Here is a 69,367-nt window from a genome sequence, read left to right on the forward strand (position 1 = left end):
CTCCACATGAAAACAGCAGAATATACATTCTTCTCATCACTACATGACACTTTCTCTGAAATTGGTCACTTAGCCAGAAGTAAAACACTCTTCAGCAAATGCAAAAGAACTGAAATCATAATAAACAGTGGCTCAGATCACAGCACAATCAAATTAAAACTCACGATGAAATAATTTACTGAAAACCATAAAATTAAATGGAAATTGAATCACCTGCTCCTGAATAACTTTTGGGTAAATAATGAAATTAAGGCAGATATCAAGGAGTTCTTTGAAACCAATGAGAACAAAGACAAAACATACCAGAATCTCTGGGACACAGCTAAGGCAGTATTAAGATGAAAATTTATGGCATTAAATGCCCACATTAAAATGCCAGAAATGTCTCAAGTTACAACTTCACAACAAAAATAACTACAGGAACAAGAGCAAAGAAGTTCTAGAGCTAGCAGAAGACAAGAAATAACCAAAATCAGACCTGAAATGATGGAGATAGGGACAAGAGAAACCATTCAACAGATCAACAAATTCAGGAGCTGTTTCTTTTTCTTTGAAAAAACCAATAATATAAATACACCAGTAGTAGACTAATAAGGAAGAAAATATCAAAAATTAAAATGAACACAATCAGAAATAATAAGGGTTACCACTGACCCCACAGAAATAAAAATAACCATCAGAAAATATCATAAACACCTCTATGCCTATAAGATAACAAATTCAGTAGAAATGGATAAATTTCTGGACACATACACCCTTCAAGAATAAACCAGGAAGAAATTGAATCCCTGAAAAGACAAACAACAGGCTCTGAAATTCAGGCAGTAATAAATAGCCTACAAACCACAAAAAGATCAGAAACACAAAGATTAAAAGCTGAAGGTTATGACATTTATGAAGAAGAACTGGTACAATTCCCACTAAAATTATTTCAAAAAACTGAAACAGAGGGCTTCCTTCCCGACTCTTTCTATGAGACCACATCATCCTGGTACCAAAACCTGGCAGACACACAAGAAAAAAAACAAAACTTCAAAAAATTTGCAAGAAGAAAACAACCCCATCAAAAAGTGGGCGAAGGACATGAACAGACGCTTCTCAAAAGAAGACATTTATGCACCCAAAAAACACATGAAAAAATGCTCACCATCACTGGCCATCAGAGAAATGCAAATCAAAACCACAATGAGATACCATCTCACACCAGTTAGAATGGCAATCATTAAAAAGTCAGGAAACAACAGGTGCTGGAGGAGATGTGGAGAAATAGGAACACTTTTACACTGTTGGTGGGACTGTAAACTAGTTCAACCATTGTGGAAGTCAGTGTGGCAATTCGTCAGGGATCTAGAACTAGAAATACCATTTGACCCAGCCATCCCATTTCTGGGTATATACACAAAGGACTATAAATCATGCTGCTTTAAAGACACATGCACACGTTTGTTTATTGCGGCACTATTCACAATAGCAAAGACTTGGAACCAACCCAAATGTCCAACAATGATAGACTGGATTAAGAAAATGTGGCACATATACACCATGGAATACTATGCAGCCATAAAAAATGATGAGTTCATGTCCTTTGTAGGGACACGGATTAAATTGGAAATCATCATTCTCAGTAAACTATCACAAGAACAAAAAAACCAAACACCGCATGTTCTCACTCATAGGTGGGAATTGAACAATGAGATCACATGGACACAGGAAGGGGAACATCACACTCTGGGGACTGTTGTGATGAGGGGGGAGGGGAGAAGGATAGCATTGGGAGATATACCTAATGCTAAATGACGAGTTAATGGGTGCAGCACACAAGCATGGTGCATGCGTACATATGTAACTAACCTGCACATTGTGCACATGTACCCTAAAACTTAAAGTATAATAATAATAATAAAATAAAAAAAGAAAAAAAAAAACTTCATGCCAATATTTTTGATGAACATTTATGCAAACATTCTTAACAAAATAGGGGCAAACCAAATCCAGCAGCGCATCAGAAAGCTTATCCACCACAATCAAGTAGGCTCCATCTGTGGGATGCAACTTTAATTCAACGTACACAAATCAATATGTGATTTATCACATAAACAGAACTAAAGACAAAAGCCACATGATTGTCTGAATAGATGCAGATAAATCTTTGCATCCATAAAATTCAACATCCATTCTTGTAAAAACTCTCAATAAACTAGGTATTGAAAAAAACATACTTCAATATAATAAGAACCATGTATGACAAACCCACAGCCAATATCATACTGAAAGGGCAAAAGCTGAAAGCATTCCCTTTTAAAACGGGCACAAGACAAGGATGCCCTCTCTCATGACTCCTATTTCAGATAGTATTGGAAGTACTGGGCAGAGCAATCAGGTAAGAGAAAAAGGCATTCAAATTGAAAGAAAAGAAATTAAACAACACCTGATGTCAGAAGACATGATTCTATATCTTGAAAACCCCTATTGTCTCAACCCCAAAGCTTCTTAAGCTGATAAATATCTTTAACAAAGTCCCAAGATACAAAATAAATGGGCAAAAATCACTAGCACTAAATCCTTATATACCAACAACAGTCAAGCCAAGAGCAAAATCGTGAATGAACACTCATTCACAGTTACCACAAAAAGAATAAAATACCAAGGAATGTATCTAACAAGAGAAGTGAAAGGCCACTACAAGGAGAACTATAAACCACTTCTCAAAGAAATCAGACATGACATAAACAAATAGAAAAACATTTCATGCTTATGGATAGAAAGAGTTAATATTGTTAAAGTAGACACACTCCACAAAGAAATTTATAGAGTTAATAGTATTTCCGTTAAACTACCAATGACATTTTTCACAAAACTAGAAAAGCTATTTTAAAATTTATATGGAACCAACAAAGGCCTGAATAGTCAAGACAACCCCAAACAAAAAGAACTAAGCTGGAGGCATCACACTACCCAACTTCAAACTGTGCTACAGGGCTACAGAAACCAAAACAGCATGGTACTGGTACAAGAACAGACACACAGACCAATGAAACAGAATAGAGGACCCAGAAATAAGACTGCACACCTACAACTAACTGATCTTCGACAAACCTGACAAAAACAAGCAATGAAAAAACGACTCTGTACTCAATAAATGGTGCTGGGATAACTGCCTAGCCATGTGCAAAAAATTGAAACTGAACCCCTTCCTCCATCATCCTCTGCAACTAACACAGGAACAGAAAACTAACCACCGCATATTCTCACTCATAAGTGGGAGTTGAACAATAAGAACACATGGACACTGGAAGGGAAACAACACAACTGGGGCTAGTCAGGGAATGGGAGTCGAAGGGAGGGAGAGCATTAGGATAACTAGCTAATGCATGTGGGACTTGAAGCCTGGATAACGGGCTGATAGGTGCAGTAAACCACCATGGCACACATATACCAATGTAACAAACCTACACATTCTGCACTTGTACTTCAGAACCCAATTTAAATTTAAAAAATAAAGAAAGATTCCTTACATCATATACAACAATAAACTCAACATGGTTTAAATGTAAAACCCAAGACTATAAAAACTTTGGAAGACAACCTAGGCAATACCATTCAGGACATAGGCATGGGCAAATATTTTATGATGAAGGCGCAAAAGCAATTAGAACAAAGAGAACATTGACAAATGGGATCTAATTAAACTAAAGAGCTTTTGCACAGCAAAAGAAACTATCAACAGAGTAAACAGACAATGTATAGAATGGGAGAAAATTTTTGCAAACTGTGCATCTGACAATAATCTAATTTCTAGCATCCATAAGGAACATAAATTTACACGAGAAAAACAAACAACCTTATTAAAAATTGGCCAAAGGACACACAGAAACACTTCTTGAAAGAAGACATACATGCAGCCAATAAGCGTATGAAACAGAAGTTCAACATCACTGACCGTTAGAGAAATGTAAATCCAAACCACAATGAGATATCATTTTATACCAGGTATAATGGTTACCATGAAAAAATCAAAAAATCACAGATGCTGACAAAGTTGTGGAGAAAAAGCAACATTTTTACCCTGTTGGTCGAGTTCAAACGTTGTGGAAGACAGTGTGGTGATTCTTCAAAGACCTAAAGAAAAGAATACCATTTGACCTAGCAATCTCATTACTGGGTATATACCCAAACAAATATAAGTCATTCTATTATAAAGATACCTGCACGCACAAGTTCATCACAGCCCTATTCACAATAGCAAAGACATCAAATCAGCCTACATGTTCATCAATAATAGACTGGTTGAAGAAAACGTAGTTCATATACAACATGGAGTACTATGCAGCCATAAAAAAGCACAAGATTATGTCCTTTGTAGGGACATGGATGGAGCTGGAGGCCATTATCCTTAAAAAACTAACAGAAACAGAAAACCAAATACCACATTTTCTCACTTATAAGTGGAGGGTAGATGATGAGAACACACAGAAACATGGAGGGGAGCAACACGCACCAGGGCCTATCAGGAGGTAGGGGGTGAGAGGAGGGAGAGAATCAGAAAAAATAACTAATAGTTAGTAGACTTAATACCTGGGTGATAAAACAATCTGCACAACCAAACTTCGGGACGTATGTTTCCATATTTAAAGAACCTGCACATCCTGCCCATATACCCCTGAACTTAAAACAAAGTTCAAAAAAGAAAAACATTTTAGCAAAATGACAGACTATTTTTGACTACCTTCGTGTACAGTTCAGAGTCAGACTGCCCAGCTCTAACATCCTTATTTATGAGAAAGAAAGCATTCTCTCTCTTATCTGCACTATTATATTGGGTTTTCTTTTTTAATTTTTTTGAGACGGAGTTTCACTCTTATTGCCCAGACTGGAGTGCAATGGCGCGATCTCGGTTCACCACAATCTCTACCTCCCGGGTTCAAGCGATTCTCCTACCTCAGCCTCTCAAGAAGCAGGGATTACAGGCATGCACCACTACGCCTGGAAAATTTTGTATTTTTGGTAGAGACTGGGTTTCTCTATGTTGGTCAGGCTGGTCTTAAACTCCAGACCTCTGGTGATCCGTCTGCCTCAACCTCCCAATGTGTTGGGATAACAGGCGTGAACTACAGCACCCGGTCTGGGTTTTCTTCTATATGTAGGAAAATGTAATCCTAACTAAAGTGCTAGCTTTGCCATGGAATCTCTGTGTAATTCTGGATGTTATGTCACTTTCCTAAGACTTTTTTCTATCTGCGTAGTGGTGGAGGCAGTAGTGGGGAAGATTTAATTATACAAAGGGTCCATCAATCCATGTGTTAAGTGAGGATGTCACTACTTTCCAGACTCAGAGGACAGGGGACATATTGTTATGCTCCATGGGAAGCTGTTGGGGGGTGGAGGTGGGGCTCACTTGCACACATTGTCTGTGGGCCTTGAAAGATCAAGTGTGTATGACCCTTCTTGAACAGAAGGTCCATGTGCCCAGTGCAGAACCCATCTATTTCTTCCCAAGTGAGGAAGATCTGGGAACACCCTGATCACAGCCTTGCTACACCAATCCTAGTTGGTAGGGACGTTAGACCATATGCATGTTGAGCTGTGGCTTAAGCATTTTGACATCTCACATCTCATTGGATATCTGAAAAACTGAGGTCTGGAGAGAAGCAGGGACTGGCCCAGAGATGATGAAGTGGGCAGAGTCCAAGGGAAAAAAGAGCATTCTGACCTCCTAGGCCAGGGCTCAACACTCTCATGGGGTTTGTTTTGGGAATGAGTCCCTGAGATCCTGGGGATTTTTGCCAATTTTCTCGTCATATGAAGCAAACTCATGTCTGCATCATTAGACTTCCACAGGTTTGTGCATACACACACAGACTTCTCAGGCTAAAGGTCATAAGAGGAGTTAACGCTGATGGAGTGATGAGAAGAAAAAAGATAGAGGATAGGGGCAGCTTTGTCATGGGGTAGAAGCACCCCATCTTCTGGTAACATGCCCAGGACCCATAACATGGGCAGGGGAAGGCAATAGGCTGATGGCTTGAGAGGCTCAAGGCTTCCATGGATCTGACTGGGCTGCAGCCAACACCAGGATAGCTTTCCAAGGACAAAACCTTACTTTCTCCATTCATTAATCTGCATAATTAAAATGGTAAGGAATCCCCCTACACCCAATATGGAGAGGAATACAGTAGTGAAAACCTTCAATTTTTCCCTGTAAAAATTGACATAATTGAACTGTGTGACCCTTAAATTTGAAAGGCTTAAAGAAGTGAGTTGACCTTGCTGTCTATCAATTACCACTGTACTCTCAGAACTTTGGAAATTGCTCTGTGTCCTCCGAAGGTCTTTCAGAGCAGAAAGTGGCCTAGGGGTGTGCGGGACTGAGCACTCAGGCTGGTGTAGAATGTGACAGATCCTCAGACCACTGCTCTGGGATCCAAGGAGAAGACCTTCTCGGTCAGAGCTTTGGGGATCTTTTTTTTGGAGGGGGCGATCTTTTTTGAAAGTGGAGACAGAATCGTTTTCCAGGGCTCCCTCATTTGCCCTCCTGTTTCATAGTATTTCTTTTTTCTGTCTTTCTTTCTTTCTTTCTTTCTTTCTTTCTTTCTTTCTTTCTTCTTTCTTTCTTTCTTCTTTCTTTTTCTTTCTTTCTTCTTTCTTTCTTTCCTTCTTTTTCTTTCTCTTTCTTTCTTTCTCCTTCCTTTCTTTTCTTTCTTCCTTTCTTTCTTCTTTCTCTTTCTTTTGTTCTTCCTTCATTCCTTCCTTCCGTTTCTTTCTTTCTTCTTTCTTTCTTTCCTCTTCCTTCATTCCTTCCTTTCTTTTCTTTCTTTCTTTCTTTCTTTCTTTCTCTTTCTTTCTCCTTCCTTCCTCCCTCCCTTTCTTTTCTTTCTTTCCTTATTTTCTTTTTTCTTTCTTCTTTCTTTCTTTCTTTCTTCTTTCTTTCTTTCTTTCTTTCTTTCTTTCTTTATCAGAGTCTCTCTCTTCTCGCTCTTTCACGGGACTGGAGTGGAGTGGCATGATCTCGGCTCACTGCAACCTCCACCTCCCGGGTTCAAGTGATTCACTGCAACCTCCACCTCCCAGGTTCAAGTGATTCTCCTGCCTCAGCCTCCTGAGTAGCTGGGACTATAAGGGCGTGCCACCAAGCCTGGCTAATTTTTGTATTATTAGTAGAGACGGGGTTTCGCCATGTTGTCCAGGATGGTCTCGATCTCTTCACCTCGTGATCTGCTTGCATCAGCCTCTGAAAAAAACTGAGATTATAGGTGTGAGCCACCACACAAAGCCTACAGTTTATTTTTCTTTGCTTGTTAAAATGTTTTAGTCAGCTAAAATTTAGACAATATAGAGTTCTACATACTATCTAATATAAAGTGTAAAATTCAGTGCTTTTCAGTTTATTTACAATGCTATGCAACTGTCACCCCTATCAAATTCCAAAATAGTTTCATCACCCTTTCACAAAAAAAACTCCATATCCATTAAGCAGTAATTTATCATTCATCCACCGAATTTCCTTGGTAACCACTGATTGACTTTCTATCTCTAGTACTCTCTTTCTTTCTTTCCTTTTTTTTTTTTTTTTTTTTTGGTGTCTCACTCTGTCACCCATGCTAGAGTGCAGTGGCACGATCTCGGCTCGCTGCAAGCTCCACCTCCCTGGTTCACGCCATTCTCCTGCCTCAGCCTCCAGGGTAGCTGGGACTACAGATGCCTGTCAGCACGCCCAGCTATTTTTCTTTGTATTTTTAGTAGAGACGGGGTTTCACCATGTTAGCCAGCATGGTCTCGATCTCCTGACGTCGTGATCTGCCTGCTTCGGCCACCCAAAGTGCTGGGATTACAGGCGTGAGCCATCACACCCGGCTTCTATTTCTAGTTTTCTATTCTAGTCACTTTATAGAAATATAATAATATAATATGTGACCTTTTTTCTTTGGCTTTTCTCTTTGAGCGTGTTTTCATTATTTATCCATGTTGTGGCACATATCAGTTCTGTATTTATTTTTATGGCTAGCTAATACTCCATTGTATAAATAATATTCTATTGGCCAGGGACGATGGCTCACACCTATAAACTCAGTATTTTGGGAGGCTGAGGCTGGTGGATCACCTGAGGTCAGGAGTTCTAGACCAGCCTGGCTGACATGGTGAAACACTGTGTCTACTAAAAATACAAAAATTAGCCGGGCGTGGTTCCTGAAAGCCCAATTGCTCAGGAGGCTGAGGCCAGGGAATCTCTTGAACCCAGGAGGTGGAGGTTACAGTGAGCTGAGATCGTGCCACTGCACTCCAGCATGGGTGACAGAGCAAGACTGTCTCAAAAAAAAAGAAAGAAAATGAGAGGAAATATGTGCAAACTACACAGCTGACAAGCGATTGATAAGCAGAATACAGAATAAACAAAAAACTAAATAAAAAATTAGTTTAACTTTAAAATGGGCAATAATCTTCAGAAACATTTCTGGAAAATATAAGGGGCATAAACATAGAACCTAAAAGTTAGAGAAGAATTATGAAAAAACTGAAGGATATAGAAAAAATAATTTCAGACTATTCACATTAAAATTTAATTAGAGAGGGGGTGGAGCCAAGATGGGCGAATAGGAAAAGCCTTAGTCTAGAACTCCCAGCATCGGCAATGCAGAACACAGGTGATTTCTGCATTTCCAACTGAGGTACCGGGCTCATCTCACTGGGGAGTGTCAGAAAGTGGGTGCAGGACAGTGGGTGCAGCGCACCCCATGTGAGCCAAAGCATGGTGAGGCATCGCCTCACCCAGGAAGTGCAAGGGGTCAGGGAATACCCTTTCCTAGTCAAAGAAAGGGGTGACAGATTGCACCTGGAAAATCGGGTGACTCCCACCCTAACACTGTACTGTTCCAAAGGTCTTAGCAAACGGCATACCAGGAGATTATATCCTGCACCTGGCTCAGAGGGTCCTACGCCCACAGAGCCACAATCATTGCTAGCACAGCAGTCTGAGATCAAACTGCAAGGCAACAACAAGCCTGGGGGAGGGGCGCCCACCATTGCCGTGGCTTGAGTAGGTAAACAAAGCAGCCAGGAAGCTCCAACTGGGTGGAGCCAACTGCATCTCAAGGAGGCCTGCCTGACTCTGTAGACTCCACCTCTGGGGGCAGGGAATAGCCAAACAAATGGCAGCAGAATCCTCTGCAGACTTAAATGTCCCTGTCTGACAGCTTTGAAGAGAGTAGTGGTTATCCCAGCATGCAGCTGGAGATCTGAGAACAGACAGACTGCCTCCTCAAGTGGGTCCCTGACCCCCGAGTAGCCTATCTGGGAAGCATCCCCAGTAGGGGCAGACTGACACCTCACACGGCCGGGTACTCCTCTGAGACAAAATTTCCAGAGGAACAATCAGGCAGCAATATTTGCTTTTCACCAATATCCGCTGTTCTGCAGCCTCCACTGCTGATACCCAGGCAAACAGGGTCTGGAGTGGACCTCCAGCAAACTCCAACAGACCTGCAGCTGAGGGTTCTGACTGTTAGAAGGAAAACTAACAAACAGAAAGTACATCCACAACAAAATCCCATCTGTACATCACAATCATCAAAGACCAAAGGAGAGAAAACTACAAAGATGGGGAAAAAACAGAGCAGAAAAACGGAAAATTCTAAAAATCAGAGTATCTCTCCACCTCCAAAGGAACACAGCTCCTCACCAGCAATGGAACAAAGCTGGACAGAGAATGACTTTGACGAGTTGAGAGAAGAAGGCTTCAGACGATCAAACTACTCCGAGCTAAAGGAGGAAGTTCAAACCCATGGCAAAGAAGTGAAAAACCTTTAAAAAAATTAGATGAATAGCTAACTAGAATAACCAATGCAGAGAAGTTCGTAAAGGACCTGATGGAGCTGAAAACCAATGTACGAGAAGTACGTGATGAATGCACAAGCCTCAGTAGCCAATTCAATGAACTGGAAGAAAGGGTGTCAGTGATGGAAGATCAAATGAATGAAATGAAGTGAGAAAAGAAGTTTAGAGAGAAAAAGATAAAAAGAAATGAACAAAACCTCCAAGAAATATGGGACTGTGTGAAAAGACCAAATCTACATCTGATTGGTGTACCTGAAAGTTATGAGGAGAATGGAAGCAAGTTGGAAAACACTCTGAAGGATATTATCCATGAGAACTTCCCCAATCTAGCAAGGGAGGGTGACATTCAAATTCAGGAAATACAGAGAACACCAAAAAGATAATCCTCAAGAAGAGCAACTCCAAGACACATAATTGTCAGATTCACCAAAGTTGAAATGAAGGAAAAAATGTTAAGGGCAGCCAGAGAGAAAGGTCGGGTTACCCACAAAGGGAAGCCCATCAGACTAACAGCTGATCTCTCGGCAGAAACTCTACAAGCCAGAAGAGTGGGGGACAATATTCAACATTCTTAAAGAAAAGAATTTTCAATCCAGAATTTCATATTCATTCAAACTAAGCTTCATAAGTGAAGGAGAAATAAAATCCTTTACATACAAGCAAACGATGAGAGATTTTGTCACCACCAGGCCTGCCCTAAAAGAGCTCCTGAAGGAAGCACTAAACATGGAAAGGAACAACCGGTACCAGCCACTGCAAAAACATGCCAAGTTGTAAAGACCATCGAGGCTAGGAAGAAACTGCATCAACTAATGAGCAAAATAACCAGCTAACATCATAATGACAGGATCAAATGCACACAAAACAATATTAACCTTAAAAGTAAATGGACTAAATTCTCCCATTAAAAGACACAGACTGGCAAATTGGATAAAGAGTCAAGACCCATCAGTGTTCTGTATTCAGGAAACGCATCTCACGTGCAGAGACACACATAGGCTCAAAATAAAGGGATGGAGGAAGATCTACCAAGCAAATGGAAAACAGAAAAAGGCAGGGGTTACAATCCTAGTGTCTGATAAAACAGACTTTAAAACAATAAAGATCAAAAGAGACAAAGAAGTCCATTACGTAATGATAAAGGGATCAATGCAATAAGAAGAGCTAATTATCCTGAATATATATGCACCCAATATAGGAGCACACAGATTCATAAAGCAAGTCCTTAGAGACCTAGAAAGAGACTTAGACTCCCACACAATAGTAATGGGAGATTTTAACACCCACTGTCAACATTAGACATATCAATGAGACAGATAGTTAACAAGGATATCCAGGAATTGAACTCAGCTCTGCACCAAGCAGACCTAATAGACATCTACAGAACTCTCCACCCCAAATCAACAGAATATACATTCTTCTCAGCACCGCACCGCACTTATTCCAAAATTGACCACATAGTTGGAAGTAAAGCACTCCTCAGCAAATTGTAAAAGAACAGAAATTATAAAAACCTCTCTCTCAGACCACACTGCAATAAAACTAGAACTCAGGATTAAGAAACTCACTCAAAACCGCTCAACTACATGGAAACCAAACAACCTGCTCCCGAATGACTACTGGGTACATAACGAAACGAAGGCAGAAATAAAGATGTTCTTTGAAAGCAACGAGAACAAAGACACAACATACCAGAATCTATGGGACACATTCAAAGCAGCGTGTAGAGGGAAATTTATAGCACTAAAGGCCCACAAGAGAAAGCAGAGAAGATCTAAAATTGACACCCTAACATCACAATTAAAAGAACTAGAGAAGCAAGAGCAAACACATTCAAAAGCTAGCAGAAGGCAAGAAATAACTAAGATCAGAGCAGAATTGAAAGAAATAGACACATAAAAAACCCTTCAAAAAATCAGTGAATTCAGGAGCTGGTTTTTGAAACGATCAACAAAATTGATAGACTGCTAGCAAGACTAGTAAAGAAGAAAAGAGAGAAGAATCAAATAGACGCAATAAAAACTGATCATTTATGTGGCTCAAGTTCTCTAATATAACATAGTACGGTCAAAATGGAAGGGTAAAAATTGCAAGACCACCTTAACGTTTGTCATCTTAAGTGTACTATAAAAATGCCTTTTAAATTAATTCAGTGAATAGGTTTTTAAGTGCATGTTTTAGATTATGCTGAACTGTCAAATACCAGCACATCCCTAATTTGCAGTAGATTAACAACACTTTTTAGCACACATCACAGAGTTGTTCGGTGGCCAAATTGAAAAGGCACCTCCTCTCCATGTGGTCATTCAGAAACTCAAAGTTCTTTCATTATTTGTCTTCATCATCCATGAGTCGTGGTTGCCGTTTGTGTTCAGTCCCCTGAAAATAAAGTACTTTAAGAAATGCATGCGAGAAGACTTGATGGACTCATCTTAATGTGACTCACATCCATCTCACTCTACAACCATTAACAATAACTGGTCACGTTTCCACATCTAATGCAAATGAGGCTAAGAAATGTAATTCTGCTGTGTCCCTAATAAATGGGAGAATAGAATTTGTTGAATGACCAGAGTTTTCCGTAACATTGTGTCACTCATATGGATTTACTGTGTTTCTCAAATATTTATTAAACATCTGTCATAGCCAAGCACTGTGATAAGGAGTACAGGGAGGACAGAGAGCTGACTCAGCAGAGTCCTAGTCTGAAAGAAACTCACAATCTAAGAAAATAAGAAAAGTCATGTTAGGTGCTGCTATAAAGGCACATGCACACGTATGTTTATTGTGGCACTACTCACAATGCAAATACTTGGAACCAACCGAAATGTCCAACAATGATAGACTGGATCAAGCAAATGTGGCCCATATACACCATGGAATACTATGCAGCCATAAAAAATGATGAGTTCATGTCCTTTGTGTGTACATGAATGAAGCTGGAAAAGATAATTCTCAGCAAACTATCACAAGGACAAAAAAAAACAAACACCACATGTTCTCGCTTATAGGTGGGAATTGAACAATGAGAACACTTGGACACAGGAAGGGTAACATTACCCACTGGGGAATGTTGTTGGGGGGGGAGGGGGGAGGGATAGCATTTGGAGATATACCTAATGTAAATGACGAGTTAATGGGTGCAGCTCACCAACATGGCACATGTATACATAAGTAACAAACCTGCACGTTGTGCACATGTACCCTAGAACTTAAAGTATAATAAATATATGTATAACATACGTATATATTATATACATGTTCAAGGGATTCTCCTGCCTCAGCCTCCCAAGTAGCTGGGATTACAAGCGCTGCCATTACTCCCAGCTATTTTTTGTATTTTTAGTAGAGAAGGAGTTTTGCCATGTTGGCCAGGACGGTCTGGATCTCCTGACCTCATGATCCACACCCCTTGGCCTCCCAGAGTGCTGGGATTACAGGTGTGAGCCACAGCCCCCGGCCTATATGAGTTTTCAAATAGTTTTTTCTAGCTCCGTAAAAAATTTCATTGGCAGTTTGATGGAAATAGTATTAAATCTGTAAATTTCTTTGTGAAGTATAGCCATTTTAGTGATATTGGATCTTCCTATCCGTGAGCATGGGATGGTTTTCCATTTGTTTGTATCTTCTCTGATTTCTTTGAGCAGTGTTTTGTAAATCTCATTGTAGAGCTCTTTCACCTCCCTGGTGAGCTGCATTTCCAGATATTTTATTATTTTAGTGGCAATTGTGAATGGGATGGCCTTTCTGATTTTGCTGTCAGTGTGGCTATCGTTGGTGTAGAAAAATGTTAGTGATCTTTGCACATTGATTTAGTATCTTGAAACTTTGCTGAAGCTGTTTGTTAACTAAAGAAGCTTTGTAGATGAAACTACAGGGTTTTCTAGATAGAGAATTATGTTATCTGCAAACAGAAATAGTTTGGCTTTCTCTCTTCCTATTTGGATGTTCTTCGGATTTCTTTCTCTAGCCTGATTGCTCTGGTCAGTACTGTCAATACTAAGTTGAATAGAAATGGCAAGAGAGGGCATTCTTGCCTTCTACTGGTTTTAAAAAATAATGTTCCCGGCTTTTGCCCATTCAACACATTGTTGGCTGTGGGTTTCTTATAGACGGCTTTTATTATTTTCTGCGTCTATTGAGATAATCATCTTTTTTTTGTTTTTAGTTCTGTTTATGTAATGTATTACATTTATTGATTTGCACATGATGGACCAACCTTGCGTCCTAAGGAGGAAGCCTACTTGATCATGACGGATTACCTGTTTGATGTGCTGCTGGATTTGCCTCCCAAATATTTTGTTGAGAACTTTTGTATTGATGTTCGTCAAGAATATTGGCCTGAAGTTTTCTTTCCCTTCTTTCTTTTTTTTTTTTTTTTTTGACGGTGTCTCCCTCTGTTGCCCAGGCTGGAGTGGATTGCACTGGCGCGATCTCTGCTTAATGCAATCTCTGCCTCCTGAGTTCACGCCATTCTCCTGCTTCAGCCTCCCAAGTAGCTGGGACTACAGGTGTCTGCTACCAAGCCCGGCTAATTTTTTGTGTTTTTGTTGTGTCTCTGCCTGTTTTGGTGTCAAGATCATGCTGTCCTCATAGAATGAGTTGGGGAGAAGACCCTCCTTCTCAATTTTTGGGTATAGTTTCTGTAGGAATTGTACCAGCTCTTCTTTGTACATTTGGTAGAATTTGGCTGTAAGTCCATAAAGTCCAGAGCTTTTTTTTTTGATTGGCAAGCTACTTATTACCTATTTAATATCAGAGTTTTTTACTGGTCTGTTCAGGAAATCATTGTCTTCCTGGCTTAATCTTGAGAGAGTGTGTATATCTAGGAATCTATTTATTTCGTTAAAGTTTTCTAGTTTGTGTGTATAAAGTTGTTCATGTTAGTGCTGTCCCCAGTTAAATAAAAACAACTATTAGAAACCACTAAAGTTTAACACTTGTTTTTATATCTTTAATCAATTTTTATTTAATTTTTCTACTTGGAATGTGATAAAGATTCAACTTTACTGGTTTAAATGTGGACTTGTTTTCCCAGCATTTCTTGTGTAACAAACTGTCTTTACATAATGATTAAGACACACTTTTAAAAAGACAAACAATAATTTATGAAAGGGTTTTTTGGAGTATCTATTTTATTTATTTGATCTCCACAATTGTTCTTATGCCACTATCAAACTGTTATAATTTTAGTAGCTTTTTATGTTTTCAAATTTAAAATTGTGAGCCACCTAATTTTGTCCTTCTTTTCAAGATTATTCTGTACATTCAGAGGATGTTCAAATTCCATATGAAGTTTTAAATGAGCTATTTTCTTTTTGCAGAAGAAAAGTTGGAAAAATGAAAACTTGGGATTACAGTACATCTGTACACTCCTTTGGGCAGTGGTATTGTCATCTTAACTTCATTAAATCTTCCGGTTCAGGAACATGGAATTTGTTGCCAGTTATTTAAGTCCTTTTTAGTTTTTTTCATAAACATTCTGATCCTGTATTTTTTATTGTACAAGATATTTACCTCCTTATTAAATTTATTGCTAAGAATTATATTATTTTAATGTTGTTGCGAACAATTGTTTTCTTAATTTACTGTCAAATTGTTAATTGTATATGGAAATGCAGTTTATGTTTCTGTGTTGTAAAAATAATTATTTCATGTCTCAAATCTAGATTAGCAATTCATTCAGAATAAATATGCTGTATATATTACTAGTCATTTAACTTTTTCCAATAAGCTAACCAATTTCAATATGTCTAAATATGTAAAAATGTTAAATTGTGTTAGATTTTTCACTTACTCTCACCTGTCATTTATCTGTCAGAATTACATTACTGCGCACTAGAACTTTCATTTCTGGGGCCGGGCACGGAGGCTCATGCCTATATTCCTAGCACTTTGTGAGGCCAAGGCAGGCGGACCACCTGAGATCAGGAGTTCGAGACCTGTCTGGCCAATATGGTAAAACCCCGCCTCTACTAAAAATACAAAAATAAGCTGAGCGTGGTCTTGGGAGACTGTATTCCCAGCTACTTTGGAGGCTGACACTGGAGAATCACTTGAACAATCCCACGACACAAAACAACCGAGGTTAGTCTTCATGTCGAAAGTCTTCAATGGATTGTCTTTTATCACAGGATTGCTTAGTGCAACATTTAATGGGAAAGATGCATGCTACTGAGATGTAGTTCTCCACAAGTCTCTTAGAGTTTGTTGTTTTGTTGTGGATTACATCACATACCTGTCCTGTTCCACGTTATTTTTCAAAGATTTTTGTACACAAATAACCTGGAAAAAGGGTAGTAGTTTTTCTCTTCAGGTGAATGGCAGATAAATTACTCAATCAATATAATAAAGACAATTTTTCTTTGTGACGCAAAGGTTGGACAGGCTTCCATGTAACCTACTTTAAAAAGATTGAGGTTTCTTAGTCTTGAGTCTGCTCAGCTATGACACAAATCTTCCCCATGTACAATGTCCATATGAGCCTTTTGAAATCCTTCAAAAAACGTAGTATGGACAAGGAGAACTAATACAAATATGAGGCTTTTGCCTCCAGGTAAGCAGTAAATAGTAGGTATTTTTTTTCATACTTCAGTGTCTCATGCCTTCTACCAGCATCGATGAAAATGGAAGGTTAATATGTTGTTTACAAATGCTATAAAATCTTAGATACGTCACAATTATTTAATTTTGGAGATGACTATGGCATGCTGAGATAAACACAACTTTCTGAAAGGGGAAAAGGAACAAATACTTGAAGAGCTTGCAAGGGATATGAGAAGTTCCCCCAGGACCAACAGCAAATTCTCTCGGCCAAGTGGTTAGTTTGGTGAAGCAAGAGATCAAGACTCTGCTGTCTGCTAATGAGACTGATCCTTGAGAGGATTATAACAATGAACCTGAGAGCTTTGCATGTTCACTTTTCTCCTGCTGGAAAATCAAGGAGCTCTTAAAGCTAATGTTGAGGTTTGGATGAGTCCAAAACAGTAGAAGTTCATGTGGTTCAGCTGTGAGCAGCAAAAAGACTGCAAAAAGCCACATTAAGCAGGTTTTGTAAGTCTCTCCTTTACCCACATGAAGGAACCCATTCCCTCTGCACTTCTAATTTTTGTCCTTTGTCTACAGCTAACTTCAGCAACTTTAAATATTAAACTACATACGATTGGAGGTTTGGATGGGGGAACACAAATGTATGTAGTTCCTTTGGATATATGTATCTAATTCACCATTCTGTGGAGTCCCTTAGGGTGCACAGGGAGATATAGGTGTTAGGGTGGCTGGAAATGCTGACAAACCTATCATTCTATTAATCCAGTTGCTTCCAGATAATGGAAAGCATGGTAAGTCCACTGACATCCGTGAAGATGAGCACACTGCTACACTTTGGCTGTGAAGTGAGTTTCTTGGTCTGAGCAATGCTAAGTGGAATATCATAGGGATGGATGAGGGATTCTGTGAGTCCATGGAGGGTAGTTTTGGCAGAATTCCACCCAGGGAAAGCAAATTTGTATCCATAGTAAGAGCCTACTCCAGTGAGTACAAACTGTTGCCGCCTATATTATAAAAGTTATTCAACGTAATAAATTTACTACCAGGTGCCTGGTGGATCACCCTGGAAATGATGTCATATCAAAGACTCAGTGTAGATCTGTGCTGCTGTCAAATTAAACATTCAGAATTGACTGTAGCCAGACTGGCCTTTGGGATTCAAAGTTCATATTGCTTAGCCCGTGCATTGCTTCTATTTCTGCTACTATGTTCACCTTGTTTATAAGCCCATTGGGTGATGATGGGGGTGACAGGGAAGTAAGAATGACCCATACTCACGGAACAAGACATTCTGTCCACATCATTATCAAAATCATGCTCTGATACGGTTACCCCTTAGTAGGGATTCATATAGAACAGACATATCTTTATGTAATTTACCCAGTGAGAGAAGTTTATCCACAAAAGTTTTTCTATTTTTTTTTTTTGCCAGGAATTTTGTAATCATGTTCCTTCCGTGTCATTGGTCATGTAGCCAATTCATGGGCCACAGCAGTGTTGCAGGAGTGAGTATCATAGGATCTCAAACTCCTGTTCTTAAGCAATCCTTGCCTCAACCTCTTAAGTAGCTGAGACTATAGGTGCACCCCACAACGCCTAACTAATTTTGTTTTATTTTTAGTAGAGATTAGATTTTGCTATGTTTTCCAGGCTGTTCTCACACTCCCCACCTCAAGCGATTCTCCCAGCTTTGCCTGCAAAGTGCTTTGACTAGAGTCAAACCTCCACACCCAGCACCTATAATTTGATATTTTAAACAATACTATGTAGCGAAAGCAATTACGAAGTTATCTAGGGAAAGAAAGCTCACTATCACAGTGTAAAATTGTATAGATATGATGCGGGCATGTGTGTATACATGCTTGCTTGTGTGCATAGGTGCGTGTTTTCTGAGAAATGGTACCTTATTGCTACCAGGCTAGGATAGCATTCATGTTCTTCTGAAGATGTCAAATATTGAAGCTCCAGGATTCATAGAACAAGATTCCTAAGTGGTTCACGAGAGGGTGAACGATTGAGTAATGGGTATTTTGGAAGAAACAACTGGCCTAGGGACAAGAATAAGTGTGCAAATCATCTGTGTGAAACACGCTTTCTTCGGAGCACGCATTTCATGCACTTCATTCTACTGTGACAGATATTGCTACTCTGAGTTTGGGAGAGATTGAACCTAGGGTCTACTGTGAAACTCTGTAGACTAGACTTCTGTCTGAGGCAGCCCCTGCCTGTAACCGTAACCTGCGCCAAACTCCAATGGAGCATTCTTCTCAATGGATAAATGGAAATTCCGGATGATCCGATGGGCAGAGAGTGCGACTGTTTTTTTCAGGAGCTCTGGTTGAATGGTTTTGGGGACTTTCTGGGAGGATGCTCTGCACCCAGAAAAGTAGTCCAACGGGAATCATGAGAAAATGGGCGACTCCGTGTGCCTCCGTCCCCTCCTACTTCCTCACCCACCCCTCCATCAGGGATCCCACGTATTCCAGGATGACACGTGTTTTAGTTGTCTTTGGGCGACAACTAGCGGCAACCGTTATTGAAAATGTAAGCTGTAGAGAACAAAAAAACTCTGGTCGCCTGTTCACAGCTCACTCACTGCAACGTTGAATCCTGGGCTTAAGCAATCCTCCTGCCTCAGCTTCCTGAGTAGCTGGAAATATAGGCATGTGCCACAATGCTGGGCAATATTTTTAAGTAGTGGTAATCTCTCTCGATGTGTTGCCCAGGTTAGTCTCAAACTCCTGTCCTCTATCCAGCCTCCCACCTTGGTCTTCAGAAGTCCTGGGATTACAGGCTTGAGCCACTGTGCTCACTCCTATAATTTGATGTTTTCAACAATACTATGTAGTGAAATGCATCACGAAGACATTTTGCAAAAGAAAGCTCACTATCACATATAAAGTTGTATACTTGTCATGTGCTTACGTGAGCGCATGTTCTTGCCTGTCTGAATGTTTTCTGAGAACTGATCATCTTTTCCCCAGGGACACTGGTTGAAGAGCTGCGGGGATTGTCTGGGAGGGTGTCTCGGGCCCGGAAACGTAATCCAGGAGAGATCAGAAGACCGGCGACCCCATGGGCCTCCATCTCTTTCTCCTTCCTTGACAACCCCTAAACCAGTGACCCCACTCATTCCAGGCTGGAACGTCGTTCGGTTGTCATTTGGCGTCACCTAGCGGTCACTGTTATTGAAAATGGAGGCATCACACCAAAACTTCTGGCCGCCCGCGCACAGCCAGGGAAAACTGGTTTCTCTCGGGCCCCACCCTGACCTCAGAGGCACTCCTTCTGTCCCTCCCCCTATGCCTTGTTGCCTAGGAAACCTCCACCCTGGCTGGGAATGCTTATTTCTTTATTTATTTAGAGACAGAGACAGTTTCGCTCTTGTAGCCCAGGTTGAAGTTCAATGGCGCCATCTCGGCTCACTGCAACCTCTGCCTCCTGGATTCAAGCGATTCTCCTGCCTCAGCCTCCCCACTAGCTGGTATTACATGTGCCTGCCTCTACTCCCAGCAAATTTTTGTATTTTTAGTAGGGACGTCATTTCGCCATGTTGGCCAGTCTGTTCTCGAAGTCCTGACTTCAGATGATCCACCCACCTCAGCCTCTTAAAGTGCTGAGTTTACAGAAATAAGCCAGGGCGCCTAGGCTATCATTTGTTTTTCTTTCTTCCTTTTTTTTTTTTTTTTTTTTTTTTAGTAAGCATGAACAGTTCTACCTGGGTTTTAAAAATTGTGTGTGTGAAAGAAAAATAAATCTTGAGGCTTCCAAATCACTAAAGTAAAGGGAAAAGTCAAGCTGGCAACTGTTTAGGGCCAACCTGCCATTCTATTCAAAGTCACTCCTCTGCTCTTTTCTCTTTTTTTTTTTCTTTTTTGAGATGGAGTCTCGCTCAGATGCTCAAGCTGGAGCCCAGTGGAGCAATCTCGGCTCACTGCAACATTCGCCTCCTGGTTTCAAGCGATAAATGTATATTTGATTGCCTCCTTTGGAGAGGCTAATTAGAAACTCCAAAGAATGCAACCATTTGTCTCTTAACTACCTTTGACCAGGAAGTCCCCTCCTCACTTTCAGTCTTCCCGCGTTTGCTAATTTGTCCCGCCTTTGCAGACCGAACCAATGTTCATCTTGCATACTTTGATTGATGTCTCATGTCTCCCTAGAATGTATAAAACGATAATGTTCTCTGTTTACCTTAGGCACATGTCCTCAGAACCTCCTGAGGCTGTCACGGGTATGCGTCCTGAACCTTGGTTACGTAAACTTTCTAAATTAACTGAGACCTCTCTCAAGTTTTCAGGGTTCACAACGGAAAGTGCATTGTAGCTCCACCCTAGGGCTTACCATTAAGAAAAACTATCCTAAATCTCTGCAGATACAGTCAAACCGGTTGTATGTAAACTGTATGAAACTAAATGCACTTATTACAAGTAAATGAATAAATGCTGAGAAAAAAAATCATGAACCGCTCACCTTTCAAAGAAGCAATAATACTATGAATTATGTGTAATTTCCAGAGTCAGCTAGTTTCAAAATTGTCCCCACTAAACTTGGAAAGGTTCCAGAGTGAGCTATTGTGTCTCCAGCCTTTGCTCCTCCCCCTTCTTTCCCCTGCGCCCTCCCCTCAACCTTTGCCGGCAATCACATTCTCTGATTCTGCAAAAGCAGGTGGGAGCCCTAGAGAGAGTTCTCGTTTTTTTTTTTTTTTTTTTCTTTTTTGAGATGGAGTCTCGCTTAGAGGCTCAGGATGGAGCCCAATGGAGCAATCTCGGCTCACTGCAACATCCGCTTCCTGGTTTCAGGCGATTCTACTGCCTCAGCCTACCGAGGAGCTGGGTTAACAGGCACCCGTTATTATGCCCAGCTAATTTTTGTATTTTCATAGAGACAGGGTTTAACCATGTTGGCCACGCTGGACTCGAACTCCTGCCATCAGGTGATCCGTCAGCCTCAGCCTTTCAATGTGCCGGGATTACAGGCGTGAGCCACTGTGGCCAGCGAGTTCTCTTTTCTTTGTGAAGGGCAAGGCAAAGTGGAATGGATTCATCTAAAAGCGGAGTGCATGCCCTGGAAAACATCATGGTTAGACCCATGTGAGACAGGTTAGTTTTACTGCGTGTGTTCTCCATGTGTTGTTGCCCATGTGTTGCTACCATGGTAATCCTGCTGAGTATGAGAGGAATCAAAGTTTCACACATTTGGTGTATGTGCTTGACTGAGGAACCAATGGGGTGAAGCTACCATCTGTGGGATTATGACTGAACGCCTCTAAATCAGAATCCCGCCCAGAAGAAAGGATGCAGCAGCGCTGGCAAGACTCGGTTGGCCTCAGATAGCCAGTCCCCAGCCTTTGCCACCGGCCGGAGGCTCCGCCCCGCTGTGCGCCAAGACCTTGCTCCGGTCTTATCATCCTAAAAAATGGGGTGCGGCCCCCCATCCTAAAAAACGGGGTGCGGCCAGAAAGGCGTTTGCTCCCTGGCCCGTCACATAACATGCTTATGGGGAATCTGATACTAAACTATTGGTAAACGCCCTGCTTCTGGGTCAGGGTTTCCTATGGAGCAGAGCAACTCCCTCACTGCAACCTATTGAAAGTCAGCCCTCCACACAAGGGGCTCTCAACCAGTGTGCGGGAAAACTAGCGTTGTGGCGTGTCCTGTATAATTCAGCCCTGGACCTCTACCTTCCTTCTTTCCTCCTTTTGCCCCCGGGGACTTAGTTCCCGGGCCTGCTCAGGCCCCCCGCCCCGGAGCCCCAGGGCATGCAGGGCTGTCTCTCGCGAGATAACATTGGCGTCGGCCGTGCATTTGGGAGGGGTCGTTCCCCAACAGCAGGCTTTCCAAGATGCAGCGCTGGGGGTTGCGAGGTAGGGTTGGCGCCCCTGCTCGATGTTCCACCTCTCTGATTGAGCTTCTTTCTCCCATCCCGCTGGGAATTCCTCCACGAGTTGGGACCGGATTCTTCGAGCCTCGTGCGAATGGCTGAGGCGCGGGTGTCAGAGGTTTTGCCCCTGCAGTCCCTGCCTGAGTAGTGTTCGCGCGATGCCCGTGGGTGGCTGTTGGGGTCACAGTCCCTCTCCCCGCCTCAGGGGTGCTGGGATGAAAGACTAGCTAGTCACTACCCTTGTGTCTTTACTCCTCTTCTCTGTCCGGGTCAACCAGCGGACTGCGGGGAAATGGCTGGCAGGTCTGCCAAGTTAGACGGCCTCAAACCTGGGCCGGTTCTGTGTGATAAGGTTCCAACTGCGTCTGATCGCTTCCCTCCGCGAGCACCACATTTGGTCTTTAGGGTGGACCCTGTCGATTAGATGCTGGCCTTTGGCTTCCCGATCAGCCCGCGAATCAGCCGACTGCGGGAAGCAAGCAACATCCAGTTGACACGGCCGCGGGCTTCTCTGTCTGGAAGACCTGGGACCAGGGCCTAAGGCCCCAGTCCTCAGGTCTCTGGTCGCCGTGCCCACCTGATGTCCGCGGCAAGCGTTGGACTTGACCGTCAACTTGGGATTTCTAAGGTAGACCAGATAACTTTGGTCAGCAGCAGTACCGCCCGCATTCACTAGGTGTCGCTTTTTCCTTGCGTTGTTTCTTCCTCTCCAACTGTTTCCACAGTACTTTCAGTTTCTCTTCGTTTTGTTTTTCTTTTATTTTTCTTGCTCCTCTTTCTACACACTGAAGTTGCTGTTGTTTTACATTTACCTTTTATTTATTTGTAGTTTTTGAGGCAGGTTGGAGTGTAAGAATGCAATCTCGGCTTACAGCCGCCTCGACTTTCCAGGACTCCCTCAGGTGATCTTCCTATCTCAGCCTTCCAAGTGGCTGAGACTACAGGAATCACTTAATTCTGTGATGTCGAAGCTGAAGTGAGCCGTGATGATGCCTTGCCCTCCAGTCTGAGTGTTTCAGAAGGTAAGAGAGACAGGTTAAAGAAAAAAATTCCTTGAAATAAACTGCAATTAACTGTGATCTAAATTACCTTTTATAGTTTTTCACTCCCACGAGTTTGTTTATTATTATTGCTGCTTATTATTTCTTTGTATTATTGTTTGTCATTATTGTTATTGTTTTTATTATTTATGTAATTATTTAGAGATGGAGTCTTCCTCTATCACCCAGAGTGCAGTGCAGTGGCGCGACTTTGGGTCACTGCAGCTTCAAATGCCTGGGTTCAAATTCGCAATATGGCGAAACACCCTGTTTACTAAAATCTGTCAATGACACCTTCAGGACCGTTGGTTGTGGCGGCTGCAATTTCGGAGGCTGAGGAGGGCAGTTCGCTAGAGCTCGGGAGTTCAAGACAGCCTCGGAAACAGACTGCAGAGCATTTGTCTGACCAAGACCCGCTGCAGCCTCCACCTCCCGACCCCAAGCGATGTTCTCAACTCAGGCTCCAAAGGATCTGGGACCACAGGCGCCTGCCATCATAATGCCCGGATTTTTTTCTTTTCTTTTCTTTTTCAGTAGAGACGGGGTCTCACTGTGTTGCCAGGGCTGGTCTCAAAGTCCTAGGCTCTAGCAATTCTTCCAACTCAGCCTCCCAAAGTGCTGGGATTATAGGTGTGAGCCACAATGCCCTGCCCTCTTTTTTATTTCCTTCATTTTTTCTCTTTTTTTCTTTCTCTTTCTTTCTGTCTTTTCTTTTTCTTCTCTCTTTTTCTTCCTCCCTTTTTTCTCTCATTTCTCATTCTTTTTTTTTCTGTTTCTATGTCTTTTGGTTTTCTTTTTCATCTTTCTTCCCTTTACATCTCTGTCTGTCTATTTTCTTTTTCTTGATCTTCCTTACTCTCTCTCTCTTTTCTTCATTTCTTTCTTTCCATCCCTCTGTCTGTCTGTCTTTGTGTGGATTTTGGAAAATTCTCCTTATTCTGTATCTCCCTGTGTATCACAAGCCTCTGTGACTTTCACTTTGTTGTTTTTCCTCCTTGTCGCGTAAAAGGCATTCACTGCTCTTTTATTTTGGTGCTCTGTGGATGTTCGAAGGGTGGGGAAAAAGTGGTCCACGAATGTGATTGGTTTCATGAGAGACACGAGAGACAAAAGAACATATGATGATTACTTCGCTAAATGCCCTGTTTATTCTTTCAACTGCACTCATACAAGTAAGGACGCAGTTGGTGGGTTGAGAGATCTCTGTGTAGTCATGACTCTGCAATTATACTTGACGAGAGCGGTGATGATGAACGGGCGGCATGGAAACCTGCCCTTCTTTGGTGTCAGTTGAGCACAGTGAGAAGAGATTCACAATGGCCTGTATCTCAACCTGATGGTACTGTGTTTCTGCTCTGATCTTTAGGAATGAGAGAAGCATTCCCGTGCATTCCTGCAACGTCCTTGAAGTTTTCTTTTTAAACTTTTCGATTAACTAACGTATTTATTAATTTATTTGAGATGGAGTCTTGTTCTGTTGGTCAGGCCATGGCGCAGTATCGGGCCACTGCAACCTCCGCCTCCCAGGTTCCAGCGATTCTCTTGCCTTAGCCTCTCGAGTAGCTGGGATAACAGGCACGTGCCACCATACCCAGCTAACTTTTACCTTTTTAGTAAAGACAGGGTTTTCCCATGTTGCCCAGGCTGGTCTTGAACTCCAACTTCCAGGAATCCTGTGGCCTCGTCCTCCCAAAGTGCTGGGAGATCCCAGGTCATCAGACTCGAGAAAGAATGTTGGTTGATATAGAAAGGCGAGACACACTGCGCCCGACCCAAATTGCTATTTTTAAAAATAAACCAGTAGGCTGGGTGCAGTGGGCCACTCCTCTCATCTCAGCAGTTTGCTAGGCGGATGTGGGAGGATTACGAGGTCAGGAGTTTGAGACCAGCCTGGCCAACATAGTCAAACTCTGTCTGTATGAAGAATACAAAAATTAACCAGGTGTGGTGTCACACACCTCTACTCCCAGCTACTCTATATGCTGAGGTAGTAGAATCTGTTGAAGCCGGGAGATGGAGATTGCAGTCAGCCCAGATCATGCCACTGGACTCCAGCTTGGGTGACAGAGTCAGATTCCATCTAAAAAAAAAAAAAGTAATTAAAAATAAGTGAGTTTCCAAGAAGAAATAGAAACCCGCAGTGACACAAACATATGCATCTCACCTTTCGAGGCAGCAATGACACTACAAACTTGTAAACTCAGTTCATTTCTTGACTGCGGACCATGGGTATTTGTGATGCTTCCTCTTGGAACATAGTTCTGTGTGACACCATACCCAGCTAACATTTGCCTTTTTAGTAGTCAGAATTTTGCTATATTGCCCAGACTGCTCTTGAACTCATGAACTCCAGGTATCCGCCCGCCCAAAAAAAAGAGTTGTGATGAAAGGAGACACACAGATGGATTTCAGCCCTTAAAATGGTGCATGCTGCCACATTTCACAGATCTTCCCTGGGCCTTACTGGTATTTGCCCAACATAGAAATGCTTTCTAAAAAGTGACAATTTGCTTACATAATATTTCCACAAGCGATGCCTTGGTCTGTGTTTGTTTTTACGTTTTGTTTTGTTTGTAGTTTTTACTTTACTTATCTCTTTTCAGTTGAAGTAGATTTTACCAATTTTAGGAAGATGTGTATTTTCCCCAAAACCTGTTAGCTGGTGTTTTCTTCGGTCATTAAGTAGCGATTTTCGGAATCTCTCAAGGTACAGTGAGAGCCGATTGGTATAAACTATACTTCATAAAATCTTCTTTCCTTTTCATTTTTTTTTTTTTTTTTTTGTCTTTCAGGTGGAGTTTCGCTCTTATTGCCCAGGCTGGAGTTCAGTGGCGTGACCTCAGCTCACCGCAACCTCTGCCGCCTGTGTTCAAGAGATTTTCCAGTCTTCACCCTTTCGAGTAGCTGAAACCACAGGCAAACACCTCCAGGCCTGGCTAATTTTTTTTTTTTCATAGAGACTAGGTAGCTCCATAATGGTCAGGCTGGTCTAGAACACCCAACCTGAGGCGTACCACCCAACTTGACCACCCAAAGTGCTGAGATTAAAGGCGTGAGCTCCGCGTCTGGCCATAACATCTTATCCTATAGAAGCCCAGAGAGGTTAGGTATGTAGTCCCTGAGACCAGCCTTCCTTGGATGAACTCCAAAGTGATGGCTGAGGATTAGGGAGTGTGGGGTGGGGGCTGGAAAGTCGGTCCCCTATTGTTGCTACCTAGGCCATGACATCCCCATACTCCCATCGCCTGCTCACCGTTTGAGATTCCCCCCCACCACCGCCTTGGTGGCTGAACTCTTACTTTAATTTCTGTCTTTCTTCGTTTGTTGGGTTTCAGGAGGGGGTGCAGGAAAGACGGTGTGCGTGGGGAGGGGGTGTAGGGTGGGGATGGAGGGGAGCGTCCTAAGGGTCGATGTAGTGTCATGCCTCTTTCATCACCACCACCGAAGATGAAACAATAATCATCTAAATACCGCGTGTTCTCACACATAAGTGGGAACTACATAATGAGAATGCATGCGAAGAACTAGGGGGACGAGAGACGCAGGAGCCTACCTGAGGGAGGACGTGTGGAAGGACAGACAGCTTCAGGACAAAGCAAAACGAGCAGAACACAAAAACTGTAGGGGACTGCGCTGAGAATCCGGGTGAGGAAATCATCGGCACACTGAACCCCCTACTCAGAAGTTTACCTATGAAACAATCTTGCACATGTATGCTTCAAAAACAAATAACAGTTAGGGAAGAAAGAGAGAGAGAGAGAAAGAGAGAGAGACAAGTAAAATAAAGCACCACCTCCTTGACCTGACTCAGGGCGTTTGGGGTCTTCTGGGGAAATGTTCTGAAACAATGGAGTATTTTGGTCTGTTCTTTCTTGTGTCTTTTTTTTTTTTTTTAAGACGGACTCTCGCTCAGCCACCCAGGCTGGAATGCAGTGGTGCACTGGGTTCACTGCAGCAAATATCTCCCGGGTTGAAGCGATTCTCCAGTCTCATCCTCCTGAGTGGCCGGGATTACAGTCACGCGCCATAATGCCCTGCTAATTTTTGAACATTAGTAGAGAAGGGGTATTGCCATGCTTGCGACGCTGGACTTGAAGGCAAAATGAAAATGAAAATGAAACGCAACAAAATAATTAAAAAGTGAGTTTCTGGGGAAAAAGAAGAAAAGAAAAAAGAAAAAAACAACAAAACAGAACAACCCCACCGTGACGTACACATACGCCTCTCGCCTTTCGAGGCCTCAAACACGTTAGGAATTATGCGTGATTTCTTTTTTTAACTTCATTTTATGTTATTATCGTGATTGATGTTTCGAGACGGAGTCTCGGAGGCCCGCCCTCCCTGGTTGCCCAGACAACCCCGGGAGACAGACCCTGGCTGGGCCCGATTGTTCTTCTCCTTGGTCAGGGGTTTCCTTGTCTTTCTTCGTGTCTTTAACCCGCGTGGACTCTTCCGCTCGGGTTTGACAGATGGCAGCTCCACTTTAGGCCTTGTTGTTGTTGGGGACTTTCCTGATTCTCCCCAGATGTAGTGAAAGCAGGTAGATTTGCCTTGCCTGGCCTTGCCTGGCCTTGCCTTTTCTTTCTTTCTTTCTTTCTTTATTACTTTCTCTTTTTCTTCTTCTTCTTCTTCTTTTTTTTGAGACAGAGTTTCACTCTTGTTGCCCAGGCTAGAGGGCAATGGCGCGATCTCGGCTCACCGCACCCTCCGCCTCCCAGGTTCAAGCGATTCTCCTGCCTCAGCCTCCTGATTAGCTGGGATTACAGGCATGGGCCACCGTGCCTGGCTGATGTTTGTACTTTTAGTAGAGACGGTGTTTTTCCATGTTGGTCAGGCTGGTCTCCCACTCCCAACCTCAGGTGGTCCGCCTGCCTTAGCCTCCCAAAGTGCTGGGATGACAGGCGTGAGCCACCGCGCCCAGCCTCTCTCTCTCTCTCTCTCTCTCTCTCTCTCTCTCTCGCTCGCTTGCTTGCTTGCTTTCGTGCTTTCTTGCTTTCCCGTTTTCTTGCTTTCTTTCTTTCTTTCGTTTCTTTCATGCTTGCTTTCTTGCTTGCTTGCTTGCTTTCGTGCTTTCTTGCTTTCCTGTTTTCTTTCTTTCTTTCTTTCTTTCTTTCTTTTGTTTCTTTCTTGCTTGCTTTCTTGCTTGCTTGCTTGCTTTCGTGCTTTCTTGCTTTCCTGTTTTCTTTCTTTCTTTCTTTCTTTTCTTTCTTTCTTGCTTGCTTTCCTGCTTGCTTGCTTTCGTGCTTTCTTGTTTTCTCGATTTCTTTCTTTCTTTTGTTTCTTTCCTGCTTGCTTTCTTGCTTGCTTGCTTTCGTGCTTTCTTGCTTTCTTTCTTTCTTTCTTTCTTTCTTTTGTTTCTTTCTTGCTTGCTTTCTTGCTTGCTTGCTTTCGTGCTTTCTTGTTTTCTCGATTTCTTTCTTTCTTTTGTTTCTTTCCTGCTTGCTTTCTTGCTTGATTGCTTTCGTGCTTTCTTGCTTTCTTGTTTTCTTTCTTTCTTTTGTTTCTTTCTTTCTTGCTTCCTTGTTTTCTTGCTTTCTTGCTTGCTTGCTTTCGTGCTTTCTTGTTTTCTTGCTTTCTTTCTTTTGTTTCTTTCTTGCTTGCTTTCTTGCTTCCTTGTTTTCTTGCTTTCTTGCTTGCTTGCTTTCGTGCTTTCTTTCTTGCTTTCTTTTCTTTCTTTCTTTTCTTTTTCTTTCTTTCTTGCTTTCTTTTCTTTCATTCATTCATTCTTTCTTTCTTTCCTTTCTTTCTTTCTTTCTTTCTATCTTTCTTTCTTTCTTTCTTTCTTTCTTTCTTTCTTTCTTTCTGTTTCGTCCTTTTGAGACAGAGTTTCACTCTTGTTTCCACGGCTAGAGTGCAATGGCGCGATCTTGGCTCACCGCACCTTCCGCCTCCCGGGTTCGAGCGCTTCTCCTGCCTCAGCCTCCCGATTAGCGGGGATTACAGGGAGGCACCCCCACGCCTGGCTTGGCTGATGTTTGTGTTTTTAGTAGGCACGCCGTGTCTCTCCATGTTGCTCAGGCTGGTCTCCAACTCCCGACCTCCTGTGATGCGCCCACCTCGGCCTCTCGAAGTGCTGGGATGACGGGCGTGAGCCACCGTGCCCGGCCTGTTGACTCATTTCGCTTTTTTATTTCTTTCGTTTCCACGCGTTTACTTATATGTATTAATGTAAACGTTTCTGTACGCTTATATGCAAACAACGACAACGTGTATCTCTGCATTGAATACTCTTGCGTATGGTAAATACGTATCGGTTGTATGGAAATAGACTTCTGTATGATAGATGTAGGTGTTTGTGTTATACAAATAAATACACATCGCTCTATAAAGAAGGGATCGTCGATAAAGACGTTTATTTTACGTATGAAAAGCGTCGTATTTATGTGTGTAAATGAACGAGCGTACGTAGTTATCTCTGTTTTCTTTCTTCCTCTCCTTCGTGTTTTTCTTCCTTCCTTTCTTCCTTTCTCTCCTTCTTTAGGTTTTTCTTCCTCTCTTCCTTTCCTTCTTTCTCTCTTTCTGTCCTTTTTTCCTTCGTGCTTTATTTCTCTTTCGTTCCCTGTGTTTCCTTCTTTTTTCTTTCCTCTCTGTTTCTTTTTCCCTTCTTTCCTTCGTTTCTTTCCTCATTCTTTCTCTCTTTTTCGTGTTTCTTTCCTTCCCGTCTGTCTTTTAAAAAATGGAGTGTTTCAGAAGTTTACTTTGTGTATCTACGTTTTCTAAATTGTCTCTCTTTTCTCCATTTTCTTCCTCCCTCCCTCCCTCCCTCCCTCCCTGCTCCCTTCCCTCCCTCCTTCCCTTTCGCCATCTGTCTCTTTTCCCCACTCCCCTCCCCCCGTCTGTCTCTGCGTGGATTCCGGAAGAGCCTACGCATTCTGCCTCTCCGTGTGTCTGCAGCGACCCGCGACCGAGTCCTTGTGTGTTCTTTCTCCCTCCCTCCCTCCCTCCCTCCCTCCCTCCCTCCCTGCTTCCGAGAGGCATCTCCAAACACCCACGCGCCGTGGGTTGTCTTCTGACTCTGTCGCGGTCGAGGCAGAGACGCGTTTTGGGCACCGTTTGTGTGGGGTTGGGGCAGAGGGGCTGCGTTTTCGGCCTCGGGAAGAGCTTCTCGACTCACGGTTTCGCTTTCGCGGTCCACGGGCCGCCCTGCCAGCCGGATCTGTCTCGCTGACGTCCGCGGCGGTTGTCGGGCTCCATCTGGCGGCCGCTTTGAGATCGTGCTCTCGGCTTCCGGAGCTGCGGTGGCAGCTGCCGAGGGAGGGGACCGTCCCCGCTGTGAGCTAGGCAGAGCTCCGGAAAGCCCGCGGTCGTCAGCCCGGCTGGCCCGGTGGCGCCAGAGCTGTGGCGCGTCGCTTGTGAGTCACAGCTCTGGCGTGCAGGTTTATGTGGGGGAGAGGCTGTCGCTGCGCTTCTGGGCCCGCGGCGGGCGTGGGGCTGCCCGGGCCGGTCGACCAGCGCGCCGTAGCTCCCGAGGCCCGAGCCGCGACCCGCGGGGACCCGCCGCGCGTGGCGCGGGAGGCTGGGGACGCCCTTCCCGGCCCGGTCGCGGGTCCGCGCTCATCCTGGCCGTCTGAGGCGGCGGCCGAATTCGTTTCCGAGTCCCCGTGGGGAGCCGGGGACCGTCCCGCCCCCGTCCCCCGGGTGCCGGGGAGCGGTCCCCGGGCCGGGCCGCGGTCCCTCTGCCGCGATCCTTTCTGGCGAGTCCCCGTGCGGAGTCGGAGAGCGCTCCCTGAGCGCGCGTGCGGCCCGAGAGGTCGCGCCTGGCCGGCCTTCGGTCCCTCGTGTGTCCCGGTCGTAGGAGGGGCCGGCCGAAAATGCTTCCGGCTCCCGCTCTGGAGACACGGGCCGGCCCCCTGCGTGTGGCACGGGCGGCCGGGAGGGCGTCCCCGGCCCGGCGCTGCTCCCGCGTGTGTCCTGGGGTTGACCAGAGGGCCCCGGGCGCTCCGTGTGTGGCTGCGATGGTGGCGTTTTTGGGGACAGGTGTCCGTGTCGCGCGTCGCCTGGGCCGGCGGCGTGGTCGGTGACGCGACCTCCCGGCCCCGGGGGAGGTATATCTTTCGCTCCGAGTCGGCATTTTGGGCCGCCGGGTTATTGCTGACACGCTGTCCTCTGGCGACCTGTCGCTGGAGAGGTTGGGCCTCCGGATGCGCGCGGGGCTCTGGCCTACCGGTGACCCGGCTAGCCGGCCGCGCTCCTGCTTGAGCCGCCTGCCGGGGCCCGCGGGCCTGCTGTTCTCTCGCGCGTCCGAGCGTCCCGACTCCCGGTGCCGGCCCGGGTCCGGGTCTCTGACCCACCCGGGGGCGGCGGGGAAGGCGGCGAGGGCCACCGTGCCCCCGTGCGCTCTCCGCTGCGGGCGCCCGGGGCGGCCGCGACAACCCCACCCCGCTGGCTCCGTGCCGTGCGTGTCAGGCGTTCTCGTCTCCGCGGGGTTGTCCGCCGCCCCTTCCCCGGAGTGGGGGGTTGGCCGGAGCCGATCGGCTCGCTGGCCGGCCGGCCGGCCTCCGCTCCCGGGGGGCTCTTCGTGATCGATGTGGTGACGTCGTGCTCTCCCGGGCCGGGTCCGAGCCGCGACGGGCGAGGGGCGGACGTTCGTGGCGAACGGGACCGTCCTTCTCGCTCCGCCCCGCGGGGGTCCCCTCGTCTCTCCTCTCCCCGCCCGCCGGCGGTGCGTGTGGGAAGGCGTGGGGTGCGGACCCCGGCCCGACCTCGCCGTCCCGCCCGCCGCCTTCTGCGTCGCGGGTGCGGGCCGGCGGGGTCCTCTGACGCGGCAGACAGCCCTCGCTGTCGCCTCCAGTGGTTGTCGACTTGCGGGCGGCCCCCCTCCGCGGCGGTGGGGGTGCCGTCCCGCCGGCCCGTCGTGCTGCCCTCTCGGGGGGTTTGCGCGAGCGTCGGCTCCGCCTGGGCCCTTGCGGTGCTCCTGGAGCGCTCCGGGTTGTCCCTCAGGTGCCCGAGGCCGAACGGTGGTGTGTCGTTCCCGCCCCCGGCGCCCCCTCCTCCGGTCGCCGCCGCGGTGTCCGCGCGTGGGTCCTGAGGGAGCTCGTCGGTGTGGGGTTCGAGGCGGTTTGAGTGAGACGAGACGAGACGCGCCCCTCCCACGCGGGGAAGGGCGCCCGCCTGCTCTCGGTGAGCGCACGTCCCGTGCTCCCCTCTGGCGGGTGCGCGCGGGCCGTGTGAGCGATCGCGGTGGGTTCGGGCCGGTGTGACGCGTGCGCCGGCCGGCCGCCGAGGGGCTGCCGTTCTGCCTCCGACCGGTCGTGTGTGGGTTGACTTCGGAGGCGCTCTGCCTCGGAAGGAAGGAGGTGGGTGGACGGGGGGGCCTGGTGGGGTTGCGCGCACGCGCGCACCGGCCGGGCCCCCGCCCTGAACGCGAACGCTCGAGGTGGCCGCGCGCAGGTGTTTCCTCGTACCGCAGGGCCCCCTCCCTTCCCCAGGCGTCCCTCGGCGCCTCTGCGGGCCCGAGGAGGAGCGGCTGGCGGGTGGGGGGAGTGTGACCCACCCTCGGTGAGAAAAGCCTTCTCTAGCGATCTGAGAGGCGTGCCTTGGGGGTACCGGATCCCCCGGGCCGCCGCCTCTGTCTCTGCCTCCGTTATGGTAGCGCTGCCGTAGCGACCCGCTCGCAGAGGACCCTCCTCCGCTTCCCCCTCGACGGGGTTGGGGGGGAGAAGCGAGGGTTCCGCCGGCCACCGCGGTGGTGGCCGAGTGCGGCTCGTCGCCTACTGTGGCCCGCGCCTCCCCCTTCCGAGTCGGGGGAGGATCCCGCCGGGCCGGGCCCGGCGTCCCAGCGGGTTGGGACGCGGCGGCCGGCGGGCGGTGGGTGTGCGCGCCCGGCGCTCTGTCCGGCGCGTGACTCCCTCCGCCGCGAGTCGGCTCTCCGCCCGCTCCCGTGCCGAGTCGTGACCGGTGCCGACGACCGCGTTTGCGTGGCACGGGGTCGGGCCCGCCTGGCCCTGGGAAAGCGTCCCACGGTGGGGGCGCGCCGGTCTCCCGGAGCGGGACCGGGTCGGAGGATGGACGAGAATCACGAGCGACGGTGGTGGTGGCGTGTCGGGTTCGTGGCTGCGGTCGCTCCGGGGCCCCCGGTGGCGGGGCCCCGGGGCTCGCGAGGCGGTTCTCGGTGGGGGCCGAGGGCCGTCCGGCGTCCCAGGCGGGGCGCCGCGGGACCGCCCTCGTGTCTGTGGCGGTGGGATCCCGCGGCCGTGTTTTCCTGGTGGCCCGGCCGTGCCTGAGGTTTCTCCCCGAGCCGCCGCCTCTGCGGGCTCCCGGGTGCCCTTGCCCTCGCGGTCCCCGGCCCTCGCCCGTCTGTGCCCTCTTCCCCGCCCGCCGCCCGCCGATCCTCTTCTTCCCCCCGAGCGGCTCACCGGCTTCACGTCCGTTGGTGGCCCCGCCTGGGACCGAACCCGGCACCGCCTCGTGGGGCGCCGCCGCCGGCCACTGATCGGCCCGGCGTCCGCGTCCCCCGGCGCGCGCCTTGGGGACCGGGTCGGTGGCGCCCCGCGTGGGGCCCGGTGGGCTTCCCGGAGGGTTCCGGGGGTCGGCCTGCGGCGCGTGCGGGGGAGGAGACGGTTCCGGGGGACCGGCCGCGACCGCGGCGGCGGTGGTGGGGGGAGCCGCGGGGATCGCCGAGGGCCGGTCGGCCGCCCCGGGTGCCGCGCGGTGCCGCCGGCGGCGGTGAGGCCCCGCGCGTGCGTCCCGGCTGCGGTCGGCCGCGCTCGAGGGGTCCCCGTGGCGTCCCCTTCCCCGCCGGCCGCCTTTCTCGCGCCTTCCCCGTCGCCCCGGCCTCGCCCGTGGTCTCTCGTCTTCTCCCGGCCCGCTCTTCCGAACCGGGTCGGCGCGTCCCCCGGGTGCGCCTCGCTTCCCGGGCCTGCCGCGGCCCTTCCCCGAGGCGTCCGTCCCGGGCGTCGGCGTCGGGGAGAGCCCGTCCTCCCCGCGTGGCGTCGCCCCGTTCGGCGCGCGCGTGCGCCCGAGCGCGGCCCGGTGGTCCCTCCCGGACAGGCGTTCGTGCGACGTGTGGCGTGGGTCGACCTCCGCCTTGCCGGTCGCTCGCCCTCTCCCCGGGTCGGGGGGTGGGGCCCGGGCCGGGGCCTCGGCCCCGGTCGCGGTCCCCCGTCCCGGGCGGGGGCGGGCGCGCCGGCCGGCCTCGGTCGCCCTCCCTTGGCCGTCGTGTGGCGTGTGCCACCCCTGCGCCCGCGCCCGCCGGCGGGGCTCGGAGCCGGGCTTCGGCCGGGCCCCGGGCCCTCGACCGGGACCGGTGCGCGGGCGCTGCGGCCGCACGGCGCGACTGTCCCCGGGCCGGGCACCGCGGTCCGCCTCTCGCTCGCCGCCCGGACGTCGGGGCCGCCCCGCGGGGCGGGCGGAGCGCCGTCCCCGCCTCGCCGCCGCCCGCGGGCGCCGGCCGCGCGCGCGCGCGCGTGGCCGCCGGTCCCTCCCGGCCGCCGGGCGCGGGTCGGGCCGTCCGCCTCCTCGCGGGCGGGCGCGACGAAGAAGCGTCGCGGGTCTGTGGCGCGGGGCCCCGGTGGTCGTGTCGCGTGGGGGGCGGGTGGTTGGGGCGTCCGGTTCGCCGCGCCCCGCCCCGGCCCCACCGGTCCCGGCCGCCGCCCCCGCGCCCGCTCGCTCCCTCCCGTCCGCCCGTCCGCGGCCCGTCCGTCCGTCCGTCCGTCGTCCTCCTCGCTTGCGGGGCGCCGGGCCCGTCCTCGCGAGGCCCCCCGGCCGGCCGTCCGGCCGCGTCGGGGCCTCGCCGCGCTCTACCTTACCTACCTGGTTGATCCTGCCAGTAGCATATGCTTGTCTCAAAGATTAAGCCATGCATGTCTAAGTACGCACGGCCGGTACAGTGAAACTGCGAATGGCTCATTAAATCAGTTATGGTTCCTTTGGTCGCTCGCTCCTCTCCTACTTGGATAACTGTGGTAATTCTAGAGCTAATACATGCCGACGGGCGCTGACCCCCTTCGCGGGGGGGATGCGTGCATTTATCAGATCAAAACCAACCCGGTCAGCCCCTCTCCGGCCCCGGCCGGGGGGCGGGCGCCGGCGGCTTTGGTGACTCTAGATAACCTCGGGCCGATCGCACGCCCCCCGTGGCGGCGACGACCCATTCGAACGTCTGCCCTATCAACTTTCGATGGTAGTCGCCGTGCCTACCATGGTGACCACGGGTGACGGGGAATCAGGGTTCGATTCCGGAGAGGGAGCCTGAGAAACGGCTACCACATCCAAGGAAGGCAGCAGGCGCGCAAATTACCCACTCCCGACCCGGGGAGGTAGTGACGAAAAATAACAATACAGGACTCTTTCGAGGCCCTGTAATTGGAATGAGTCCACTTTAAATCCTTTAACGAGGATCCATTGGAGGGCAAGTCTGGTGCCAGCAGCCGCGGTAATTCCAGCTCCAATAGCGTATATTAAAGTTGCTGCAGTTAAAAAGCTCGTAGTTGGATCTTGGGAGCGGGCGGGCGGTCCGCCGCGAGGCGAGCCACCGCCCGTCCCCGCCCCTTGCCTCTCGGCGCCCCCTCGATGCTCTTAGCTGAGTGTCCCGCGGGGCCCGAAGCGTTTACTTTGAAAAAATTAGAGTGTTCAAAGCAGGCCCGAGCCGCCTGGATACCGCAGCTAGGAATAATGGAATAGGACCGCGGTTCTATTTTGTTGGTTTTCGGAACTGAGGCCATGATTAAGAGGGACGGCCGGGGGCATTCGTATTGCGCCGCTAGAGGTGAAATTCTTGGACCGGCGCAAGACGGACCAGAGCGAAAGCATTTGCCAAGAATGTTTTCATTAATCAAGAACGAAAGTCGGAGGTTCGAAGACGATCAGATACCGTCGTAGTTCCGACCATAAACGATGCCGACCGGCGATGCGGCGGCGTTATTCCCATGACCCGCCGGGCAGCTTCCGGGAAACCAAAGTCTTTGGGTTCCGGGGGGAGTATGGTTGCAAAGCTGAAACTTAAAGGAATTGACGGAAGGGCACCACCAGGAGTGGAGCCTGCGGCTTAATTTGACTCAACACGGGAAACCTCACCCGGCCCGGACACGGACAGGATTGACAGATTGATAGCTCTTTCTCGATTCCGTGGGTGGTGGTGCATGGCCGTTCTTAGTTGGTGGAGCGATTTGTCTGGTTAATTCCGATAACGAACGAGACTCTGGCATGCTAACTAGTTACGCGACCCCCGAGCGGTCGGCGTCCCCCAACTTCTTAGAGGGACAAGTGGCGTTCAGCCACCCGAGATTGAGCAATAACAGGTCTGTGATGCCCTTAGATGTCCGGGGCTGCACGCGCGCTACACTGACTGGCTCAGCGTGTGCCTACCCTACGCCGGCAGGCGCGGGTAACCCGTTGAACCCCATTCGTGATGGGGATCGGGGATTGCAATTATTCCCCATGAACGAGGAATTCCCAGTAAGTGCGGGTCATAAGCTTGCGTTGATTAAGTCCCTGCCCTTTGTACACACCGCCCGTCGCTACTACCGATTGGATGGTTTAGTGAGGCCCTCGGATCGGCCCCGCCGGGGTCGGCCCACGGCCCTGGCGGAGCGCTGAGAAGACGGTCGAACTTGACTATCTAGAGGAAGTAAAAGTCGTAACAAGGTTTCCGTAGGTGAACCTGCGGAAGGATCATTAACGGAGCCCGGAGGGCGAGGCCCGCGGCGGCGCCGCCGCCGCCGCGCGCTTCCCTCCGCACACCCACCCCCCCACCGCGACGCGGCGCGTGCGCGGGCGGGGCCCGCGTGCCCGTTCGTTCGCTCGCTCGTTCGTTCGCCGCCCGGCCCCGCCGGCCGCGAGAGCCGGAGAACTCGGGAGGGAGACGGGGGGGAGAGAGAGAGAGAGAGAGAGAGAAAGAAGGGCGTGTCGTTGGTGTGCGCGTGTCGTGGGGCCGGCGGGCGGCGGGGAGCGGTCCCCGGCCGCGGCCCCGACGACGTGGGTGTCGGCGGGCGCGGGGGCGGTTCTCGGCGGCGTCGCGGCGGGTCTGGGGGGGTCTCGGTGCCCTCCTCCCCGCCGGGGCCCGTCGTCCGGCCCCGCCGCGCCGGCTCCCCGTCTTCGGGGCCGGCCGGATTCCCGTCGCCTCCGCCGCGCCGCTCCGCGCCGCCGGGCACGGCCCCGCTCGCTCTCCCCGGCCTTCCCGCTAGGGCGTCTCGAGGGTCGGGGGCCGGACGCCGGTCCCCTCCCCCGCCTCCTCGTCCGCCCCCCCGCCGTCCAGGTACCTAGCGCGTTCCGGCGCGGAGGTTTAAAGACCCCTTGGGGGGATCGCCCGTCCGCCCGTGGGTCGGGGGCGGTGGTGGGCCCGCGGGGGAGTCCCGTCGGGAGGGGCCCGGCCCCTCCCGCGCCTCCACCGCGGACTCCGCTCCCCGGCCGGGGCCGCGCCGCCGCCGACGCCGCGGCGGCCGTCGGGTGGGGGCTTTACCCGGCGGCCGTCGCGCGCCTGCCGCGCGTGTGGCGTGCGCCCCGCGCCGTGGGGGCGGGAACCCCCGGGCGCCTGTGGGGTGGTGTCCGCGCTCGCCCCCGCGTGGGCGGCGCGCGCCTCCCCGTGGTGTGAAACCTTCCGACCCCTCTCCGGAGTCCGGTCCCGTTCGCTGTCTCGTCTGGCCGGCCTGAGGCAACCCCCTCTCCTCTTGGGCGGGGGGGGGGGGACGTGCCGCGCCAGGAAGGGCCTCCTCCCGGTGCGTCGTCGGGAGCGCCCTCGCCAAATCGACCTCGTACGACTCTTAGCGGTGGATCACTCGGCTCGTGCGTCGATGAAGAACGCAGCTAGCTGCGAGAATTAATGTGAATTGCAGGACACATTGATCATCGACACTTCGAACGCACTTGCGGCCCCGGGTTCCTCCCGGGGCTACGCCTGTCTGAGCGTCGCTTGCCGATCAATCGCCCCCGGGGGTGCCTCCGGGCTCCTCGGGGTGCGCGGCTGGGGGTTCCCTCGCAGGGCCCGCCGGGGGCCCTCCGTCCCCCTAAGCGCAGACCCGGCGGCGTCCGCCCTCCCCTTGCCGCCGCGCCCGCCCCTTCCCCCTCCCCCCGCGGGCCCTGCGTGGTCACGCGTCGGGTGGCGGGGGGGAGAGGGGGGCGCGCCCGGCTGAGAGAGACGGGGAGGGCGGCGCCGCCGCCGCCCGCGAAGACGGAGAGGGAAAGAGAGAGCCGGCTCGGGCCGAGTTCCCGTGGCCGCCGCCTGCGGTCCGGGTTCCTCCCTCGGGGGGCTCCCTCGCGCCGCGCGCGGCTCGGGGTTCGGGGTTCGTCGGCCCCGGCCGGGTGGAAGGTCCCGTGCCCGTCGTCGTCGTCGTCGTCGCGCGTCGTCGGCGGTGGGGGCGTGTTGCGTGCGGTGTGGTGGTGGGGGAGGAGGAAGGCGGGTCCGGAAGGGGAAGGGTGCCGGCGGGGAGAGAGGGTCGGGGGAGCGCGTCCCGGTCGCCGCGGTTCGCCGCCCGCCCCCGGTGGCGGCCCGGCGTCCGGCCGACCGCCGCTCCCGCGCCCCTCCTCCTCCCCGCCGCCCCTCCTCCGAGGCCCCGCCCGTCCTCCTCGCCCTCCCCGCGCGTACGCGCGCGCGCCCGCCCGCCCGGCTCGCCTCGCGGCGCGTCGGCCGGGGCCGGGAGCCCGCCCCGCGGCCCGCCCGGCCGCGCCCGTGGCCGCGGCGCCGGGGTTCGCGTGTCCCCGGCGGCGACCCGCGGGACGCCGCGGTGTCGTCCGCCGTCGCGCGCCCGCCTCCGGCTCGCGGCCGCGCCGCGCCGCGCCGGGGCCCCGTCCCGAGCTTCCGCGTCGGGGCGGGGCGGCTCCGCCGCCGCGTCCTCGGACCCGTCCCCCCGACCTCCGCGGGGGAGACGGGTCGGGGCGTGCGGCGCCCGTCCCGCCCCCGGCCCGTGCCCCTCCCTCCGGTCGTCCCGCTCCGGCGGGGCGGCGCGGGGGTGCCGTCGGCCGCGCGCTCTCTCTCCCGTCGCCTCTCCCCCTCGCCGGGCCCGTCTCCCGACGGAGCGTCGGGCGGGCGGTCGGGCCGGCGCGATTCCGTCCGTCCGTCCGCCGAGCGGCCCGTCCCCCTCCGAGACGCGACCTCAGATCAGACGTGGCGACCCGCTGAATTTAAGCATATTAGTCAGCGGAGGAGAAGAAACTAACCAGGATTCCCTCAGTAACGGCGAGTGAACAGGGAAGAGCCCAGCGCCGAATCCCCGCCCCGCGGCGGGGCGCGGGACATGTGGCGTACGGAAGACCCGCTCCCCGGCGCCGCTCGTGGGGGGCCCAAGTCCTTCTGATCGAGGCCCAGCCCGTGGACGGTGTGAGGCCGGTAGCGGCCCCCGGCGCGCCGGGCCCGGGTCTTCCCGGAGTCGGGTTGCTTGGGAATGCAGCCCAAAGCGGGTGGTAAACTCCATCTAAGGCTAAATACCGGCACGAGACCGATAGTCAACAAGTACCGTAAGGGAAAGTTGAAAAGAACTTTGAAGAGAGAGTTCAAGAGGGCGTGAAACCGTTAAGAGGTAAACGGGTGGGGTCCGCGCAGTCCGCCCGGAGGATTCAACCCGGCGGCGGGTCCGGCCGTGTCGGCGGCCCGGCGGATCTTTCCCGCCCCCCGTTCCTCCCGACCCCTCCACCCGCCCTCCCTTCCCCCGCCGCCCCTCCTCCTCCTCCCCGGAGGGGGCGGGCTCCGGCGGGTGCGGGGGTGGGCGGGCGGGGCCGGGGGTGGGGTCGGCGGGGGACCGTCCCCCGACCGGCGACCGGCCGCCGCCGGGCGCATTTCCACCGCGGCGGTGCGCCGCGACCGGCTCCGGGACGGCTGGGAAGGCCCGGCGGGGAAGGTGGCTCGGGGGGCCCCGTCCGTCCGTCCGTCCGTCCTCCTCCTCCCCCGTCTCCGCCCCCCGGCCCCGCGTCCTCCCTCGGGAGGGCGCGCGGGTCGGGGCGGCGGCGGCGGCGGCGGTGGCGGCGGCGGCGGCGGCGGCGGGACCGAAACCCCCCCCGAGTGTTACAGCCCCCCCGGCAGCAGCACTCGCCGAATCCCGGGGCCGAGGGAGCGAGACCCGTCGCCGCGCTCTCCCCCCTCCCGGCGCCCACCCCCGCGGGGAATCCCCCGCGAGGGGGGTCTCCCCCGCGGGGGCGCGCCGGCGTCTCCTCGTGGGGGGGCCGGGCCACCCCTCCCACGGCGCGACCGCTCTCCCACCCCTCCTCCCCGCGCCCCCGCCCCGGCGACGGGGGGGGTGCCGCGCGCGGGTCGGGGGGCGGGGCGGACTGTCCCCAGTGCGCCCCGGGCGGGTCGCGCCGTCGGGCCCGGGGGAGGTTCTCTCGGGGCCACGCGCGCGTCCCCCGAAGAGGGGGACGGCGGAGCGAGCGCACGGGGTCGGCGGCGACGTCGGCTACCCACCCGACCCGTCTTGAAACACGGACCAAGGAGTCTAACACGTGCGCGAGTCGGGGGCTCGCACGAAAGCCGCCGTGGCGCAATGAAGGTGAAGGCCGGCGCGCTCGCCGGCCGAGGTGGGATCCCGAGGCCTCTCCAGTCCGCCGAGGGCGCACCACCGGCCCGTCTCGCCCGCCGCGCCGGGGAGGTGGAGCACGAGCGCACGTGTTAGGACCCGAAAGATGGTGAACTATGCCTGGGCAGGGCGAAGCCAGAGGAAACTCTGGTGGAGGTCCGTAGCGGTCCTGACGTGCAAATCGGTCGTCCGACCTGGGTATAGGGGCGAAAGACTAATCGAACCATCTAGTAGCTGGTTCCCTCCGAAGTTTCCCTCAGGATAGCTGGCGCTCTCGCAGACCCGACGCACCCCCGCCACGCAGTTTTATCCGGTAAAGCGAATGATTAGAGGTCTTGGGGCCGAAACGATCTCAACCTATTCTCAAACTTTAAATGGGTAAGAAGCCCGGCTCGCTGGCGTGGAGCCGGGCGTGGAATGCGAGTGCCTAGTGGGCCACTTTTGGTAAGCAGAACTGGCGCTGCGGGATGAACCGAACGCCGGGTTAAGGCGCCCGATGCCGACGCTCATCAGACCCCAGAAAAGGTGTTGGTTGATATAGACAGCAGGACGGTGGCCATGGAAGTCGGAATCCGCTAAGGAGTGTGTAACAACTCACCTGCCGAATCAACTAGCCCTGAAAATGGATGGCGCTGGAGCGTCGGGCCCATACCCGGCCGTCGCCGGCAGTCGAGAGTGGACGGGAGCGGCGGGGGCGGCGCGCGCGCGCGCGCGTGTGGTGTGCGTCGGAGGGCGGCGGCGGCGGCGGCGGCGGGGGTGTGGGGTCCTCCCCCGCCCCCCCCCCCACGCCTCCTCCCCTCCTCCCGCCCACGCCCCGCTCCCCGCCCCCGGAGCCCCGCGGACGCTACGCCGCGACGAGTAGGAGGGCCGCTGCGGTGAGCCTTGAAGCCTAGGGCGCGGGCCCGGGTGGAGCCGCCGCAGGTGCAGATCTTGGTGGTAGTAGCAAATATTCAAACGAGAACTTTGAAGGCCGAAGTGGAGAAGGGTTCCATGTGAACAGCAGTTGAACATGGGTCAGTCGGTCCTGAGAGATGGGCGAGCGCCGTTCCGAAGGGACGGGCGATGGCCTCCGTTGCCCTCGGCCGATCGAAAGGGAGTCGGGTTCAGATCCCCGAATCCGGAGTGGCGGAGATGGGCGCCGCGAGGCGTCCAGTGCGGTAACGCGACCGATCCCGGAGAAGCCGGCGGGAGCCCCGGGGAGAGTTCTCTTTTCTTTGTGAAGGGCAGGGCGCCCTGGAATGGGTTCGCCCCGAGAGAGGGGCCCGTGCCTTGGAAAGCGTCGCGGTTCCGGCGGCGTCCGGTGAGCTCTCGCTGGCCCTTGAAAATCCGGGGGAGAGGGTGTAAATCTCGCGCCGGGCCGTACCCATATCCGCAGCAGGTCTCCAAGGTGAACAGCCTCTGGCATGTTGGAACAATGTAGGTAAGGGAAGTCGGCAAGCCGGATCCGTAACTTCGGGATAAGGATTGGCTCTAAGGGCTGGGTCGGTCGGGCTGGGGCGCGAAGCGGGGCTGGGCGCGCGCCGCGGCTGGACGAGGCGCCGCCGCCCCCCCCACGCCCGGGGCACCCCCCTCGCGGCCCTCCCCCGCCCCACCCCGCGCGCGCCGCTCGCTCCCTCCCCACCCCGCGCCCTCTCTCTCTCTCTCTCCCCCGCTCCCCGTCCTCCCCCCTCCCCGGGGGAGCGCCGCGTGGGGGCGGCGGCGGGGGGAGAAGGGTCGGGGCGGCAGGGGCCGGCGGCGGCCGCCGCGGGGCCCCGGCGGCGGGGGCACGGTCCCCCGCGAGGGGGGCCCGGGCACCCGGGGGGCCGGCGGCGGCGGCGACTCTGGACGCGAGCCGGGCCCTTCCCGTGGATCGCCCCAGCTGCGGCGGGCGTCGCGGCCGCCCCCGGGGAGCCCGGCGGGCGCCGGCGCGCCCCCCCCACCCCCACCCCACGTCTCGTCGCGCGCGCGTCCGCTGGGGGCGGGGAGCGGTCGGGCGGCGGCGGCGGTCGGCGGGCGGCGGGGCGGGGCGGTTCGTCCCCCCGCCCTACCCCCCCGGCCCCGTCCGCCCCCCGTTCCCCCCTCCTCCTCGGCGCGCGGCGGCGGCGGCGGCGGCGGGCGGCGGAGGGGCCGCGGGCCGGTCCCCCCCGCCGGGTCCGCCCCCGGGGCCGCGGTTCCGCGCGGCGCCTCGCCTCGGCCGGCGCCTAGCAGCCGACTTAGAACTGGTGCGGACCAGGGGAATCCGACTGTTTAATTAAAACAAAGCATCGCGAAGGCCCGCGGCGGGTGTTGACGCGATGTGATTTCTGCCCAGTGCTCTGAATGTCAAAGTGAAGAAATTCAATGAAGCGCGGGTAAACGGCGGGAGTAACTATGACTCTCTTAAGGTAGCCAAATGCCTCGTCATCTAATTAGTGACGCGCATGAATGGATGAACGAGATTCCCACTGTCCCTACCTACTATCCAGCGAAACCACAGCCAAGGGAACGGGCTTGGCGGAATCAGCGGGGAAAGAAGACCCTGTTGAGCTTGACTCTAGTCTGGCACGGTGAAGAGACATGAGAGGTGTAGAATAAGTGGGAGGCCCCCGGCGCCCCCCCGGTGTCCCCGCGAGGGGCCCGGGGCGGGGTCCGCCGGCCCTGCGGGCCGCCGGTGAAATACCACTACTCTGATCGTTTTTTCACTGACCCGGTGAGGCGGGGGGGCGAGCCCCGAGGGGCTCTCGCTTCTGGCGCCAAGCGCCCGGCCGCGCGCCGGCCGGGCGCGACCCGCTCCGGGGACAGTGCCAGGTGGGGAGTTTGACTGGGGCGGTACACCTGTCAAACGGTAACGCAGGTGTCCTAAGGCGAGCTCAGGGAGGACAGAAACCTCCCGTGGAGCAGAAGGGCAAAAGCTCGCTTGATCTTGATTTTCAGTACGAATACAGACCGTGAAAGCGGGGCCTCACGATCCTTCTGACCTTTTGGGTTTTAAGCAGGAGGTGTCAGAAAAGTTACCACAGGGATAACTGGCTTGTGGCGGCCAAGCGTTCATAGCGACGTCGCTTTTTGATCCTTCGATGTCGGCTCTTCCTATCATTGTGAAGCAGAATTCACCAAGCGTTGGATTGTTCACCCACTAATAGGGAACGTGAGCTGGGTTTAGACCGTCGTGAGACAGGTTAGTTTTACCCTACTGATGATGTGTTGTTGCCATGGTAATCCTGCTCAGTACGAGAGGAACCGCAGGTTCAGACATTTGGTGTATGTGCTTGGCTGAGGAGCCAATGGGGCGAAGCTACCATCTGTGGGATTATGACTGAACGCCTCTAAGTCAGAATCCCGCCCAGGCGGAACGATACGGCAGCGCCGCGGAGCCTCGGTTGGCCTCGGATAGCCGGTCCCCCGCCTGTCCCCGCCGGCGGGCCGCCCCCCCCCTCCACGCGCCCCGCGCGCGCGGGAGGGCGCGTGCCCCGCCGCGCGCCGGGACCGGGGTCCGGTGCGGAGTGCCCTTCGTCCTGGGAAACGGGGCGCGGCCGGAAAGGCGGCCGCCCCCTCGCCCGTCACGCACCGCACGTTCGTGGGGAACCTGGCGCTAAACCATTCGTAGACGACCTGCTTCTGGGTCGGGGTTTCGTACGTAGCAGAGCAGCTCCCTCGCTGCGATCTATTGAAAGTCAGCCCTCGACACAAGGGTTTGTCCGCGCGCGCGCGCGCGCGCGTGCGTGCGGGGGGCCCGGCGGGGCGTGCGCGTCCGGCGCCGTCCGTCCTTCCGTTCGTCTTCCTCCCTCCCGGCCTCTCCCGCCGACCGCGGGCGTGGTGGTGGGGGTGGGGGGGGGAGGGCGCGCGACCCCGGTCGGCGCGCCCCGCTTCTTCGGTTCCCGCCTCCTCCCCGTTCACCGCCGGGGCGGCTCGTCCGCTCCGGGCCGGGACGGGGTCCGGGGAGCGTGGTTTGGGAGCCGCGGAGGCGGCCGCGCCGAGCCGGGCCCGTGGCCCGCCGGTCCCCGTCCCGGGGGTTGGCCGCGCGGGCCCCGGTGGGGCGGCCACCCGGGGTCCCGGCCCTCGCGCGTCCTTCCTCCTCGCTCCTCCGCACGGGTCGACCAGCAGACCGCGGGTGGCGGGCGGCGGGCGGCGAGGCCCCACGGGGCGTCCCCGCACCCGGCCGACCTCCGCTCGCGACCTCTCCTCGGTCGGGCCTCCGGGGTCGACCGCCTGCCGCCCGCGGGCGTGAGACTCAGCCGGCGTCTCGCCGTGTCCCGGGTCGACCGGCGGGCCTTCTCCACCGAGCGGCGTGTAGGAGTGCCCGTCGGGACGAACCGCAACCGGAGCGTCCCCGTCTCGGTCGGCACCTCCGGGGTCGACCAGCTGCCGCCCGCGAGCTCCGGACTTAGCCGGCGCCTGCACGTGTCCCGGGTCGACCAGCAGGCGGCCGCCGGACGCTGCGGCGCACCGACGCGAGGGCGTCGATTCCCGTTCGCGCGCCCGCGACCTCCACCGGCCTCGGCCCGCGGTGGAGCTGGGACCACGCGGAACTCCCTCTCCCACATTTTTTTCAGCCCCACCGCGAGTTTGCGTCCGCGGGACTTTTAAGAGGGAGTCACTGCTGCCGTCAGCCAGTAATGCTTCCTCCTTTTTTGCTTTTAGGTTTTGTCTTGCCTTTTTTTTTTTTTTTTTTTCTTTCTTTCTTTCTTTCTTTCTTTCTTTCTCGCTCTCGCTCTCTCCCTCCCTCGCTCGTTTTCTCTCTCTCTCGCTCTCTCCCTCGCTCGTTTTCTCTCTCTCTCTCTCTCTCTCTCTCTCTCTGTCTCTCGCTCTCGCCCTCTCTCTCTCTCTTTCTCTCTGTCTCTCTCTCTCTCTCTCTCTCTCTCTCTCTCTCTCTCTCTCTCTCTGTCGCTCTCGCCCTCTCGCTCTCTCTCTGTCTCTGTCTGTGTCTCTCTCTCTCCCTCCCTCCCCCCCTCCCTCCCTCCCTCCCTCCCTCCCCCCCCTTCCTTGGTGCCTTCTCGGCTCTTGAGACTTAGCCGCTGTCTCGCCGTGCCCCGGGTCGACCGGCGGGCCTTCTCCACCGAGCGGCGTGTAAGAGTGCCCGTCGGGACGAGCCGGACCCGCCGCGTCCCCGTCTCGGTCGGCACCTCCGGGGTCGACCAGCTGCCGCCCGCGAGCTCCGGACTTAGCCGGCGTCTGCACGTGTCCCGGGTCGACCAGCAGGCGGCCGCCGGACGCTGCGGCGCACCGACGCGAGGGCGCTGATTCCCGTTCACGCGCCCGCGACCTCCACCGGCCTCGGCCCGCCGTGGAGCTGGGACCACGCGGAACTCCCTCTCCTACATTTTTTTCAGCCCCACTGCGAGTTTGCGTCCGCGGGACTTTTAAGAGGGAGTCACTGCTGCCGTCAGCCAGTACTGCTTCCTCCTTTTTTGCTTTTAGGTTTTGTCTTGCCTTTTTTTTTTTTTTTTTTTTTTTCTTTCTTTCTTTCTTTCTTTCTTTCTTTCTTTCTTTCTTTCTCGCTCTCGCTCTCGCTCTCTCGCTCTCTCCCTCGCTCGTTTTCTTTCTCTTTCTCTTTCTCTCTCTCTCTCTCTGTCTCTCGCTCTCGCCCTCTCTCTCTCTCTCTTTCTCTCTGTCTCTCTCTGTCTCTCTCTCTCTCTCTCTCTCCCCCTCCCTCCCTCTCTCCCCTTCCTTGGTGCCTTCTCGGCTCTTGAGACTTAGCCGCTGTCTCGCCGTGTCCCGGGTCGACCGGCGGGCCTTCTCCACCGAGCGGCGTGTAAGAGTGCCCGTCGGGACGAGCCGGACCCGCCGCGTCCCCGTCTCGGTCGGCACCTCCGGGGTCGACCAGCTGCCGCCCGCGAGCTCCGGACTTAGCCGGCGTCTGCACGTGTCCCGGGTCGACCAGCAGGCGGCCGCCGGACGCTGCGGCGCACCGACGCGAGGGCGCTGATTCCCGTTCACGCGCCCGCGACCTCCACCGGCCTCGGCCCGCCGTGGAGCTGGGACCACGCGGAACTCCCTCTCCTACATTTTTTTCAGCCCCACTGCGAGTTTGCGTCCGCGGGACTTTTAAGAGGGAGTCACTGCTGCCGTCAGCCAGTACTGCTTCCTCCTTTTTTGCTTTTAGGTTTTGTCTTGCCTTTTTTTTTTTTTTTTTTTTTTCTTTCTTTCTTTCTTTCTTTCTTTCTTTCTTTCTTTCTTTCTCGCTCTCGCTCTCGCTCTCTCGCTCTCTCCCTCGCTCGTTTTCTTTCTCTTTCTCTTTCTCTCTCTCTCTCTCTCTCTGTCTCTCGCTCTCGCCCTCTCTCTCTCTCTCTTTCTCTCTGTCTCTCTCTGTCTCTCTCTCTCTCTCTCTCTCTCCCCCTCCCTCCCTCTCTCCCCTTCCTTGGTGCCTTCTCGGCTCTTGAGACTTAGCCGCTGTCTCGCCGTGTCCCGGGTCGACCGGCGGGCCTTCTCCACCGAGCGGCGTGTAAGAGTGCCCGTCGGGACGAACCGCAACCGGAGCGTCCCCGTCTCGGTCGGCACCTCCGGGGTCGACCAGCTGCCGCCCGCGAGCTCTGGACTTAGCCGGCGCCTGCACGTGTCCCGGGTCGACCAGCAGGCGGCCGCCGGACGCTGCGGCGCACCGACGCGAGGGCGTCGACTCCGGTTCACGCGCCGGCGACCTCCACCGGCCTCGGCCCGCGGTGGAGCTGGGACCACGCGGAACTCCCTCTCCTACATTTTTTTCAGCCCCACTGCGAGTTTGCGTCCGCGGGACTTTTAAGAGGGAGTCACTGCTGCCGTCAGCCAGTAATGCTTCCTCCTTTTTTGCTTTTTGGTTTTGCCTTGCGTTTTCTTTCTTTCTTTCTTTCTTTCTTTCTTTCTTTCTTTCTTTCTCTCTCTCTCTCTCTCTCTCTCTCTCTCTCTGTCTCTCTCCCCTCCCTCCCTCCTTGGTGCCTTCTCGGCTCGCTGCTGCTGCTGCCTCTGCCTCCACGGTTCAAGCAAACAGCAAGTTTTCTATTTCGAGTAAAGACGTAATTTCACCATTTTGGCCGGGCTGGTCTCGAACTCCCGACCTAGTGATCCGCCCGCCTCGGCCTCCCAAAGACTGCTGGGAGTACAGATGTGAGCCACCATGCCCGGCCGATTCCTTCCTTTTTTCAATCTTATTTTCTGAACGCTGCCGTGTATGAACATACATCTACACATACACACACACACACACACACACACACACACACACACCCCGTAGTGATAAAACTATGTAAATGATATTTCCATAATTAATACGTTTATATTATGTTACTTTTAATGGATGAATATGTATCGAAGCCCCATTTCATTTACATACACGTGTATGTATATCCTTCCTCCCTTCCTTCATTCATTATTTATTAATAATTTTCGTTTATTTATTTTCTTTTCTTTTGGGGCCGGCCCGCCTGGTCTTCTGTCTCTGCGCTCTGGTGACCTCAGCCTCCCAAATAGCTGGGACTACAGGGATCTCTTAAGCCCGGGAGGGAGAGGTTAACGTGGGCTGTGATCGCACACTTCCACTCCAGCTTACGTGGGCTGCGGTGGGGTGGGGTGGGGTGGGGTGGGGTGGGGTGGGGTGGGGTGGGGTGCAGAGAAAACGATTGATTGCGATCTCAATTGCCTTTTAGCTTCATTCATACCCTGTTATTTGCTCGTTTATTCTCATGGGTTCTTCTGTGTCATTGTCACGTTCATCGTTTGCTTGCCTGCTTGCCTGTTTATTTCCTTCCTTCCTTCCTTCCTTCCTTCCTTCCTTCCTTCCTTCCTTCCTTCCCTCCCTTACTGGCAGGGTCTTCCTCTGTCTCTGCCGCCCAGGATCACCCCAACCTCAACGCTTTGGACCGACCAAACGGTCGTTCTGCCTCTGATCCCTCCCATCCCCATTACCTGAGACTACAGGCGCGCACCACCACACCGGCTGACTTTTATGTTGTTTCTCATGTTTTCCGTAGGTAGGTATGTGTGTGTGTGTGTGTGTGTGTGTGTGTGTGTGTGTGTGTGTATATCTATGTATGTACGTATGTATGTATGTATGTGAGTGAGATGGGTTTCGGGGTTCTATCATGTTGCCCACGCTGGTCTCGAACTCCTGTCCTCAAGCAATCCGCCTGCCTGCCTCGGCCGCCCACACTGCTGCTATTACAGGCGTGAGACGCTGCGCCTGGCTCCTTCTACATTTGCCTGCCTGCCTGCCTGCCTGCCTGCCTGCCTGCCTGCCTGCCTGCCTGCCTGCCTGCCTGCCTATCAATCGTCTTCTTTTTAGTACGGATGTGCTCTCGCTTTATTGTCCATGCTCTGGGCACACGTGGTCTCTTTTCAAACTTCTATGATTATTATTATTGTAGGCGTCATCTCACGTGTCGAGGTGATCTCGAACTTTTAGGCTCCAGAGATCCTCCCGCATCGGCCTCCCGGAGTGCTGTGATGACACGCGTGGGCACGGTACGCTCTGGTCGTGTTTGTCGTGGGTCGGTTCTTTCCGTTTTTAATACGGGGACTGCGAACGAAGAAAATTTTCAGACGCATCTCACCGATCCGCCTTTTCGTTCTTTCTTTTTATTCTCTTTAGACGGAGTTTCACTCTTGTCGCCCAGGGTGGAGTACGATGGCGGCTCTCGGCTCACCGCACCCTCCGCCTCCCAGGTTCAAGTGATTCTCCTGCCTCAGCCTTCCCGAGTAGCTGGAATGACAGAGATGAGCCATCGTGCCCGGCTAATTTTTCTATTTTTAGTACAGATGGGGTTTCTCCATCTTGGTCAGGCTGGTCTTCAACTTCCGACCGTTGGAGAATCTTAACTTTCTTGGTGGTGGTTGTTTTCCTTTTTCTTTTTTTTTCTTTTCTTTTCTTTCCTTCTCCTCCCCCCCCCACCCCCCCTTGTCGTCCTCCTCCTCCTCCTCCTCCTCCTCCTCCTCCTCCTCTTTCATTTCTTTCAGCTGGGCTCTCCTACTTGTGTTGCTCTGTTGCTCACGCTGGTCTCAAACTCCTGGCCTTGACGCTTCTCCCGTCACATCCGCCGTCTGGTTGTTGAAATGAGCATCTCTCGTAAAATGGAAAAGATGAAAGAAATAAACACGAAGACGGAAAGCACGGTGTGAACGTTTCTCTTGCCGTCTCCCGGGGTGTACCTTGGACCCGGAAACACGGAGGGAGCTTGGCTGAGTGGGTTTTCGGTGCCGAAACCTCCCGAGGGCCTCCTTCCCTCTCCCCCTTGTCCCCGCTTCTCCCCCAGCCGAGGCTCCCACCGCCGCCCTGGCATTTTCCATAGGAGAGGTATGGGAGAGGACTGACACGCCTTCCAGATCTATATCCTGCCGGACGTCTCTGGCTCGGCGTGCCCCACCGGCTACCTGCCACCTTCCAGGGAGCTCTGAGGCGGATGCGACCCCCACCCCCCCGTCACGTCCCGCTACCCTCCCCCAGCTGGCCTTTGCCGGGCGACCCCAGGGGAACCGCGTTGATGCTGCCTTCGGATCCTCCGGCGAAGACTTCCACCGGATGCCCCGGGTGGGCCGGTTGGGATCAGACTGGACCACCCCGGACCGTGCTGTTCTTGGGGGTGGGTTGACGTACAGGGTGGACTGGCAGCCCCAGCATTGTAAAGGGTGCGTGGGTATGGAAATGTCACCTAGGATGCCCTCCTTCCCTTCGGTCTGCCTTCAGCTGCCTCAGGCGTGAAGACAACTTCCCATCGGAACCTCTTCTCTTCCCTTTCTCCAGCACACAGATGAGACGCACGAGAGGGAGAAACAGCTCAATAGATACCGCTGACCTTCATTTGTGGAATCCTCAGTCATCGACACACAAGACAGGTGACTAGGCAGGGACACAGATCAAACACTATTTCCGGGTCCTCGTGGTGGGATTGGTCTCTCTCTCTCTCTCTCTCTCGCACGCGCACGCGCGCACACACACACACAATTTCCATATCTAGTTCACAGAGCACACTCACTTCCCCTTTTCACAGTACGCAGGCTGAGTAAAACCCGCCCCACCCTCCACCCGTTGGCTGACGAAACCCCTTCTCTACAATTTATGAAAAAGATGATCTGGGCCGGGCACGCTAGCTCACGCCTGTCACTCCGGCACTTTGGGAGGCCGAGGCGGGTGGATCGCTTGGGGCCGGGAGTTCGAGACCAGGCTGGCCGACGTGGCGAAACCCCGTCTCTCTGAAAAATAGAACGATTAGCCGGGCCTGGTGGCGTGGGCTTGGAATCACGACCGCTCGGGAGACTGGGGCGGGCGACTTGTTCCAACCGGGGAGGCCGAGGTTGCGATGAGCTGAGATCGTGCCGTGGCGATGCGGCCTGGATGACGGAGCGAGACCCCGTCTCGAGAGAATCATGATGTTATTATAAGATGAGTTGTGCGCGGTGATGGCCGCCTGTAGTCGCGGCTACTCGGGAGGCTGAGACGAGGAGAAGATCACTTGAGGCCCCACAGGTCGAGGCTTCGGTCGGCCGTGACCCACTGTATCCTGGGCAGTCACCGGTCAAGGAGATATGCCCCTTCCCCATTTGCTTTTCTTTTCTTCCCTTCTCTTTTCTTCTTTTTGCTTCTCTTTTCTTTCTTTCTTTCTTTCTTTCTTTCTTTCTTTCTTTCTTTCTTTTTCTCTCTTCCCCTCTTTCTTTCCTGCCTTCCTGCCTTTCTTCTTTTCTTCTTTCCTCCCTTCCTCCCTTCCTTCTTTCCTCCCGCCTCAGCCTCCCAAAGTGCTGGGATGACTGGCGTGAGGCACCATGCCTGCTTGGCCCAAAGAGACCCTCTTGGAAAGTGAGACGCAGAGAGCGCCTTCCAGTGATCTCATTGACTGATTTAGAGACGGCATCTCGCTCCGTCACCCCGGCAGTGGTGCCGTCGTAACTCACTCCCTGCAGCGTGGACGCTCCTGGACTCGAGCGATCCTTCCACCTCAGCCTGCAGAGTACAGAGCCTGGGACCGCGGGCACGCGCCACTGTGCCCACACCGTTTTTAATTGTTTTTTTTTCCCCCGAGACAGAGTTTCACTCTCGTGGCCTAGACTGCAGTGCGGTGGCGCGATCTTGGCTCACCGCAACCTCTGCCTCCCGGTTTCAAGCGATTCTCCTGCATCGGCCTCCTGAGTAGCCGGGATTGCGGGCATGCGCTGCCACGTCTGGCTGATTTCGTATTTTTAGTGGAGACGGGGCTTCTCCATGTCGATCGGGCTGGTTTCGAACTCCCGACCTCAGGTGATCCGCCCTCCCCGGCCTCCGGAAGTGCTGGGATGACAGGCGTGAGCCACCGCGCCCGGCCTTCATTTTTAAATGTTTTCCCACAGACGGGGTCTCATCATTTCTTTGCAACCCTCCTGCCCGGCGTCTCAAAGTGCTGGCGTGACGGGCGTGAGCCACTGCGCCTGGACTCCGGGGAATGATTCACGACCACCATCGCTCTACTGATCCTTTCTTTCTTTCTTTCTTTCTTTCTTTCTTTCTTTCTTTCTTTCTTTCTTTCATTTATTGATGAATTATCTTATGATTTATTTGTGTACTTATTTTCAGACGGAGTCTCGCTCTGGGCGGGGCGGGGCGAGGCGAGGCGAGGCACAGCGCATCGCTTTGGAAGCCGCGGCAACGCCTTTCAAAGCCCCATTCGTATGCACAGAGCCTTATTCCCTTCCTGGAGTTGGAGCTGATGCCTTCCGTAGCCTTGGGCTTCTCTCCATTCGGAAGCTTTGACAGGCGCAACCCCACCCAGAGGCTGGCTGCGGCTGAGGATTAGGGGGTGTGTTGGGGCTGAAAACTGGGTCCCCTATTTTTGATACCTCAGCCGACACATCCCCCGACCGCCATCGCTTGCTCGCCCTCTGAGATCCCCCGCCTCCACCGCCTTGCAGGCTCATCTCTTACTTTCATTTCTTCCTTTCTTGCGTTTGAGGAGGGGGTGCGGGAATGAGGGTGTGTGTGGGGAGGGGGTGCGGGGTGGGGACGGAGGGGAGCGTCCTAAGGGTCGATTTAGTGTCATGCCTCTTTCACCACCACCACCACCGAAGATGACAGCAAGGATCGGCTAAATACCGCGTGTTCTCATCTAGAAGTGGGAACTTACAAATGACAGTTCTTGCATGGGCAGAACGAGGGGGACCGGGGACGCGGAAGCCTGCTTGAGGGAGGAGGGGTGGAAGGAGAGACAGCTTCAGGAAAAAACAAAACACGAATACTGTCGGACACAGCACTGACTACCCGGGTGATGAAATCATCTGCACACTGAACACCCCCGTCACAAGTTTACCTATGTCACAATCTTGCACATGTATGCTTGAACGACAAATAAAAGTTAGGGGGGAGAGAGGAGAGAGAGAGAGAGAGAGAGACAGAGAGAGACAGAGAGAGAGAGAGAGAGAGAGGAGGGAGAGAGAAAACGAAACACCACCTCCTTGACCTGAGTCAGGGGGTTTCTGGCCTTTTGGGAGAACGTTGAGCGACAATGCAGTATTTGGGCCCGTTCTTTTTTCTTCTTCTTCTTCTTTTCTTTCTTTTTTTTTTTTGGACTGAGTCTCTCTCGCTCTGTCACCCAGGCTGCGGTGCGGTGGCGCTCTCTCGGCTCACTGAAACCTCTGCTTCCCGGGTTCCAGTGATTCTTCTTCGGTAGCTGGGATTACAGGCGCACACCATGACGGCCGGCTCATATTCCTATTTTCAGTAGAGACGGGGTTTCTCCACGTTGGCCACGCTGGTCTCGAACTCCTGACCTCAAATGATCCGCCTTCCTGGGCCTCCCAAAGTGCTGGAAACGACAGGCCTGAGCCGCCGGGATTTCAGCCTTTAAAAGCGCGGGCCCTGCCACCTTTCGCTGCGGCCCTTACGCTCAGAATGACGTGTCCTCTCTGCCATAGGTTGACTCCTTGAGTCCCCTAGGCCATTGCACTGTAGCCTGGGCAGCAAGAGCCAAACTCCGTCCCCCCACCTCCCCGTGCACATAATAACTAACTAACTAACTAACAAACTAACTAACTAAACTAACTAAATAAATAAAATCTCTACACGTCACCTCTAAGTGTGTGTTCCCGTGAGGAGTGATTTCTAAGAAATGGCACTGTACACTAAACGCAGTGGCTCACGTCTGTCATCCCGAGGTCAGGAGTTCGAGACCAGCCCGGCCAACGTGGTGAAACCCCGTCTCTACTGAAAATACGAAATTGAGTCAGGCGCCGTGGGGCAGGCACCTGTAACCCCAGCTACTCAGGAGGCTGGGGCGGAAGAATTGCTTGAACCTGGCAGGCGGAGGTTGCAGTGACCCAAGATCGCACCACTGCACTACAGCCTTGGCGACAGAGTGAGACCCGGTCTCCAGATAAATACGTACATAAATAAATACATACATACATACATACATACACACACACACACACACACACACACACACATACATACATACATACATACATACATACAGATATACAAGAAAGAAAAAAAGAAAAGAAAAGAAAGAGAAAATGAAAGAAAAGGCACTGTATTGCTACTGGGCTAGGGCCTTCTCTCTGTCTGTTTCTCTCTGTTCGTCTCTGTCTTTCTCTCTGTGTCTCTTTCTCTGTCTGTCTGTCTCTTTCTTTCTCTCTGTCTCTGTCTCTGTCTTTGTCTCTCTCTCTCCCTCTCTGCCTGTCTCACTGTGTCTGTCTTCTGTCTTACTCTCTTTCTCTCCCCGTCTGTCTCTCTCTCTCTCCCTCCCTGTCTGTTTCTCTCTCTCTCTTTCTGTCTGTTTCTGTCTCTCTCTGTCTGTCTATGTCTTTCTCTGTCTGTCTCTTTCTCTGTCTGTCTGCCTCTCTCTTTTTCTGTGTCTCTCTGTCGGTCTCTCTCTCTCTCTCTCTCTCTCTCTTTCTCTGTCTGTCTGTCTCTCTCTCTCTCTGTGCCTATCTTCTGTCTTACTCTCTTTCTCTGCCTGTCTGTCTGTCTCTCCCTCCCTTTCTGTTTCTCTCTCTCTCTCCCCCTCTCCCTGTCTGTTTCTCTCTGTCTCTCTCTCTTTCTGTCTGTTTCTCACTGTCTCTCTCTGTCCATCTCTCTCTCTCTCTGTCTGTCTCTTTCGTTCTCTCTGTCTGTCTCTCTCTCTCTCTCTCTCTCTGTCTCTCACTCTCTGTGTGTATCTTCTGTCTTACTCTCCTTCTCTGCCTGTCCGTCTGTCTGTCTGTCTGTCTGTCTCTCTCTCCCTTTCTGTCTCTCTCTCTCTCTCTCTGTCCCTCTCTCTTTCTGTCTGTTCCTCTCTCTCTCTCTGTCTCTGTCTTTCTCTGTCTGTCTGCCTCTCTCTTTCTTTCTCTTTCTGTGTCTCTCTGTCTCTCTCTCTGTGCCTATCTTCTGTCTTACTCTCTTTCTCTGCCTGCCTGTCTGTCTGTCTGTCTGTCTCTCTCTGTCTCTCTCCCTGCCTTTCTGTTTCTCTCTCTCTCTCCCTCTCTCGCTCTCTCTGTCTTTCTCTCTTTCTCTCTGTTTCTCTGTCTCTCTGTGTCCGTCTCTGTCTTTTTCTGTCTGTCTGCCTCTCTCTTTCTTTCTGTCTGTCTCTGTCTCTCTCTCTCTGTCTCTCTCTCTCTCTCTCTCTCTCTCTGCTTGTCTCTCTCACTGTGTCTGTCCTCTGTCTTACTCTCCTTCTCTGCCTGTCCGTCTGTCTATCTGTCTCTCTCTCTCTCTCCCTCCCTTTCTGTTTCTCTCTCGCTCTCTCTCTCTCTCTCTGCCTTTTTTCTCTCTTTCTCTCTCTGTCTGTCTCTCTCTCTCTCTGTCTGTCTGTCTCCTTCTCTCTGTCTCTGTCTCTGTCTCTCTCTCTCTCTGTCTCTCTCTCTCTGCCTGTCTCACTGTGTCTGTCTTCTGTCTTATTCTCTTTCTCTGTCTGTGTGTCTCTCTCTCTCCCTTCCTGTCTCTTTCTCTCTCTCTCTCTTTCTGTTTCTCTCTGCCTGTCTCCGTCTTTCTCTGTCTGTCTGCCTCTCTCTTTCTTTTTCTGCGTCTCTCTGTCTCTCTCTCTGTGCCTATCTTCCGTCTTACTCTGTTTCTCTGCCTGCCTGTCTGTCTGTCTCTCTCTCTCTCTCTCTGTCTCTCTCTCTTTCTGTCTGTTTCTCTCTGTCTCTCTGTCCATCTCTGTCTTTCTCTGTCTGTCTCTCTCTTTCTCCCTGTCTCTGTCTCTGCCTCTCTCTCTCTCTGTCTCTCTCTCTTTCTATCTGTTTCTCTCTGTCTCTCTGTCCGTCTCTGTCTTTCTCTGTCTGTCTCTCTCTTTCTCCTGTCTCTGTCTCTGCCTCTCTCTCTCTCTCTGTCTGTCTCTCTCACTGTGTGTGTCTGTCTTCTGTCTTACTCTCCTTCTCTGCCTGTCCATCTGTCTGTCTGTCTCTCCCTCTCTCTCCCTCCCTTTCTGTTTCTCTCTCTCTCTCTCTCTTTCTGTCTGTTTCTCTCTTTCTCTCTCTGTCTGTCTCTGTCTTTCTCTGTCTCTTTCTCTGTCTGTCTGTCTCTCTCTTTCTTTTTCTCTGTCTCTCTGTCTCTCTCTGTGCCTGTCTCTCTGTCTGTGCCTATCTTCTGTCTTACTCTCTTTCTCTGGCTGACTGCCTGTCTCTCTCTCTCTGCCTGTCTCCGTCCCTCCCTCCCTGTCTGTCTGTTTCTCTCTCTGTCCATTTCTGTCTGTCTCTTTCTCTTTCTCTCTCTTTCTTTCTCTCTGTCTCTCTCTGTCTCTCTCTCTCTCTCTCTCTGCCTTTCTCTCTCACTGTGTCGGTCTTCTGTCTTACTCTCTTTCTCTGCCTGCCTGTCTGTCTGTCTGTCTGTCTGTCTGTCTGTCTGTCTCTCTCCCTCCATGTCTCTCTCTCTCTCACACTCACTCTCTCTCCGTCTCTCTCTCTTTCTGTCTGTTTCTCTCTGTCTCTGTCTTTCTGTCTGTCTGTCTCTCTCTCTGTTTGTCTTTCTCCCTCCCTGTCTGTTTCTCTCTCTCTCTCTCTCTCTCTGTCTGTCTGTTTCACTCTATCTCTCGCTGTCCATCTCTGTCTTTCTATGTCTGTCTCTTTCTCTGTCAGTCTGTCAGACACCCCCGTGCCGGGTAGGGCCCTGCCCCTCCCATGAAAGTGAGAAGCGCGTGCTTCGGTGCTTAGAGAGGCCGAGAGGAATCTAGACAGGCGGGCCTTGCTGGGCTTCCCCACTCGGTGTATGATTTCGGGAGGTCGAGGCCGGGTCCCCGCTTGGATGCGAGGGGCATTTTCAGACTTTTCTCTCGGCCACGTGTGGCGTCCGTACTTCTCCTATTTCCCCGATAAGCTCCTCGACTTCAACATAAACGGCGTCCTAAGGGTCGATTTAGTGTCATGCCTCTTTCACCGCCACCACCGAAGATGAAAGCAAAGATCGGCTAAATACCGCGTGTTCTCATCTAGAAGTGGGAACTTACAGATGACAGTTCTTGCATGGGCAGAACGAGGGGGACCGGGGACGCGGAAGCCTGCTTGAGGGAGGAGGGGTGGAAGGAGAGACAGCTTCAGGAAGAAAACAAAACACGAATACTGTCGGACACAGCACTGACTACCCGGGTGATGAAATCATCTGCACACTGAACACCCCCGTCACAACTTTACCTATGTCACAATCTTGCTCATGTATGCTTGAAGGACAAATAAAAGTTCGGGGGGAGAAGAGAGGAGAGAGAGAGAGAGAGAGAGATGGGGAGGGGGGGGGAGAGAGAGAGAGAGAGAGAGAGAGAGAGAGAGAGAGAGAGAGAGAGAGAGAGAGAAGTAAAACCAAACACCACCTCCTTGACCTGAGTCGGAGGTTTCTGGCCTTTTGGGAGAACGTTGAGCGACAATGCAGTATTTGGGCCCGTTCTTTTTTTTCTTCTTCTTCTTTTCTTTCTTTTTTTTGGACTGAGTCTCTCTCGCTCTGTCACCCAGGCTGCGGTGCGGTGGCGCTCTCTCGGCTCACTGAAACCTCTGCTTCCCGGGTTCCAGTGATTCTTCTTCGGTAGCTGGGATTACAGGTGCGCACCATGACGGCCGGCTCATCGTTCTATTTTTAGTAGAGACGGGGTTTCTCCACGTTGGCCACGCTGGTCTCGAACTCCTGACCACAAATGATCCGCCTTCCTGGGCCTCCCAAAGTGCTGGGACGACAGGCCTGAGCCGCCGGGATTTCAGCCTTTAAAAGCGCGGGCCCTGCCACCTTTCGCTGCGGCCCTTACGCTCAGAATGACGTGTCCTCTTTGCCATAGGTTGACTCCTTGAGTCCCCTAGGCCATTGCACTGTAGCCTGGGCAGCAAGAGCCAAACTCCGTCTCCTCACCTCCCCGCGCACATAATAACTAACTAACTAACTAAAATCTCTACACGTCACCCATAAGTGTGTGTTCCCGTGAGGAGTGATTTCTAAGAAATGGCACTGTACACTGAACGCAGTGGCTCACGTCTGTCATCCCGAGGTCAGGAGTTCGAGACCAGCCCGGCCAACGTGGTGAAACCCCGGTCTCTACTGAAAATACGAAATTGAGTCAGGCGCCGTGGGGCAGGCACCTGTAACCCCAGCTACTCGGGAGGCTGAGGCGGAAGAATTGCTTGAACCTGGCAGGCGGAGGTTGCAGTGACCCAAGATCGTGCCACTGCACTACAGCCTGGGTGACAGAGTGAGACCCGGTCTCCAGATAAATACATACATACATACATACATACATACATACATACATACATACATACATAAAAGAAAGACAAAAAGAAAAGAAAGAGAAAATGAAAGAAAAGGCACTGTATCGCTACTGGGCTAGGACCTTCTCTCTGTCTGTTTCTCTCTGTCTCTCTCTGTTCATCTCTGTCTTTCTCTCTGTGTCTCTTTCTCTGTCTGTCTGTCTGTCTCTTTCTTTCTTTCTGTCTCTGTCTTTGTCCCTCTCTCTCCCTCTCTGCCTGTCTCACTGTGTCTGTCTTCTATCTTACTCTCTTTCTCTCCCCGTCTGTCTCTCTCTCACTCCCTCCCTGTCTGTTTCTCTCTCTCTCTTTCTGTCTGTTTCTGTCTCTCTCTGTCTGCCTCTCTCTTTCTCTATCTGTCTCTTTCTCTGTCTGTCTGCCCCTCTCTTTCTTTTTCTGTGTCTCTCTGTCTGTCTCTCTCTCTCTCTGTGCCTATCTTCTGTCTTACTCTCTTTCTCTGCCTGTCTGTCTGTCTCTCTCTGTCTCTCCCTCCCTTTCTGCTTCTCTCTCTCTCTCTCTCCCCCCTCCCTGTCTGTTTCTCTCTGTCTCCCTCTCTTTCTGTCTGTTTCTCACTGTCTCTCTCTGTCTGTTTCATTCTCTCTGTCTCTGTCTCTGTCTCTCTCTCTCTCTGTCTCTCCCTCTCTGTGTGTATCTTTTGTCTTACTCTCCTTCTCTGCCTGTCCGTCTGTCTGTCTGTCTCTCTCTCTCCCTGTCCCTCTCTCTTTCTGTCTGTTTCTCTCTCTCTCTCTCTCTCTCTGTCTCTGTCTTTCTCTGTCTGTCCCTTTCTCTGTCTGTCTGCCTCTCTCTTTCTCTTTCTGTGTCTCTCTGTCTCTCTCTCTGTGCCTATCTTCTGTCTTACTCTCTTTCTCTGCCTGTCTATCTGTCTGTCTCTCTCCCTGCCTTTCTGTTTCTCTCTCTCTCCCTCTCTCGCTCTCTCTGTCTTTCTCTCTTTCTCTCTGTTTCTCTGTCTCTCTCTGTCCATCTCTGTCTTTTTCTGTCTGTCTGTCTCTCTCTTTCTTTCTGTCTGTCTCTGTCTCTGTCTCTGTCTCTCTCTCTCTCTCTCCTTGTCTCTCTCACTGTGTCTGTCTTCTGTCTTACTCTCCTTCTCTGCCTGTCCATCTGTCTGTCTCTCTCTCTCTCTCCCTCCCTTTCTGTTTCTCTCTCGCTAGCTCTCTCTCTCTCTGCCTGTTTCTCTCTTTCTCTCTCTGTCTTTCTCTGTCTGTCTCTTTCTCTGTCTGTCTGTCTCTTTCTCTCTGTCTCTGTCTCTCTCTCTCTCTCTGCCTCTCTCACTGTGTCTGTCTTCTGTCTTATTCTCTTTCTCTCTCTGTCTCTCTCTCTCTCTCCCTTCCTGTCTGTTTCTCTCTCTCTCTTTATGCCTGTTTCTCTCTGTCTGTCTCTGTCTTTCTCTGTCTGTCTGCCTCTCTCTTTCTTTTTCTGCGTCTCTCTGTCTCTCTCTCTCTCTCTCTGTTCCTATCTTCTGTCTTACTCTGTTTCCTTGCCTGCCTGCCTGCCTGTCTGTCTGTCTGTGTCTCTCTCTCTCTCTCTGTCTCTCTCCCTCCCTTTCTCTTTCTCTCTCTCTCTCTCTCTTTCTGTGTGTTTCTCTCTGTCTCTCTGTCCATCTCTGTCTTTCTATGTCTGTCTCTCTCTTTCTCTCTGTCTCTGTCTCTGCCTCTCTCTCTCTCTGTCTGTCTCTCTCACTGTGTGTGTCTGTCTTCTGTCTTACTCTCCTTCTCTGCCTGTCCGTCTGTCTGTCTGTCTCTCCCTCTCTCTCCCTCCCTTTCTGTTTCTCTCTCTCTCTCTCTCTCTCTCTCTCTTTCTGTCTGTTTCTCTCTTTCTCTCTCTGTCTGTCTCTTTCTCTGTCTGTCTGTCTCTCTCTTTCTTTTTCTCTGTCTCTCTGTCTCTCTCTGTGTCTGTCTCTCTGTCTGTGCCTATCTTCTGTCTTACTCTCTTTCTCTGGCTGTCTGCCTGTCTCTCTCTCTCTGCCTGTCTCCGTCCCTCCCTCCCTCCCTGTCTGTCTGTTTCTCTCTCTGTCTCTGTCTCTCTGTCCATCTCTGTCTGTCTCTTTCTCTTTCTCTCTCTCTGTCTCTGTCTCTCTCTCTCTCTGCCTGTCTCTCTCACTGTGTCTGTCTTCTGTCTTACTCTCTTTCTCTGCCTGCCTGTCTGTCTGTCTGTCTCTCTCCCTCCACGTCTGTCTCTCTCTCTCTCTCTCTCACTCACTCTCTCTCCGTCTCTCTCTCTCTTTCTGTCTGTTTCTCTCTCTGTCTGTCTCTCTCCCTCCATATCTCTCTCTCTCTCTCTCACTCACTCTCTCTCCATCTCTCTCTCTCTCTTTCTGTCTGTTTCTCTCTCTGTCTGTCTGTCTGTCTGTCTGTCTCTCTCTCTCTCTGTCTTTCTCCCTCCCTGTCTGTCTGTCTGTCTCTCTCTCTCTGTCTCTGTCTCTCTCTCTTTCTCTTTCTGTCTGTTTCTCTCTATCTCTCGCTGTCCATCTCTGTCTTTCTATGTCTGTCTCTTTCTCTGTCAGTCTGTCAGACACCCCCGTGCCGGGTAGGGCCCTGCCCCTTCCACGAGAGTGAGAAGCGCGTGCTTCGGTGCTTAGAGAGGCCGAGAGGAATCTAGACAGGCGGGCCTTGCTGGGCTTCCCCACTCGGTGTACGATTTCGGGAGGTCGAGGCCGGGTCCCCGCTTGGATGCGAGGGGCATTTTCAGACTTTTCTCTCGGTCACGTGTGGCGTCCGTACTTCTCCTATTTCCCCGATAAGCTCCTCGACTTCAACATAAACTGTGAAGGCCGGACGCAACACGGCGAAACCCCGTCTCTACTAAAAATACAAAGCTGAGTCGGGAGCGGTGGGGCAGGCCCCTGTAATGCCAGCTCCTCGGGAGGCTGAGGCGGGAGAATCGCTTGAACCAAGGAGGCGGAGGCTGCAGGGAGCCGAGATCGCGCCACTGCACTACGGCCCAGGCTGTAGAGTGAGTGAGACTCGGTCTCTAAATAAATAAGGAAATTAATTAATTCATTAATTCTTTTCCCTGCTGACGGACATTTGCAGGCAGGCATCGGTTGTCTTCGGGCATCACCTAGCGGCCACTGTTATTGAAAGTCGACGTGACACGGAGGGAGGTCTCGCCGACTTCACCGAGCCTGGGGCAACGGGTTTCTCTCTCTCCCTTCTGGAGGCCCCTCCCTCTCTCCCTCGTTGCCTAGGGAACCTCGCCTAGGGAACCTCCGCCCTGGCGGGGGCCCTATTGTTCTTTGATCGGCGCTTTACTTTTCTTTGTGTTTTGGCGCCTAGACTCTTCTACTTGGGCTTTGGGAAGGGTCAGTTTAATTTTCAAGTTGCCCCCCGGCTCCCCCCACTACCCACGTCCCTTCACCTTAATTTAGTGAGTCGGTTAGGTGGGTTTCCCCCAAACACCCCCCCCCCCCCGCCTCCCAACACCCTGCTTGGAAACCTTCCAGAGCCACCCCGGTGTGCCTCCGTCTTCTCTCCCCTTCCCCCACCCCTTGCCGGCGATCTCATTCTTGCCAGGCTGACATTTGCATCGGTGGGCGTCAGGCCTCACTCGGGGGCCACCGTTTTTGAAGATGGGGGCGGCACGGTCCCACTTCCCCGGAGGCAGCTTGGGCCGATGGCATAGCCCCTTGACCCGCGTGGGCAAGCGGGCGGGTCTGCAGTTGTGAGGCTTTTCCCCCCGCTGCTTCCCGCCTCAGGCCTCCCTCCCTAGGAAAGCTTCACCCTGGCTGGGTCTCGGTCACCTTTTATCACGATGTTTTAGTTTCTCCGCCCTCCGGCCAGCAGAGTTTCACAATGCGAAGGGCGCCACGGCTCTAGTCTGGGCCTTCTCAGTACTTGCCCAAAATAGAAACGCTTTCTGAAAACTAATAACTTTGCTCACTTAAGATTTCCAGGGACGGCGCCTTGGCCCGTGTTTGTTGGCTTGTTTTGTTTCGTTCTGTTTTGTTTTGTTCGTGTTTTTCCTTTCTCGTATGTCTTTCTTTTCAGGTGAAGTAGAAATCCCCAGTTTTCAGGAAGACGTCTATTTTCCCCAAGACACGTTAGCTGCCGTTTTTTCCTGTTGTGAACTAGTGCTTTTGTGACTCTCTCAACGTGCAGTGAGAGCCGGTTGATGTTTACTATCCTTCATCATGACATCTTATTTTCTAGAAATCCGTAGGCGAATGCTGCTGCTGCTCTTGTTGCTGTTGTTGTTGTTGTTGTTGTTGTCGTCGTTGCTGTTGTCGTTGTCGTTGTTGTTGTCGTTGTCGTTGTTTTCAAAGTATACCCCGGCCACCGTTTATGGGATCAAAAGCATTATAAAATATGTGTGATTATTTCTTGAGCACGCCCTTCCTCCCCCTCTCTCTGTCTCTCTGTCTGTCTCTGTCTCTCTCTTTCTCTGTCTGTCTTCTCTCTCTCTCTCTCTCTGTGTCTCTCTCTCTCTGCCTGTCTGTTTCTCTCTCTCTGCCTCTCTCTCTCTCTCTCTCTCTGCCTGTCTCTCTCACTGTGTCTGTCTTCTGTCTTACTCCCTTTCTCTGTCTGTCTGTCGGTCTCTCTCTCTCTCTCTCTCTCTCTCCCTGTCTGTATGTTTCTCTCTGTCTCTGTCTCTCTCTCTCTTTCTGTTTCTCTCTCTCCGTCTCTGTCTTTCTCTGACTGTCTCTCTCTTTCCTTCTCTCTGTCTCTCTCTGCCTGTCTCTCTCACTCTGTCTTCTGTCTTACTCTCTCTCTCTGCCTGCCTGTCTCTCTCACTCTCTCTCTCTGTGTGTCTCTCTCTCTCTTTCTGTTTCTCTCTGTCTCTCTGTCCGTCTCTGTCTTTCTCTGTCTGTCTCTTTGTCTGTCTGTCTTTGTCTTTCCTTCTCTCTGTCTCTGTCTCTCTCACTGTGTCTGTCTTCTGTCTTAGTCTCTCTCTCTCTCTCTCTCCCTGTCTGTCTGTCTCTCTCTCTCTCTCCCCCTGTCTGTTTCTCTCTCTCTCTCTCTCTCTCTCTCTCTGTCTTTGTCTTTCTTTCTGTCTCTGTCTCTCTCTCTCTCTCTGTGTGTCTGTCTTCTGTCTTACTGTCTTTCTCTGCCTGTCTGTCTGTCTGTCTCTCTCTGTCTGTCTCTCTCTCTCTCTCCCCCCTGTCGGCTGTTTCTCTGTCTCTGTCTGTGTCTCTCTTTCTGTCTGTTTCTCTCTGTCTGTCTTTCTCTCTCTGTCTCTTTCTCTCTGTCTCTCTGTCTGTCTCTGTCTCTCTCTCTGTCTCTCTCTCTCTGTGGGGGTGTGTGTGTGTGTGTGTATGTGTGTGTGTGTGTGTGTGTGTGTGTGTCTGCCTTCTGTCTTACTCTCTTTCTCTGCCTGTCTGTCTGCCTGTCTGTTTGTCTCTCTCTCTCTGCCTGTCTCTCTCCCTTCCTGTCTGTTTCTCTCTTTCTGTTTCTCTCTGTCTCTGTCCATCTCTGTCTTTCTCCGTCTGTCTCTTTATCTGTCTCTCTCCGTCTGTCTCTTTATCTGTCTCTCTCTCTCTTTCTGTCTTTCTCTCTCTGTGTATCGTTGTCTCTCTCTGTCTGTCTCTGTCTCTGTCTCTCTGTCTCTCTCTCTCTCTCTCTCTCTGTCTGTCTGTCCGTCTGTCTGTCTCGGTCTCTGGCTCTCGCTATCTCCCGCCCTCTCTTTTTTTGCAAAAGAAGCTCAAGTACATCTAATCTCATCCCTTACCAAGGCCTGAATTCTTCACTTCTGACATCCCAGATTTGATCTCCCTACAGAATGCTGTACAGAACTGGCGAGTTGATTTCTGGACTTGGATACCTCATAGAAACTACATATGAATAAAGATCCAATCCTAAAATCTGGGGTGGCTTCTCCCTCGACTGTCTCGAAAAATCGTACCTCTGTTCCCCTAGGATGCCGGAAGAGTTTTCTCAATGTGCATCTGCCCGTGTCCTAAGTGATCTGTGACCGAGCCCTGTCCGTTCTGTCTCAAATATGTACGTGCAAACACTTCTCTCCATTTCCACAACTACCCACGGCCCCTTGTGGAACCACTGGCTCTTTGAAAAAAATCCCAGAAGTGGTTTTGGCTTTTTGGCTAGGAGGCCTAAGCCTGCTGAGAACTTTCCTGCCCAGGATCCTGTGTGACCAAAAGTGCCTCTGCTGGGAGCTGGGATCCTCGGGACCATGCTTGCTAGCGCTGGATGAGTCTCTGGAAGGACGCACGGGACTCCGCAAAGCTGACCTGTCCCACCGAGGTCAAATGGATACCTCTGCATTGGCCCGAGGCCTCCGAAGTACATCACCGTCACCAACCGTCACCGTCAGCATCCTTGTGAGCCTGCCCAAGGCCCCGCCTCCGGGGAGACTCTTGGGAGCCCGGCCTTCGTCGGCTAAAGTCCAAAGGGATGGTGACTTCCACCCACAAGGTCCCCACTGAACGGCGAAGATGTGGAGCGTAGGTCAGAGAGGGGACCAGGAGGGGAGACGTCCCGACAGGCGATGAGTTCCCAAGGCTCTGGCCACCCCACCCACGCCCCACGCCCCACGTCCCGGGCACCCGCGGGACACCGCCGCTTTATCCCCTCCTCTGTCCACAGCCGGCCCCACCCCACCACGCAACCCACGCACACACGCTGGAGGTTCCAAAACCACACGGTGTGACTAGAGCCTGACGGAGCGAGAGCCCATTTCACGAGGTGGGAGGGGTGGGGGTGGGGTGGGTTGGGGGTTGTGGGGTCTGTGGCGAGCCCGATTCTCCCTCTTGGGTGGCTACAGGCTAGAAATGAATATCGCTTCTTGGGCGGAGGGGCTTCCTTAGGCCATCACCGCTTGCGGGACTACCTCTCAAACCCTCCCTTGAGGCCACAAAATAGATTCCACCCCACCCATCGACGTTTCCCCCGGGTGCTGGATGTATCCTGTCAAGAGACCTGAGCCTGACACCGTCGAATTAAACACCTTGACTGGCTTTGTGTGTTTGTTTGTTTCTGAGATGGAGTCTTGCTCTGTCCCCCAGGCTGGAGTGCAGTGGCGTGATCTCAGCTCACTGGAACCTCTGCCTCCTGGGTTCAAGTGATTCTCCTGTCTCAGCGCCACCATGGCCGGCTCATTTTTTTTTTTTTTTTTTTTTTTTTTTTTGGTAGACACGGGGTTTCACCCTCTTTCATTGGTTTTCACTGGAGATTCTAGATTCGAGCCACACCTCATTCCGTGCCACAGAGAGACTTCTTTTTTTTTTTTTTTTTAAGCGCAACGCAACATGTCTGCCTTATTTGAGTGGCTTCCTATATCATTATAATTGTGTTATAGATGAAGAAACGGTATTAAACACTGTGCTAATGATAGTGAAAGTGAAGACAAAAGAAAGGCTATCTATTTTGTGGTTAGAATAAAGTTGCTCAGTATTTAGAGCTACCTAAATACGTCAGCATTTACACTCTTCCTAGTAAAAGCTGGCCAATCTGAATAATCCTCCTTTAAACAAACACAATTTTTGATAGGGTTAAGATTTTTTTAAGAATGCGACTCCTGCAAAATAGCTGAACAGACGATACACATTTAAAAAAATAACAACACAAGGATCAACCAGACTTGGGAAAAAATCGAAAACCACACAAGTCTTATGAAGAACTGAGTTCTTAAAATAGGACGGAGAACGTAGCTATCGGAAGAGAAGGCAGTATTGGCAAGTTGATTGTTACGTTGGTCAGCAGTAGCTGGCACTATCTTTTTGGCCATCTTTCGGGCAATGTAACTACTACAGCAAAATGAGATACGATCCATTAAACAACATATTCGCAAATCAAAAAGTGTTTCAGTAATATAATGCTTCAGATTTAGAAGCAAATCAAATGATAGAACTCCACTGCTGTAATAAGTCACCCCAAAGATCACCGTATCTGACAAAATAACTACCACAGGGTTATGACTTCAGAATCATACTTTCTCTTGATATTTACTTATGTATGTATTTATTTTTTTTAATTTATTTCTCTTGAGACGGCGTCTCGCTCTGTCGCCCAGGCTGGAGTGCGATGGTGTGATCTCGGCTCACTGCAACCGCCACCTCCCTGGGTTCAAGCGATTCTCCTGCCTCAGCCTCCCGAGTAGCTGGGACTACAGGTGCCCGCCACCACGCCCAGCTAATCTTTATACTTTTAATAGAGACGGGGTTTCACCGTGTCGGCCCGGATGGTCTCGATCTCTTGACCTCGTGACCCGCCCGCCTCGGCCTCCCAAAGTGCTGGGATGACAGGCGTGAGCCACTGAGCCCGGCCTTCTCTTGACGTTTAAACTATGAAGTCAGTCCAGAGAAACGCAATAAATGTCAACGGTGAGGATGGTGTTGAGGCAGAAGTAGGACCACACTTTTTCCTATCTTATTCAGTTGATAACAATATGACCTAGGTAGTAATTTCCTATGTGCCTACTTATACACGAGTACAAAAGAGTAAAACAGAGAGACTGCTAAATGAAAGGGTACGTGAAGTTCTTCATAGTAACTCCGTAAACTGGAACACTGTCAAAAAGCAGCAGCTAGTGAATTGTTTCCATGTATTTTTCTATTATCCAATAAGTGAACTATGCTATTCCTTTCCAGTCTCCCAAGCACTTCTTGTCCCCATCACCACTTCGGTGCTCGAAGAAAAAGTAACAAATCAAGGAACACAACTAAAGAAACACACACACAAACCAAAGACAACTACAGCGTCTGCAAAAGTTTGCTAGAAGACTGAAACTGTTGAGTATAAGGATCTGGTATTCTACGATCATGAGTTCACTTCAGAGTTTGTTCAAGACATACGTTTCGTAAGGAAACATCTTAGTTAGAAGTTATTCAGCAGTAGGTACCATCCCTAAGTATTTTTCACCAAATTCGTGACAATAAAGAGCTATCTAACCAGAAAAATTAGCGAGTACCGGCACCATCCATAGGGCTTTGTCTTTACGCTTCATTAGCACTTACCATGCCTTACAATGTCTAGGATTGACCCTGATAGCATTTCGAAAACAAGCTAATGCTTTGTCCAGTTCTTCAGTGAAGACAAGCTCACGCCCTAATGCGCTATAGGCATAAGCATCATTTGGATCCACTTCGAGAGTTCTCTGGAAGAATTGAATCGCAATATCGTGTTCCCGTTGCAGACCGAAACAGTTCCCTGCAGCACACCAGGCCTCTGGCTGGCGAATTTTTATCCATGTCTGTGAAGTCTTTGGACAGAACTGAAAGAGCAACCTCTTTCGGAGGATGCCAAAGTGTTGTAGAGTAGATCTCCATGCCTTCGACTCTGTAATTCTCAATCCTCCTAACCTCTGAGAATTGTCTTTCAGCTTGCGTGGACTCTGAAAGTTTACAATAGGCCCTTCCGATTTGGCACAGTACCCAACCGGTATTGCAGTGGTGAGAAGCTAGATGGCTCAAGATGCTGATAGCTTCTTTGCCGTGGTAAGAACACAAAGCTAAATAACCTTTCCCCCTTTCACGAAGAAGGCTCATCAAGCCTTCCGCTGCTGCTTTTTGTAGATTAAAAGCCTGAATCTGAGGCGCGATTGCGGCTATTTTCCCTTCTGAAATGACGGAAGAGTCCAATTTTGTCACTTCCAGGCTATCACTTATGTTCGGTGGAGTTATTGCTCCTTTATTAGTTTTACTTTTGGTTCTTCTGTTTGGGATTTTAGGTGGAAACTTCATTTTTAATTTTCTCCTATTCTCCTCGGTTGTGGAGCTGTCACTAGTCAAGAGTCGTGAATTTCTTCGAGGCGGTGCATTTGGGGGAGATGCCATAGTGGGGCTCAATACCTGAGGTGTTGCCCTTGTCGGCGGACCAGAACTTTGTGTTTTTGCAAGGACTGGAGTTACCTTTCGGCTCTTTCCCCTCTGCGAGAAGACAGACGGTGTTCCGGTTTGGCCGATTCTGGCAACAGGCTTTTTTGAAGGGGCTCCGGTGGATGGCACGTCAATGACAGACGGTGTCTCATACCAGTGCAGTTTTGTCAATAGGGTCCGTCTCCGGGACTTGGGGTTTCTAATGGCAAAATGCCAACACTTGGGGTTAATGGACTAACAGCTGCTGGTCCTCCTAATAAACTTCGACCAGTTTTTGGTTTATGTTGAACCTGTTTAGATCATATGGAAGTTCCTGTTCCCAGTGGGACAGTATCAGGTGAAAGGACAGCTGAATCGATAGAAGACACTGGGGAGTCTGTATTCAAGGAGTACTTTGAATTGGAAGATTCTAAATTCCATCCGTTTCATTCGACGGTGTCCTGGGGTGTTTCCGTAAGAACGGTCTCGGGCTGTCTGTGACATAAACTAGGACGAGGTCCAAGTGTTGTGGCGCAACACTTGGACAGGCAGTTGCTAAAGCTCTCTAGAGAGGTGAATCAAAATGTTTGGTCAGGATCTGGCTTTTCCCCCCTATTTCACATCATGATTCAAAGGGACACCAGAGGAAAGGATTTCAACGAAGGCTCTTTTGGTCACATTCTGATCCTTTGGTAAGCCGATCTGTCTTGCAATATACATGTCCCGACGATGGAAGGGGAAAGCGAGCTGAATCACCAAACTCAGGAACGATAATATCATCGTGGCTTTTCTGCTTATGAAACACTCCACCCGATAAGATTTGATCCCCTTCTGCAAGCTTGCTGAGATCAACACAACATTTCGCAAGCAGGCATTTGCATTGCGGGGTAGTACAACTGTGTCCTTTCAAGAGTCTATATGTTTTATAGGCCTTTCCTGAGCGGTAAGAACAGGTCGCCAGTAAGAACAAGGCTTCTTCTGAGTGTACTTCTGCATAAAGGCGTTCTGCGGGGGAAACCGCATCTCGGTAGGCATAGTGGTTTAGTGCTTGCCATATAGCAGCCTGGACGGGTCCCTGCAGCACCGCCATCCTCGAGGCTCAGGCCCACTTTCTGCAGTGCCACAGGCACCCCCCCCCCCCCCCCCCATAGCGGCTCCGGCCCGGCCAGCCCCGGCTCATTTAAAGGCACCAGCCGCCGTTACCGGGGGATGGGGGAGTCCGAGACAGAATGACTTCTTTATCCTGCTGACTCTGGAAAGCCCGGCGCCTTGTGATC

The 69,367-nt window shown here is 52.0% G+C and overlaps 3 long non-coding RNA genes, 4 other non-coding genes and 1 pseudogene across 11 annotated transcripts; 7 read left to right on the forward strand and 1 right to left on the reverse strand.

The window, feature by feature from the left end:
- Window positions 1-20,990: 20,990 nt before the first annotated feature.
- Window positions 20,991-29,632, forward strand: LOC107987392 (uncharacterized). 5 transcript variants are annotated; one of them, XR_007068548.1, is made up of 4 exons: window positions 21,023-21,313; window positions 21,399-21,479; window positions 23,090-23,282; window positions 26,093-29,632. It is a non-coding gene; the product is annotated as an uncharacterized LOC107987392 (long non-coding RNA). The 5 variants fall into 5 exon arrangements; XR_007068549.1 differs by having other exon boundaries at window positions 20,991-21,479; XR_007068546.1 differs by having other exon boundaries at window positions 21,399-23,282.
- A 1,758-nt stretch (window positions 29,633-31,390) lies between these two features.
- Window positions 31,391-44,763, forward strand: RNA45SN4 (RNA, 45S pre-ribosomal N4). The gene has a single exon (NR_146117.1). It is a non-coding gene; the product is annotated as an RNA, 45S pre-ribosomal N4 (ribosomal RNA).
- Window positions 35,049-36,917, forward strand: RNA18SN4 (RNA, 18S ribosomal N4). Its single transcript, NR_146119.1, has one exon. It is a non-coding gene; the product is annotated as an RNA, 18S ribosomal RNA N4 (ribosomal RNA).
- RNA5-8SN4 (RNA, 5.8S ribosomal N4) lies at window positions 37,995-38,150 on the forward strand. Its single transcript, NR_146120.1, has one exon. It is a non-coding gene; the product is annotated as an RNA, 5.8S ribosomal RNA N4 (ribosomal RNA).
- RNA28SN4 (RNA, 28S ribosomal N4) lies at window positions 39,322-44,398 on the forward strand. Its single transcript, NR_146118.1, has one exon. It is a non-coding gene; the product is annotated as an RNA, 28S ribosomal RNA N4 (ribosomal RNA).
- Window positions 44,764-47,070: 2,307 nt separating the features above from the next.
- LOC105379549 (uncharacterized) lies at window positions 47,071-49,775 on the forward strand. The gene is made up of 3 exons (XR_951367.3): window positions 47,071-48,642; window positions 49,036-49,132; window positions 49,260-49,775. It is a non-coding gene; the product is annotated as an uncharacterized LOC105379549 (long non-coding RNA).
- A 321-nt stretch (window positions 49,776-50,096) lies between these two features.
- Window positions 50,097-52,584, forward strand: LOC107987393 (uncharacterized). Its single transcript, XR_001756152.2, has 3 exons — window positions 50,097-50,247; window positions 50,409-50,500; window positions 52,209-52,584. It is a non-coding gene; the product is annotated as an uncharacterized LOC107987393 (long non-coding RNA).
- A 14,183-nt stretch (window positions 52,585-66,767) lies between these two features.
- LOC102724621 (cell division cycle protein 27 homolog) lies at window positions 66,768-69,223 on the reverse strand (annotated as a pseudogene).
- Between the last annotated feature and the right edge of the window lie 144 nt (window positions 69,224-69,367).

Source organism: Homo sapiens (genome assembly GCF_000001405.40).
Source record: "Homo sapiens chromosome 22 unlocalized genomic scaffold, GRCh38.p14 Primary Assembly HSCHR22_UNLOCALIZED_CTG3".
Taxonomy (NCBI): Eukaryota; Metazoa; Chordata; class Mammalia; order Primates; family Hominidae; genus Homo; species Homo sapiens.